The sequence below is a fragment of the Macaca mulatta genome, chromosome 1, assembly GCF_049350105.2.
Source record: "Macaca mulatta isolate MMU2019108-1 chromosome 1, T2T-MMU8v2.0, whole genome shotgun sequence".
Lineage (NCBI taxonomy): Eukaryota > Metazoa > Chordata > Mammalia > Primates > Cercopithecidae > Macaca > Macaca mulatta.
The window spans coordinates 148766190-148838278 of record NC_133406.1 but is presented as its reverse complement, the minus strand read 5'-3'; the positions used below and the strand labels follow the sequence as shown (position 1 = coordinate 148838278).

Sequence of the window (72089 nt, the reverse complement as noted above, 5' to 3'; positions counted from 1 at the left end):
CAGGGAGTTCAAAAAGCTTCCTTTTGCCTCCATTCCTTTAAAAGCCACCCTCATGCACTTACCAAGTCCTTGCAGTTCCATTTCCTTAACACCCTCCCCTTCCTTTCATCTCCACTGGGCCACTGACTTAGCCCCGTCCCTTCTCATTCCTCTTTTGCACTAGTATATTAATGATAATAACAACAGATTAAGATGTATTTGGGCCTCATTATGTGGGAGGTATTGTACTGTTTGTTGTATTCTATTAACTCTTTTAATTGTCACATCAATCCTAAGAGGTAGGTAGGTGTTTGTTTGTTTGTTTGTTTGTTTTTGAAACGGAGTCTTGCTCTGTCGCCAGGCTGTAGTGCAGTGGCTCAATCTCGGCTCACTGCAAGCTCCGCCTCCTGGGTTCATGCCATTCTCAGAGGTAGGTAATATTTTTATCTTCCTTTCACAGATGAGAAAACTGAGTCACAAAAAAAATTAAATTGTCCATGACCATATTGCCAGAAAATGTTGAAGCCAGAAAACCTGGGCTGGGCTATGCATCTCCAGAATTCATACTTTAAACCACTGTATTCTACTGCCTCTTTTTAGTTTCCTGACTCTTCCTGCATCCTGGGTCCTGGGTCCCTCCCTTCCACACTATTACCTAAATAATCCTTCTAAACCATAAGTCTGAACACAGTATACCTTTCATAAAATCCTTCAACGGCTCCCCATCACTTTTAGCCTAAAATGTAAACTTCTTGGAAAGGTGCAGAAGAGCAGGTGTGATTCAGCTCCTGCCTACTTGTTTGGTCCTATTCCATAGGCATGTTTCTTTCCCTAGCAGTATAAAACTAGTGGCAGTTATTCTCCTGCCCCAAATGGATGGATAGGACACTACACAACACACACACACACACACACACACACACACACTCTCTCTCTCTCTCTCTCTCTCTCTCTTTCTCTGTCTCTCATTCACCCCGATTCCCACTCATTACTTTTACGAGTCCACTTAATGTTCATCCCGGTTTTAGAAGCAGTTTTTTTAGCATCCTATCCTAAAATATATTCTATTAAATTCTAATTAATAGCTTTCTTGTTTGATCAGGGTTTTTGGGTCTGTCTTCCTCACTACACTGTGAACATCCTAAAGTCAGGACTATATTTGAATACTGTTTGTTGGGGGCCTGAAATGTAGCAGGCATCCTGTAGAATTGCCAAATAAAATAATCGATCAAAATCTCTTTCATGAGCTGAGTGCGGTAGCTCACGCCTGTAATCCCAGCACTTTGAGAGGCCGAAGCAGGTGGATCACGAGGTCAGGAGTTCAAGACTAGCCTCTGGCCAAGATGGTGAAACCCCATCTCCGCTAAAAATACAAATATCAGCCAGGCGTGGTGGCAGGTGCCTGTAATCCCAGCTACTCAGGAGGCTGAGGCAGAGAATTTTTTGAACCTGGGAGGCAGAGGTTGCAGTGAGCCGAGATCACGCTGTTGCACTCCAGCCTAGGTGAAAGAGCCAAACGCTGTTCCGAAAAAAAAAAAATTTTCACATCTTTTTTGCCCGTTTCCACAATAATTTCATATTCATAAATATAAATTGGCATCTGCTAAATGCCAGACAGTTTCATGTAGACCTTTTTTTTTTTCTTTTGAGACAGAGTTTCACTCTTGTCGCCCAAGCTGGAGTGCAGTGGTATTATCTCGGCTCACTGCAAACTTCGCCTCCTGGGTTCAAGTGATTCTCCTGCCTCAGCCTCCTAAGTAGCTGGGATTATAGGTGTTCACCACCACACCTGCCTAATTTTTGCATTTTTAGTACAGATGGGGTTTCACCATGTTGGCCAGGCTGGTCTAGAACTCCTGACCTCAGGTGATCCACCTGCCTCAGCCTCCTAAACTCCTGGGATTACAGACATGAGCCATAGCACTTTTTTTTTTTTTTTTTTTTTTTAAGATAGGGTCTCACTCTGTCACCCAGGTTGCAGTGCAGTGGTGAGCACGGCTTACTGCAGCCTCGACCTCTGCAAGACTCAGGTGATCCTCCCACCTCAGCCTCCCGAGTAGCTGGAACTACAGGCATGCACCACTATGCCCAGCAAATTTATATATTTTTTGTAGAGATGTGGTTTCATCATATTGCCCAGGCTGGTCTCACACTCCTGGGCTCAAGTGATCTGCTCACCTCGGCCTCCTAAAGTGCTGGGATTACAGGTGTGAGCCACTATGCCCAGCCTACATAGACTTTTAAATGCAGTTCTCCTAGCAATATTGTAAGATATATATTATCATTCCAGTTTTAAAGATTAAAACAAACTAAAGCTGAGCGTATGTGAGAATAAAACAAGATAAATTATCTTGCAGGGTTTTTTGAAAATTAAAGATAATATAAATAAGTACAAGTACTGAATCCCAAACATAGCATTACCTCAGTAACAGGTGATCCTTACAATTATTAATCAGTGATAAGTGCCAGGGCTTATTAGTGTCTCCTAACTATATGTCAGTGCCAGTCCAGATGCACCACAGCTGCTCATAATTTTAAATCAATGATTTGTCTTCTTTTCCTAGAAGAAGACAATTACTTCCTTTCTTCAATGTTCATTCTAATCCTTGGTGCAATCCCTCCATTCCCACAAAGTCCACGCTTCTAATTTCTGGAGGTCATTTCACAAAATGAGATATAACTCTCCTCTGGGACTTCCTGACCCCACTTTGGGGAATACATTCTTACATTCTTCCCAGCATTTTAAAAGCATTTCCTTCCTGGCCTTAAGGAACTGAATGTTGCCCGTTTCTTGTCATTTTTAGAGTTGATGGATTGCAGCCTTGCCTGAGCACAGTCAGGCTAGCACAGCCATTGAGGCCTGTGCCTCAATGTGTGAAAGACCAGATGGTTCTACTCAAATGAACCAAGCAAGACTCCCTCAAACTCAATGTCATGTTCCAGCTTTTCTCAACTGTCACCAGGAAATGCTCATGCTCTCCGATGCTAATAAAATACCATAAAATATTTGCTTCCCTCTGTGGGGTGGGGCTTCCATTGCCGAACACAAATAGGCAGTCCTTTCTAGGGTGCTAGTCTCACCTATGCCCCACCTTGGCTCACACTCCCCCTCCTGGCACTTAGGAGACTCCTCGGGGATTTCAGTGAGAAGGAAGAGACAGAGAGGAAAGCGGAGTGAAAAGAAAAGCCAGGAGGGGGGTCCCAGACAAGTTCATACTCGCTCAGAAAAGAGGACTTAAATCATAGAGTAGGAATGGACTTTGGAGACTATCTAGTTCACTGGTGAGTAAACGTCTTTACACGTGGGCCAATTCAGAAAACATGGAAATGCTTACAGATGTGGCAGGAATGGATATTTGCAACTTAACGAACATTTTTTATGCCACATTTCCTCATACCCTACAACTGTCCTCTTTATTCAGGTAGTGGATGGAACGTGAAGCATGCAGTGCCTCAAAGAAAAGCTAACACAACAGGCTGAAGATCATAATTCTCAGCTTATGAATTTCAAAAGACAAGGCCTAGGCTTAACAATAATATTGTATCAAACTAAGCATTTTACATGCATTATCTTATTTAACCCTCACAATAATCCTATTTGATGGTGTGATAGACAGAATAATGGCCCACAGAGATGTTCCATATCCTAATTCCAAAACCTGTAAATATATTACCTTATATTGCAAAAGAAGCTTTGCAGCTGCGGTTAAATTAAGGAGCTTGAGATGGGGAAACTAGCCTGTGTTATCCAAGCTAGGTCCAATGTAATCACAAGAGAAGAGCCAGAGTGAGAAAAAGAGATATGATGACTGATGGCCTCAGAGTGTGCACAAATGCTCGATTTCAAGATGCTCTGCTACTGGCTTTGGAGGTGAAGGAAGGAATCACAAGCCAAGGAATGCAGGTGTCCTCTAGAAGCTGGAAAAGGTGAATAAACAGATCCTCCTCTAGAGGCTGCAGAAGAAACAGTCTTACCAACACTGAGGACTCTGTGACTTCCAGAACTGTAAGATAAATTTGTGTTGTTTTAAGCCACCAGTTTTGTGGAATTTGTTAGAGCAGCAACAGAAAACTGGCCGGGCATGGTGGCTCACACCTGTAATCCCAGCACTTTGGAAGGCCAAGGATCACCTGAGGTCAGGAGTTCAAAACCAGCCTGACCAGTGAAACCCCGCCTCTACTAAACATACAAAAATTAGCCGGGCATGGCAGCACACTCCTGTAGTCCCAGCTACTTGGGAGGCTGAGGCAGGAGAATCACTTGAACCCGGGAGGAGGAGGTTGCAGTGAGCTGAGCTCATGCTACAACATCCAGCCTGGGTGACAGAGCCAGACTCCATCTCAAAAATAAATAAATAAATAAAAACTCATACAGATGGATGCTGTTATTAACCCCATTTTACATATAATAAAACTGAGGCACACTATATTATGCAGCTTTGCTATTGTCATAAAACATAAGTGTGGCAGCCTGAGTGATTACCCACTACACTGTATTGCTCTGTCACATAAAGCGAGAGATTCATAGGAATGAGTAAGAAGGTTACTCTGGGACCAGGAGGAAGAAAAGTTGGAACCGACAAGTACTAGATGGAAGTGTAGTCTGAGAAGAGGGCCCGGGAACCCCTCTTCCAAGGCCAAGAAATAGGAAGGGAAGGGAGGGAACAGGAGAAATCTAAAGCAAATAAGTTTAGAGATATAGAAGCAAGGCGTGCCTACGGTCTCCTTTCTCAAGGAGAAACCAGGTTGGTGACCAGACCCTTTAGGGGCAGAAGAATCAGCTGCATAGTGTCTAGAATAGTGGTCCTGAGACAGGTTTACTGAGTTTCCTTGCTCTCCAAGGTGTCAGGGGAAGCTGCATATTGTCTTTTTGTACCCCAAAGTGACATAGTTGTAGAAACAAAGAGCTATTGGACCTAAAGAGACCCTGTGGATGGGAACGAAGAATGACTCATAAGGTCTTGCCTAGGCTGCTGGCCAAGGGCAGAATGGGAGGCTGCGCTTCCCGGTGGATGCCAGCATGTGTAGACGATAAGCCGAGACCAGATGTTACCATCCGCACATGTGCGCACAGACAGGCACATCTTGATAAGTCAGCAAATCTTGGTCCCATGAACTTAGATGCAACCTTATGGAAGAGGTGGAATTATAGAAAAGTGAATGGGTTGGGAGGGAAGACCCTAATAGCCAGATGTTAATAGAAGAGTCACTTCATTTGTAAACCTTTGGTTGCTAATCATTGATCAAGTTCAAACCTTCCATTTTAAAGACTGAAGAAACTGAGACCCACAGTTTTAAGTAACTTTAGGGTACAACACTGAGGAATTTTTAAATTATAGGATAGGGAATTAAGTCCATGTCCTCTGATGCCACAAGACCAGCGCTTTCTATTTCCTCCCTGGCCCTCTCACTTACTTACTCAACATCTATTGAGAGACTACTGGCAACAAGTATTGGGGATTAAAAGGGGAACTCCCACTGGGCGCAGTGGCTCACGCCTGTAATCCCAGCACTTTGAGAGGCCAAGGCCGCTGAATCACCTGAAGTCAGAGTTCAAGACCAGTCTCGTCAATATGGTGAAACCCCGTCTCTACTAAAAATACAAAAATTAGCCAGACGTGGTAATGCAAGCCTGTAATCCCAGCTACTCGGGAGGCTGAGGCAGGAGAATCACTTGAACTCAGGAGGCAGAGGTTGCAGTGAGCTGAGATAACACCACTGCACTCCAGCCTGGACAACACTGAGATTCTGTCTCAAAATAATAATAGCAATAATAATAATAATAAAAGGAGAATTCCTTCTGGGAGCTTCCACTCCCTTACATCAGGGGTCTCCATGACTAAATGTGATCCATTTGATCCTGAGAGCTGTTGTTACTACTGAGTAAACACAATCTACAAAGATGGGTCCCCAGCAGTACCCTCATTGCCCTTGTAACTTGCATAGTGCTTTCTTGGAAAGCATGGGTGGTCCTTTCAGGCCTGACCTAACCTCCTCACAAAGTGTTACCCTAAGCAGGTAACCACTGGCTTCTCTTCACAGCTTTTCATTTATAAATAATTTTTTTCTTTTAAAAAAAATTAGCTGTTTACCTGGTTTTAATGTAAGTTTTGGAAAATGAAGATTAAGAATTTTTTAAAATTATCAATAATCTCATCTTCTAGAAATAACCACTATTGTTAGTAATGTTTTCTTCCTAGCCTTCAATATACAGACACACACAGTTCCACACAACTGGAAATCAGAAACATGATTTAAATAGTTTGTTTTAATTTTCACTTATTCTTTTGAATAGAAAAATATGATTATGTGGAACAAGATTCAAACATGCATACAATCAAAGGTAAATTTTCCTTTCTACTCTATTTTCTGCTATCCAGTTCTCTTTCCAGAACTAATCCTGTTACATCAGAGAAATAGAAAAAAACCATTGCAAAATTTATGTGGAACCACAAAAGACCCAGAATAGCCAAAGCTATACTAAGCAAAAATAACATAACTGGAGGAATCACATTATCTGACTTCAAATTATACTACAGAGCTATAGTAACCAAAACAGCACGGTACTGGCATAAAAACAGATACATAGACAATGCTGGTATGCAGTAGTGACATCATGGCTCACTGCAGCCTCAATCTCCCTGGCTCAAAGCCATCATCCTGCCTCAGGCCCCTGAGTAGCTAGGACTACAGGGAAACACCACCACACTGGGCTAATTTTTATATGTTTTTGTAAAGACAGGGTTTTACCATGTTGCCCAGGCTGGTCTCAGACTCCTGGACCCAACAATCCACCTATTTCAGTCTTCCAAAATGTTGGAATTATAGGGATGAGCCACCACACTCAGCCACTCTTAAAGATTAATTTTGTTCCTATGGGCTGGTCAGTTCAACATACTTATCTCACCAATATGTTACTATTCAAAGATTTTTGCAGAAAAAGATATGCTACATGGATATAAATTATTCTTTCTACCCCTAGGTAATATAATTACTTTTTTTAATTTTAAAAGGAAAATATTTGAAGCAATTTATTTTAAATCACAACAGTTCACCTAAATGATCAGAAACAAGGTGGGATATTCTTAATATGCTGCCAAGCTGGGCTGTCAGTGGACCAGGTGGGCTGAGCCTGCAGACAGTTTGTCTTTAACACTTGAAACAGCTTGGAAAGGGCAGAAATAGACAAGCATTGGCATAAAGTTACCCCTCCTGTGTGGTTGACCTGAGATGTGAACGTGGGCTTTCTAATTTCAAGACAAGGCTTTTCCCACTTGTTTCAATATGTCAGACATTGTGATGTAATGAAAACAGCAAACCTCTAGGATTTGGGGGAATGGGATAGGGGAGGAACATACAAGCAGACGTAAATTGTTAAAGTTCTGGTTCTTGAGCTAAGTGATAGGTTTGTGGGTGGTTGCAGTGAACCACCAGTTGCAGTAAAAACACCAAAAATAGATAATGTACAGCCTAGTGATAACAGTGTGTCTATGAATCAATTATAATTAAATTTGGTGCAATGCAAGTACAGTTATTTAAAATTCTAGCACTGTACCTGATAGCTATATGATCTTAGGCAAGACACGTAACCCTTCTGAACTGAATTTTTATAAATACGTATTTTGTAAATCTGTTTTACTGCTACCTAATAGGATTATTGGAGTATTTTTCTTTAAAAGATATATTTAAGAAACAAAGCACAAGCCAGGCGTGGTGGCTCATGACTGTAATCCCAGCACTATGGGAGGCTGAAGTGGGCAGACCCCCTGAAGTCAGGAGTTCGAGACCAGGCTGGCCAACCTGGTGAGACCCCGTCTCTACTAAAAATACAAAAAATTAGCCAGGTGTGATGGTGCACATCTGTAATCCCAGCTACTCGGGAGGCTTAGGCAAGAGAATCACTTGAAACCAGGAGGTGGAGGTTACAGTGAGCCAAGATTGTGCCACAGGACTCCAGCCTGGGCGACAGAGTGAGACTCTGTCTCAAAAAAAAAAAAAAAAAAAAAAAATATATATATATATATATATACACACACACACACACATACACACACACACGCACACACACACACACAAAACAAAGCACAGTGTCTGGTTCATAACTAGGCATAGGTGTTTTCTTCTTTTTCATACTATCTGCTTCCCGGATTGTCTGCATAAAACCTCTTTTTATCAATTATAACAAGTTGTTTTTCATTACTTGACTGCTTTATTCATTTATTTTTTCTTGTTGTTGAGATATAACTTCAACCCCCAGGTATAATTTGCTAAAATCTTTTTAACATACTCAGATTTTTGTGCTCTATATATTTAAATCTAGAGGAAGAAATGGGAAGAGAACCGTAGGGAGTTGAATGGTATCCAAAAAATGTATGTCCAGGCCTTAATGCCTGCAACTCGAAAATTTGACCTTATTTGGAAAAGGGTCTTTGCAAATTAACTAAGCCTAGGATCTCAAGATAAGATCATTCTGAATTGCCTGGGTGGGCCCTAAATCCAATGACAAATGTCTTTATAAGAGACACACACAATAGAGACAGTAAGAGAAAAGGAGGGGCCATGTGAAAATGGAGGCAGAGACTGGAGTTATGCTGTCACAAGGCAAGAAATGCCTGGAGCCCCAGAAACTGCAGAAGAGGCAAGAAAGGACTTCCCCTAGAGTCTTCAAAGGGAATGCAGTTCTGCCAACACCTTGATTTCAGATTTTGGCCTCTAGAACTGTGAGAAAATACATTTCTATTATTGTAATCCACCTAATTTGTGGTCATTTGTTATGGAAACCACAGGAAACTAACATAGAAACTAACATTTATTGGATCCTAGCACTCTTCTAGGAGCTTCAAACATGTTGTTTCATTTAGCCCTCAGAAGTAGTTGGTAAGGCAGTATTATTTAGATGCTCATCTTTAGATGAGAAACTTACCCACCATCACTTGGTTAATGAGTGGTAGAGCTGAGATTAAAACTAAACTAAATTAGTCTGATCATAAAGTTCATATGAGCTATCTACTGTAACAAGCTACCTGCCAAATAAATTATGTGTCTTTTTTTTTTTTTTTCAGACAGAGTCTTGCTCTGTCACCCAGTCTGGAGTGCAGTGGCAGTATCTCAGCTCACCACAACCTCTGCCTCCTGGGTTCAAGCAATTCTGCTGCCTCAGCCTCCCAAGTAGCTGGGATTACAGGTGCATACCACCACGCCCAGCTAATTTTTGTATTTTTAGTAGAGATGGGGTTTCACCATTTTGGCCAGGCTGGTCTAAAACTCCTGACCTCAAGTGATCCACCTGCTTCAGCTTCCCAAAGCGGTGGGATTACAGGCATGAGCCACCATGCCTGGCCAAATTATGGCTCTTTATAGAGAACATGACATTGAAAAAAGTCAAGGGATCTTCTTTTATCTATAAAGGTAAAATACTTTCATCATATAAGTGCTCATAAATATTTACTGTCTGCTTGATATGGACAGGAGGAGGGTTTAAGTAGTGGTGTAGTCTATTTTCTATTGCTATAACAGAATACCACAGACTGGATAATTTATAAAGAAAGGTTTATTTAGCTCATGGTTCTAGAGGCTGAGAAGTTCAAGAGCATGGTGCTCACATCTGGTGATGGCCTTTCCATACAACATCACATGGCAGATAGGCAGAAGGGCAAGACAGCACATGTGAGGGAGAGCTCCCTTTTATAAAGAAGCTGTTACTGTGATAACTAACCTACTTCCATGATAATAGCATTAATCCATTTGTGAAGGTGTAGCCCCCATGAGCTAATCATTTCTTAAAGGCCCCACCTCTTAATACTATTACAATGGCAATTAGATTTCAAGATGAGTTTTGAAGGGAACATTCAAACCACAGCAAGTAGAAAAAAAAATAGCAATATCCCTAACAAGTATACCATGGAGTGCTATATTTCAATATTGGTATTTGCATTTCTTTTTGGTCCTTATCTTTTCTTGTAGATGACTTTAGTCTTTTGTGTTTTCCTTTAATAATCTATTCAACAAATATCTTTTTGAGTATCTATCTTATGCCAGGTTTTGTGCTAGATGACAGTGAAAAATGAACAAGATATTATTCCTTTCTTCAAGTTATTCCAAAAGTAAAATTAGTTACAGCCTATAGATAGTACAGGGTAGGTAATTCAAATACTTTTATCAGTGAGACAAAGTTGCTAAAACTTACATATCTTCTTTTTTTTTTTTTTTTTTTTTGAGACGGAGTCTCGCTCTGTCACCCAGGCTGGAGTGCGGTGGCCGGATCTCTGCTCACTGCAAGCTCCGCCTCCCGGGTTTACGCCATTCTCCTGCCTCAGCCTCCCGAGTAGCTGGGACTACAGGCGCCCGCAACCTCGCCTGGCTAGTTTTTTGTATTTTTTAGTAGAGACTGGGTTTCACCGTGTTAGCCAGGATGGTCTCGATCTCCTGACCTCGTGATCCGCCCGTCTCGGCCTCCCAAAGTGCTGGGATTCCAGGCTTGAGCCACCGCGCCCGGCCTACATATCTTCTTTTCTTTATTGCCACTTAAACACTAAAAATTCCCTACCTTCGTGTCAAACATAAATCTCTATAAACTCAATTTTATGCAATATGCTTGAGACAAGTTGGCAGTATGACACAAGTACATGTAGTTAATCATGACAACAGTGTGGAGAATGGATGAGAGTCAAGACAGACCCATAGAACTTCTACATTTTTTCACAGTTTACGACAGCTCAGATTATGGTGTGAATTCTCCACATGTGGAAACAAAGGCTCTGCAAAGATTATCTAATTAAGCAAGGTGACCAGTGTCAAAAGACTAAACATCTCTATTACTTAAACCAGTTAAACATCACTAGTATTGAACACTTCTTGTGCATCTTGGGAAATGATTCTCTATTGATCTCTCACATTTATGCATGTCTTCCGAGTAGCTTTTGTTCCAGACTATCTTTTTGAAGATGTTTGTACAGCAGACAGCTTTAGAAAAAGAAGATAATGTATCTCTCTGCCTCAGAGGACAGATTTGTTTGCTGGCCAGTTGTCTTAGTCTATTTATGCTACTCTAACAGAATACCACAAACTGGGTAACTTACAGGGAATGGAAATTTCTCTCAGTTCTAGAGGCTGAAAGTTTATGATCAAGGAAGGCACCAACCTTAAGTATCTGGTGAGGGTTTCATCTTCCAGAGAGAAAGGATGCAGTGTTTTCACGTGACATAACATGGGAGGGCAAAAGGGACAAGCTCTCTAAACAGACCCTTTTATCAGGGTACCTAATCCCATTCATGAGAGAGGAGCCCTCATGACCTAATCACCTCTTCATGGCCTCACCTCCTAATAACATCGCATTGGCAATACCTGAATTTTGTAGGGGACACGTTCAAACCATAGCACCAGTAAAATAAAGGCCAAGTTTCTACCAGGGAAAAGGCTAGGCAGGTTTGCTGGGGGCCGTCATACAAAAGATTGAGGATTGTTAAGCTTGGAATATCTCAGGTATTCCTCATGCTGTATGTGCCACATCCACTTGGACTCCCCTCTGTGTTGTCCTAGTGGAAGTTGGAGGAAAGAGGTGTTAACATGAACATGAAATTCAGGCTGCCTGCTGTATCATATGGAATAAAGTCCTTTGTCTGGTTCAGCAGTCTCATGCCTTCTACCAGTTCCCATGAAACTGTGACAGGCAAACTTGTTAGCTTACAAGTAGGGTAAAATTCAAACCCTTCATAGCCTGGACAGTACACCACTTTAGTCCTACCAGCCAGATCTCTCACTTCAGCCACTGCTGCTGCAGCTTGTTTCCTGTAGACCTCAACTAAGTTTGTGTAGAAGTGATTTGATAGTATTCTTGCTTCAACCTACAAAGCGTCCCTCTAGCTGTCTGCCCTGGGAAACCTCTGGCACCCTCATGTGGAACACCCATAGGAACCCACTCAGCATTCTGGCAAGGGGCAGGGAGTTGACCCATGAAGGACAGAAACTAATGGATAAATATTTACTTCCCCTTTTAAACTGAGATGAAAAATTCTACAACACATTTCAAAAGCCTCCTCAGAAGACGCTGCAGGATTGTGTGCCAGTCATCCACAGGAGTGGCTAACCCCTTAATGTTTAATACGTACTCATCTTGGCTTCTCCCCCTTTCTGTTTTGTATGCCTGCTCCCTGGAATCACATTGTTTAATAAATGTTGCTGGGCTTCAGGGGAACCCAGACAGACAATATCTTATATGTCCTAGCTTTAGCAATTCATATTTTAGTGTAAGTTAACATTCTGAATGTTTGAAGAGTTATAACTGCATCAGTATTAGAGGTACCAAAACTGCATAGTACCAAAAGTCTGGGATGCTGAGTTTTGATAGAATCCCAAAACTTTTCAGGTTCTTTAAGAAGAATGTTTAGTCCCTATGTTATGGGAGGTTCTTGTATCACTATGAAGGAACACCTGAGACTTGGTAATTTACAAAGAAAAGAAGTTTAATTGGTTCACAGTTCTGCAGGCTGTACAAGTGTGGTGCCAGCATCTTCTCAGCTTCTGGGGAGGCCTCAGGGAGCTTTTACTCATGGTGGAAGGCGAAACAGGAGCAGGCATGTCACATGGCAAAAGCAGGAGCAAGTGAGAGCCAGAGGGAAGATGCCACACACTTGTAAAGAGCCAGATCTCTTGAGAACTTGCTATCATGAGGACAGCACCTGGGGGATGAGGCTAAACCATTCATGAGAAATCCACCCCCATGATCCAATCACCTCCGACCAAGTCCTACCTCCAACACTGAAGATTACAATTCCACATGACACTTAGACGGGACAACATCCACACTATATCAGTCCCTATTATCAGTCCTATTTTAATTTCTTTCATAGGACTTCCTAACCTCATATTGGAAAGGATCAAACATAAAATCATAACCACAAAATGGCATGAAGGAGGGAAGCGGGCATATCACGTGATCACATTCATTTCTAAAACTGTCTACTCAAGGTTTACAAGAAAAAAAGGAAATTGTGGAATGCTTGCTGTTAGACCAATTTTATGATAAAGTGCTCAATTTGTTCAAGCAAAATGTAAAGTTTAAGAGAACTTATCTTTCACTTTTAATATCCGTGGTAACTACTCATGAGTGAACTACAGTGGAAATATAGTAGAAAGAACTCATTGGCCAGGGGTCTTGCTACAAGGAATTATCTTGTAAAGTTAACTTACTTTGACAAGTTCCAGATGTGCTTCGTACCAGAAATACTGAAATACAGGAACCTAGTATAGATCACAGAGATGTGATTTCTTGCTGTATAGAAGATGAGTGTTTAGTACTCATCTAAACATAGGATCTAAAAATTGAATATAATTTTTCTGCTTACAGGATCTAAAATTGAATATAATTGTGTTTTTTAATTTTATTTTTATTGGTAAAACTGCTATTTATTTGGGGTGATATGCTTTATACATCACATGCTAGAAGACACTGTTCTTTCTCATTCCTGGGCCTCCGTTTTCCCTTTCCTTTTATTTTTTGGTAGCCACATTCAGTCACTTTCTTAGCTATGTGATGGTTGGAAGAAACAGGGGCTATATATGTGTGTGTGTGTGTGTATATATATATATATATATTTTTTTTTTTTTTTTTTTTTTTTTTTTTGAGACAGAGTCTGACTCTGTCGCCCAGGCTAGAGTGCAACCTTGCCTCCCGGGTTCAAGTAATTCTCAGGCCTCAGCCTCCCCAGTAGCAGGGATTACAGGCTCTCACCACCATGCCCAGCTAATTTTTGTATTTTTAGTAGAGACGGGGTTTTGCCGTGTTGGCCAGGCTGGTCTCCAACTCCTGACCTGAAGTGATCCACTTGCTTTGGGTTCCCAAAATGCTGAGATTACAGATGTCAACCAACGCACCTGGCCAGCTATATATTCTTAAAACATACAGCTCATGATCTTCAGGGTGCTTAGAAGGCAAGGGATCCTTTTTAGCTCCCTATAACATATTATCTGAGATCACAGTTATCCTTTTTGAGAGACGACCACATGGGGATATTTCTAGGTAGTGAGGACATAACCCTAGTTTTGTAATACCCAGAGGACCTACCAGCTTCCTAAAGAGGTGTCATAATCCGGAGCTCTACATTTTTAGACATTTGTGGTACTCTAGCCTTTTCATGTGGCTAGAGAGAGAATAATGTACTAGCAAACATAAGTATCAACATAGAATTTGAACCATTCAGAAAGACTAGAATCACTGCTATGGACGGATGTTGAATAATTTTATTGACTTTACCACAACCCATTCCCAGCTACACAAGCGGCAGCAAGAAAAGACACCATGTGTCTTTCCCTTCACTTTAATAGAGGCACTGAGTATTGCTGGCTTCTCCACCCTCCTCACGTCAAAATTAAATGCCAGTCACTGTCCATCCATAGTCATGCTGTTAACAAAGACTTCAGCATAGAGACTCCTGCAATATTTCCTCCATCTCCTGCCTTGTGGAGGATCATGGGACAAGTGTATTTTTTCACACGGAAAGAGTAAGCTGGTGCTCTCCTGTCAAGAAAAAGAAACTACCATTAGAAAGCACTAGTTACAATTCTTAGCTGTTGTAATTAACAAATACTAAGTAAATATTTGTGTACTTTGTTTCTCCATATTAAACAACTCATGTATTGCATGGTAAAATTTTTTCTGCATGCCTTAGTGACATTTGGTTTATCTCTATGTTGACTTCACAATGCAAGCTGCAATTATGATGCTCAGCAGTTGGCAAACTTTTTGCATAAAGGGCCAGCTAGTAAATATTTTCGATTTTGTGGGCCACACATCTCTGTGGCAGCTATTCAACTCACCTCTGCCGTTGTAGAGTGAAAGCAGCCATAGACAATACTAAACAAATGAGCATGGCTGTGTTCCAATAAAACTTTATTTATGAACACTAGAATTTGATTTTTATATAACTTTCATGTGTCCCAAATATTATTTTACACACTTTTTTCAATAACTTAAAAGTGTGAAATCCATTCTTAGCTTGCAGTGTGTACAAAAACAGGTAACAGGCTGGATTTGTCCCACAGGGGATTTGGTCTATAGTTCTCAGACCCCTCTGATGTTCCAACCTCAAACTTACGAAAGTTAAGTTTATCACTATATTTAAAGCTTCAAAGTTAATTGTGCCTATGCCTCCATTTTAAATTTATTTTAGGGTCAGGCATGGTGGCTCATACCTGTAATCCCAGCACTTTGGGAGGCCAAGGTGGGCAGATCACCTGAGGTCAGGAGTTTGAGACCAACCTGGCCAACACAATGAAACCCCTCTACTAAAAATACAAAACTTGGCCGGGCATGGTGGCGCATGCCTATAGTCCCAGCTACTCAGGAGGTTAAGGCAGGAGAATCACCTGAACCTGGAAGGCAGAGGTTGCAGTGACCTGTGATAGCACCATTGCACTCCAGCCTGGGAGACAGTATTTTTCCCATTAATAGCTGAACTGAGATAATCAGCACATTTTGAGACTCCATCTCAAAAATAAAAATAAAAATAAAATAAAATAAAAAATTTATTTTAGTATTTTTGAGAAGGGGCAGTGATGGATAGCCTAACTTGAAAATTCTTCTTTGGGATAAAATTTTATATTTAAAACTTAAAACTGAGAAGATAATTGTTCTAAATCTGAAAAACCACTAGCACTAAACCCCAATTAATATTGCTGTATTAAGTTATATCTTAGTAAATCGTCTTAAATAATGGACAGTCACATCTTTAGGTTTTTAAAAAATAAATATTGGCTAATTACAATCTTATTCTGTAATTTTAAAACACAGAAGAATATGAAAAGCTTTGTACAGTATTGATATATCATTTTCAAAATGTGTTCTTAAGCATATTTCTTTTCCAACAAAAAGGCACCAACACGAAGGGCCTGAACTTGAAATTTGTAGGGATTTTTCAAAATCTTTTTTTTTTTTTTTTTTTTGGGACGGAGTCTCACTCTGTCGCCCAGGCTGGAGTGCAGTGGCCTGATCTCAGCTCACTGCAAGCTCCGCCTCCCGGGTTCACGCCATTCTCCTGCCTCAGCCTCCCGAGTAGCTGGGACCACAGGCGCCCGCCAGCTCGCCCGGCTAGTTTTTTGTATTTTTTAGTAGAGACGGGGTTTCACTGTGTTAGCCAGGATGGTCTCGATCTCCTGACCTCGTGATCCACCCGTCTCGGCCTCCCAAAGTGCTGGGATTACAGGCTTGAGCCACCGCGCCCGGCCCTATTTTTCAAAATCTTAAATCATCTTCTTTAAAGATAACAAACAATTGGAAGTTAAGTCATTATGATTTCATCATAGTGGGTATTTTTCCCATTAATAGCTGAACTGAGATAATCAGCACATTTCAGAGTAGTACCAGATGCTAGCAAGTTTCAGTCCCTGGAGATGAAACTTGACATATCACAGTACTTGCTCCTTGACCTCCCAGTCCTGATAGTATTTTACTCTATATTGGAGCCCTAGGAATGTACAGAAATCTTAATTTTCATAAGTTTACATTTAAATTTTTAAAATATGAATTTGGTCCTGTGAGTCTCTCTGAATTTTAGTAATAATAACAGGATTTTTTTTTCTCCAGAGTGTTTGAAACCTGTCTGTTTTAGGAGGAAAATATGTGTTATTTGTTTTCTTTGTATGCTGCAATTACCTTCAGGTGCAACATATTTATTTCATACTATAAATACTTTTTCTCCCTTGGTAGATTTGCAGGTATTTTTTAATCAAGTTTCCTATTCTTCATGTTTTTGGTTTTTGAAATTGGGTTGCAACTATCCATAGGTATTACCAAAAAAAAAAAAAAAAAGATAAATGAATAGATACACAACAACACTAAATAGATAAATAATTATTATACTAAACTTCTTGGCTTCCTTTTAAAAAAAATTGTTTTTAATCTACTCCTGAGAGATTTGCATCTCTTTAAACTGTGCTACAGGACAATTGGACAAAAATTAGTATCTTTTTTTCAATAATAGAGCATGAAGTTACCTGTACTTGAAAACTGAATTTCAATTTGAAGGCAGCCTGAGTAAGGTATGAAAAAACTTAAAAAAATATATAGTTGAGGTCTCCTGGAAAACTGGATATCCACAAACAAATGAATAAAGCTGGGGCCAGGCACGGTGGCTCATGCCTATATTCCCAGGACTTTGGGAGGCCGAGGTGGGCAGATCACCTGAGGTCAGGAATTCGAGACCAGCCTGGCCAAAATGGTGAAACCTCTCCCTACTAAAAGTACAAAAATTAGCCGAGCGTGGTGGTGGGCACCTGTAATCCCAGCTACTCAGGAGGGTGAGGAAGGAGAATGGCTTGAACCCAGAAGGCGGAGGTTACAGTGAGCCGAGATTATGCCACTGTACACCAGCCTGGGTGACAAAAGTGAGACTCCATCTCAAAAAAAAAAAAAAAAAAGAATGAAGTTGGACCCTTACCTAACACCATTTACAACAATTAACTCAAAATAGATCAAATATCTAAACAAAGAGTTAAAACCATAAAACTCTTAGAAGCAAACAAAGAGACAAATTTTCTCAACATTAGATTTGACAATTATTTCTTGTATATGACACCAAAAGCACAGGCAACAAAAGAAAACAATTGACAAACTGTACTTTATGAAAAGTTAAGCTTTTGGGATTTTTCCTCTTGGGAGTAAAAACAAAACAAAATATTTGTGTATCAAAAGACACTATTAATAAAGTAAAAAGTCAACCCACATAATGGGAAAAAATATTGGCAAGTTATACATCTGATAAGGGATTAATACCCTGAATATAAGAGAACTCCTAAAGTTCAACAATTCAAAAAAATTCAAAAAATTGGCAAAAGCCTTGAATGTACTTTTCTCCATAGAAGATACACAAATGGCCACAAACACAAGAAAAGATGTTCAACATCAATAATTACTTGGGAAATGCAAGTCATAACCACAGTGAGATTCCACCTCACATCCATTAGGATGGCCACCAATAAAAAAAAAAAGGGTTGGCAAAAATGTGGGGAAATTAGAACTCTGTGCACTGTTGGTAGAAATGTAAAATGGTGCAGCTGCTGTGGAAAACAGTATGGTGGTTCATTAAAAAACTAAAAATAGAATTACCATATGATCTAGCAATTCCACCACCAGGTACATACTCAAAAGAACTGAAAGGGTCTCCCATGTATACCCATGTTTATAGCAGCATTATTCACAATAGCTAAAACATCGAAGCAACCCAACTGTTCACTGACAGATGAATGGATAAGCAAAATGTGATACAGTCATCCCTCGGTATCCATGGGGGATTGGTTACCAGACCCCCCGCAGATACCAAAATCCATAGATCCTCAAGTCCCTTATATAAAATGGTGTAGTATTTTCACATAATCTAGCCAATCCTCCCATATATTTTAAATCATCTCTAGATTACTTGTAATACCTAATACAAAGTAAATGCTATGTAAATAGTTGTTATATTGTATTGTTTAGGGAATCATGGCAAGAAAACGTCTGTATATGTTCAGTCCAGATGCAAACATCTATTGTTCCCCCTGAATATTTTCAATCTCAGTTGGTTGAATCTGCAGATGTGAAACCCACAGATACAGAGGTTGTCTATGCACACAATGCATCTACATACAATGGAATACTATGTAGCCTTAAACAGGAAGGAAATTCTGACATATGCTACAACACAGATGAACCTTGAGGACAATATGCTAAGTTAAATGCGCTTGTCACAAAATGGCAAATCTGTATGATTCTGCCAGAGTTACTTAGAGTAGTCATATTCATAGAGACAGAAAGTAGAATGGTAGTTGCCAGGGTCTGAGAGACTAGGGAATGAAGTTATTGTTCAATGGGTATAGAGTTTCAGTTTCATCGGGTGAAAAGCGATCTGGAGATGGAAGGTGGTGATGGTTGCACAACTATGTAAATGTACTTAATACCACTGAACTGTACACTTAACAATGGTTAAGATGGTAAACTGTATGTTATGTGTATTTTACCACAATAAAAAAGGAAAAAATATATAGTCGAGGTCTAATCCAAATGAAGACCTTTGTGTTCAAAGGATCCTAGATTCCAATTTCAGCTCTGCCACTTTCTGGCTTCTTGTTATCAGTAATTTACTTAGTCTTTTTTTTTTCTTTAAAGACAGGATTGGTCTGCCTCCCAGGCTGGAGTTCAGTGGCCTGATCTTGGCTCACTGCAGCCTCGACCTCTCAGGCTCAGGTGATCCTCCCACCTTCACCTCCCAAGTAGCTGGGACTGGAGGTGCACACGGCCATGCCTGTCTAATTTTTGTATTTTTAGTAGAGATGAGGTTTCGCCCTGTTGCCCAAGCTGGTCTCAAACTCCTAGGCTCAAGCAATCCACCCACCTCAGCCTCCCAAAAGTGCCGGGATTACAGGAGTGAGCCACTGTGCCTGGCCAGTCTTTTCTAAAGCTAGTATTTCTCATCTATAAAATAGGTCCAATAATTAAAGAATTAATAAGATAGCACATAAAAAGGTCTTACTGCAGTGCCAAACACAGTGCCTATGACAGTGTGCATCCAATGCATCCCCTTCCCTTACATTCATTATGTCCGTAATTCAAATATACATCAAACGGGATCAAGAAGGAATTGCAGAATTTTTCCCTTATAGCACTGCTATTGAACTGTTCTCATTTTTGTTTGGGATGCTTGGATAAAAGAGAAGTCTCCCAGTTTGATTGCTAGAATTTATGTCCCTCGATGCCAGTACTATGTTCTTTTACCCCATTCAGTGTCCATTTACCTCGTGAAGTGGCCAAAAGTGTCTATTTCCCGTATTATTCTAATGTAGGCCTAAACTTAGATATTATGTACTTACTTCAATTCCAGCTGTACCCTGAGGAAAGGGGTGGAGGGCAGAACGGCTTATCCCAATTTCCCTCAATAATTCACCAGGTTCTTATAAACAGGCCTATTTTAGAGGAGCAGTGGGCCACAAAGAAAGTGCTGTCACCACCTGCCTAGCTCTTGTGGCGAGCCCATACCTTGTGTGCAGGGAGTACCTCTTCTATTTGTTCATACTCTCCCACTGTTGACTCCAAAGCAGAATACTCTGTTTTGGGTATTTTTCTAAGGGGAGGTAGAGGAACATGCTTTGTTAGTGACCCTTCTTGGACCATGACTTTGTCTGCTACTGACTATCATCTTCAGGAAGAAGCCAAAAAATGGCAGACTCAAGTCTCAATCCATCATCCAGGCATGTAGGATACGCATGGAAGCCCTTTCTATGTTTAGAGCTCAGGTCATCCCTTCCCTAACCTCTCATCCAACAGGGACCAACTGCTCACTAATCCACCTCCTCCAAAAAAGCTACATCAGAGAGAAAGGGATGTATTTTCATTGGCTAATTTGTTCCTACGATTCACTTGTTAGAATCACTGACCTGGTTATTATTACTTCAACTGCTTTCTCTTGCAAAGGAAACCACATTTGGTAATGCTGGAAACAACATTCTTGTCAATCAGCAATGATGAAATCAGGGTTGCTACTTTTGCTTTCTTGTAAGCCTTGTACTTAATCAAACTAGATGCTTAGTCTCTTTTCATCATCTCTCAAGGAGAAATAAACACAGAATAGAAATGTCCTATATGTAGTGTAAGGCCTCATATAGAGGAGACTAAAGAAATTGAAGCTTTTCCAAAAGCGACCATTTCAGGTCATCTATTTTAAGTTCTCTCTCACTCTTGCTCTCTCTTTTTATATTTGTATACATTTAAGGGGTACAAGTGCAGAGTTGTTACACGGATATATTGCATAGTGGTAAAGTCTGGACTTTTAGTGTATCCAGGACCCATATAGTGTACATTGTACCCATTAAGAAATTTGTCAACCATCACACACCCCTCACCCTCCCATTCTCCTGAATCTCCAATGTCTATCATTCCACACTCTATGACCATGTGTACAGATTATTTAGCTCCCACTTATAAGTAAGAATATGTCACTCTCCATCTCTAAACATTTGTTGAACAGGCCACTCAGCTTATAGCCTCTTCCTCCTATAGTTCATTTCCTACACTAAAGTAATCTCAATAAAGCAAGCCTATTTGTCCCTCTCTCCTATTTAATACCCTTCATTAGTTCTCTATAGCCCTCATTTTGAGAACGGCACACAAGAAACTTCATGATATGTCCCTGTCTACTCTCTAGCTCAACTCCTACCAGTCTTTTTCTTGCTGTTTGGGCTAAAGTAATACCAAAGAACTTAGAGTTCCCTGAAAACATTTGTCTATTTCAGTCTTCTTAGAATGCCTAGCAGAGTATCTCTTCCTTACCCTGTTGACATGGTAAGCACCTATCAATTTTTCAAAACCCAGAGTGGACTTCGCTTTTCCAGAACAATTTTCTGACCCAAAGTTAATCACCTCCTCATAGAATTGTTGCTCAAGTCAAGTAATTAATAAATGTGTATTGTTTAGAAGAGTGCTTGGCCTGTGGTGAGCTCTATGTCAGTGTTAGCCATGATGATAATGACAATGATGAGATTTCCTTACACAGTAATTGACATATATGTGGTCAGTGAATATTTTTCCAATGTTATTGAATTTGTCAAATAAATGAATAACATGGAATAAGTGTTATTCATGTTACTGTGATAAAAGCTGGAGTACAGGTTGCTAGGGAAGCATGCACCCAGGAACTCAACCTATTCAGTTGAGAAAGAAATGTCTTCAGAAAGACATGCTCCATGCTGGGTCATAAAGGATAAACATGAAAACTGTCCACTTCAGCCATTAGAGATATATATATATATCAAGCTACTTAAGAGTGGAGTCCTCTTTTTAGTCATTTGTATATTACAAGTACCTATTGTGTTGCTGGACACAGCAAGTGTGAGAAGGCATTCATTCAACGAAAAAATAAATTCAAATGTTAGGTGTCTTCCATGAGCTCTCCCAGAAGCTTTAAATATTATTTGGTTTGTGTAACAATCCTGTAAGGCAGTTATTTTTCTGTCCTGCATTACTAATTGAGAAATCAAACTTTGGTAAATTTGTGGACCTTTGTATATTTCAAATTTCTTGCTGCTTCATTGTAGTTTCAGAATTGATTTATAGCTTTTAGATTTTTAAATAATTTGCAATTTTATTTTTGAAATAAAAATTTTCCCCATTAAATTCTAAGTGTTTTGTCCTGGTATACTTTATAATGACTGTCTAGAATTTCATTTTGTAACCTGGGAATTTCTACATTTACTCGGCCATTGCCCTAAGAAATAATTTCTGTTCAATTTCAAAAGCTATGTATTTGCTTTACTTTATCTTTTTTTTTTAAGACAAGGTCTTGCTTTGTCACCTAGGCTAGAGTGCAGTGGTGCCATCACAGCTCACTACAGACTCAGCCTCCAAAGCTCAAGCAATCCTCCCACCTCAACCTTCCAATTAGCTGGGACTACAGGTATGTGCCACCATTCTGAGCTAATTCTTCTTTTTTTTTTTTTTTTTTTTTTGGTATTTTTTGTAGAGACAGTGTTTCGCCATGTTGCCTAAGCTGGTCTCAAACTCCTGGACTTAAGCTATCTGCCCTCTTCAAACTCCCAAAGTGCTGGGATTACAGGCATAAGTGACCACACCCGGTCTGCTTTATTTCTATCCTAGGTTAATAAATTCCTCCAAGATAGGAGGTTCTAAGAGAGTTTGTCAGCTATTTATATATATAATAGTAGAGAGGGGGATAAGATTTCCAGTAAGTTTTCCTTTGTCATTTCTTTCTTTCCTAGTCATTTTTCTTTTTTTTCCTTTTTTTTCTCTGTGTGTGTGTGTGTGTGTGTGTGTGTGTGTGTGTGTGTGTGTCCTTTGGTAGGGACATTCATGGAGAGAAAGATGAGCAGAATTATTTGAAAGTTGTTCTGGGAACTTATTCTGAGTTTACTGTACAACTGACCAGAGGCTCCCCATTTCTCCCAGAGTCAGAAGTTGCACCCAACTCAAATTTCCACAGGCCTCAAGGTCTCCAGTAGCTGGGCATCTGGTTTTCCCAGACAACACTTAGAATCACTCGGCTTCTAAATGCAGATTAGCTGGTGCCTAAGTAGTTTGAAGTCCACTAATAAGATTGTTCTCATGTGCTCCCTCTAAGAAAGGAGGACACTTAGAGGATCCCTTTGCAACAGCACAGATCCACAATCTCACTGGCACAAACAGGTCCATGGCTTCCCTTGCTAACTCTGAGTTAGTAACTTCTTTCAGGCTATAATGGGTCAGCTGTGAGTTATGGAAGGGACAGATCCCGGGCTAGGCTATCTAAAGAAAACTTCACTGACTTTGGAGGATACAGAGAGAAACAAAAGATAACAAAACACACACACACACACACACACACACACACACACACACACACACACACACGCAGCACAAACAGACCTGGAGGCAGAATAAACATGTTATGAAGGAAAAATGGTAAAGGCACTGGTCTGACCCTAAAAAAAACTTTGTATATGTAGTTATCAAAATCTCTAAATAATAATTTTTAGTCAACAACCTACCTTCAATCTGCTTACAGGAGACATAAGTGCAACCAACCATTTGAAACCTAATTTCTAGCTGAGCATGGTGGCATACACCTGTAATCCTTGCTACTTGGGAAGCTGTGGCAGGATAATCGCTTGAGCCCAGGAGTTCGAGGCTGTAGTGATTCATGATCATGCCACTGCATTTTAGCCTGGGCAACAGAGCCAGACCCTGTCTCTACTAAGTAAATACATAAATGAATAACAAAAATAAATAAATAAAACCTAACTTCTCATTGTACATTAATTCCATAGCCATTTATTAAATCCATACTATGTGAACAGCCATGTGCTAGGTATTACGGACAGGATCACAGAGAAAGGGGGAAAAAGTACCTACTAAAAATTAACTAATACAAGCTAACAATGTCCAGGCCTATGGGACCAAGCACTTTACATGTATTATGTCACTTTATCTAATTTAATCCCTATAGCAAACCAAGCAAATATTTGTTCATTTTACATTTTTGAAATGTGAATGTCACAGATATTGAACAAGTTACACAGCTAGTATAAAGTTTATAAACAATTTGGCACTGTAGCCACCATTCTATTTGTGTGCCCTACCCTCCCGATAAAGACAAGAAACCAAACTAAGAAACAAACCAAACCTCAAGAGTTGTCTCCATTTGTAGATCTTTTGTTTGTCAATAAATTCAATATAGTCTTTCTGTCCCACTCCAAAGTTGCTCTTTCTAAAGGCTCTAATGACTATCTCTGATCAGTTCTGTATCCTCACTATTTCTGTGAAGCATTTGCTATAGATGACCACTTCTAATTGTAAAACTTTCTGCTCTTGGCTTCTATGACATCGCCTTCTTACCTCACAGACTACTACTTCTCAGTCTCTTGCTGGTTCTTCCTCCTCCTCTGCTCAACTATGAAATGTTGGAAGTTATCATAGCCCAACTCTCTATCTACAATCTTTGCTTAGATAATATCGTATAGTCCAAGACTAAGTTTCATCTATAAATTCATAACTGCCAAGTTTATTTCTTCACCCTGAACTATACCCCAGACCAATATATTCATCTGTTTCTTTGACATCATCAGTTGCATATCTTGAACTTGATTATTGTAAACGTCCTCCAGACAATGACCACCAGGAACACAACTACAGCTGAGCAACTCGGATTTATTGCTTGTTTCAGTACATGAGAATGCACACCATGGGGAACCATGGGATGTCTTAGGAAGAGGGTGTTAAAAAGGACTTGTTATAGAATTTGAGTTTGTGTTAGGAGATTTATGGAAGGGTTCAAGAAAGAGGGACTTTGGTCTGGATTGGAAGCTGTAAGGAAGCAAAGATAATTCTATAATTGGGTATTTTAGTAAGTATTATGTAGAAGGAAGGAAGGCTAGACTGAGGCTAAAACTATAATTGGTAAAGAAGCAGCAGGCGCTCGTATTAGCCAGGATAAGGAGATATTTGATCATTTGTATGGCTTGGGCAATGTTGATGTTTTGTCTATGTTCAGGTATGATTACAGAGTGATCTTACTTTTGTCTTGATCTATCATGGTCAAACTCTGTCTTGTCTTGATGTTCTGTGAAATTGTTTATGTTCAACAGAAGAATAAAAATGCTTAGCTTTGATTGCCAGGCCAGCTCAAAGCAACGGCAAGCCAAGCTGGTAGTACCAGGCCATCTCCTGGATGTCACGGTCTGCTTTTCTCTTTCTCAGTATCCACACTAGAATTCTTGATTTACTCTCTTCCACCTCACTCAATCAAAACCCATTACCTCACAGACTTCCCTTCTCTGTGGCACTACCACCCACACATATGCTAGCCCCAAAACCTAAGATTCACTCTTGATGATGCCCTTTTCTTAATTTTCCACAGCCAATCACCAAATCCCATTGTCTTCTTTCTTTTATTTCTTCCGCCATTGTTCTGGTCCAAACTACCATTATCTTTCTCCTAAACATGAAGTGCATCCTATTTCCTCTGCTTCCACATTTGCCCCTCTATAATCCATTCTCTTCATAACACATAGATCGTATCACTCCCTTGCTTTAAAACTTTCAAATAGCTTCCTATTGTACTCAAAATAAAAGCCAAACTTCTTACCCTGGCTTTCAAGGACCACGGTCTGGCTTCTGCCTAACTCTCCACCCTCATCTATCTGGGACTATCTTGCCGCTCACTCACTATGCTTCCCCCACACTGGCCTTTCCTGCCCTGCCCCTGCAACATACCAAGTTCCTTTCTCTCTGCATTTGCCCTGTCCTTTCTTTGCCAGAACAGTAGTCTCCCTGCCAGCTCTTTCTCATCCAGGTCTCTTTGAGAGGGCTTCCCTGACCATCTAGATGCCACCTTTCTAGGTACTATCACATCTTTTCATTTTATTTCCTTCAAGTAGTAATCAATACCGGAAAGAATACTGTTCATGTATTCATCCGTTATTGTCATCGCTTCATTGGAATTTAGCTTCCTACAGGGATGGTGTTTGTCTTGCTCACTATGATTTCAGCCCCTAGAAATCCGCCTACCTCAGAGCCAAGGACTCAGTAAACAGTATACACTGCCTTCCTGCCACTGTGCTAATTTCTACTAACACAGTCACAAATAATCAGCATTTTCTGCTTGTTTTTAACGTAAAGTAGGGCACTCAATGAAAAGGAAATAAAAGGAGAGTCAAGAAAGTGCCTTCTATCCATGGAGTACCCAAGTGTTGTGCGGCCACGGTATATAGGGATGTGTCAGCACCTGAGGTGTTTCCTTCTCTGAGCTAGTTTCTTTCCTGGAAATCATGTTGGGCCCTTAGCCTTATGGTTCACCCTGTTTTTTAAGATCATCCCGGGGTTTCATTCCCGTAACCGCTCTTCCAGCTGGCCAAGGGGGCGGGAAGAAATCCCAGCCTCTTGCGCAAGCGCCCAGTAGCGGAATCCGCTGGGTCGAGGGCTTTAGTGTGCGCATGTGCAACGAGAGCTGCGGCGGGAAGTGTTGCGCAGGCGCATCCGATCCACTCGGTAGGTGGGGAGCTCTTGGAGACGGCGACCCAGGCATCTGGGGAGCCCCAGAAGTCGTACTCCCTTAAACCGTGAGTTTCAGACGGTTTGTTCCGTGGCGCGGGATTGTGAGGGATTAGGAACGAATTCTGGATGGTGACTTCGGTTTTCTCGCCGTGCAGTTCCTTTCCCCGCCCCCCTTCGGATCCCTCCGACCTGCGGCGGGAAAGTCGCGCGCCTGCGTACTAAGCATCTGGTTCGGTCTCTGGCCCGAGGGAAGCCGGTCTTTTCCGGCTGACCTCGCGGCCAGGGCTGGTCGGAGGATTCCCATTCATTAAGCCATCTCCTCCTCCGCCCAGTACTCGTAGCCAGGGTCGTATCAGTTCTCCATCAACTTGCGTGGGGCCTTGGACGAGCTTCCTGGCGCTCCCTGTCAGTGGCGAAACGGTTTTCTCCCTCTGTCCTTTTCCTGACTTCAAACCGCCCCCGGCGCTCGGCCCCTCCCCCACGCGGTCCCGCAGGCTACGCCGGACTCGCAGCCTCGCCGTTTCCCACTGCGCCGGCTGCTGCGCGGGTACCCAAGCCGGGAAATTCTCCCTGCAGCCCCCTGCCGGCGTTTCTGATAGGTGAAAATAAAGCACATGGAATTCCTTAGAAAAGGCCACAGTATGCCCTACTGTGGAGGTTTGGACACATGGTGCATTTGAAAATGTTTGCCCCTTTGGGGGCAGTGGCATGTTTTTAGTGCGTGGTTTAGCGAGTGATCTAAACTTCTCCAGTGTTCTAATTTTTACAGCTGCTTTGCTTTCCCTGTGGATGTAACCCCTTAGCTGGCATTTTGCATCCCAATTGTCTTGTGATGGAGGCGTCTTTGGGGATTCAAATGGATGAGCCAATGGCTTTTTCTCCCCAGCGTGACCGGTCTCAGGCTGAAGGCTCTCTAAAAAAAAACGAGCAGAATTTTAAACTTGCAGGTATGTGTTTAATTCCAAAGATGTACAGTTGCAGAGATTTTTCAGGCAACAATTCTGTGTTTTCAGTTGCTCTCAAAAAATAAGTAGATTGAATCTTAAAGTGAGTTGTGTGTTTCTGTAGGACAGTGTTTTAAAACAGAGCTTCATACGATCTAAATGTAGGACTGAATTGCAATTTGGAAGACTGTAATACAACCCGTTTTACGGTTGAAGTTGTTATGGTCATCAATATTGGTAACTAAGAATGCAGAAGTTTGATGATGCCCAAATTAAATTTCTCTTCTCTACCTGTGTTCTTGTCTCTACTCACCACATTGCCTTAAGCTTAAATTTAGAAATTGACACTGGAGATCATCACTTAAGTATTCAAAAGCAGAACTCACAGAGAAAAAAATATGAAATGTTTGTAGCAATAATAAAGCACCATATCTCAGTGTAGAGCATGAAATGTTGTTTGGCCGTAAACCAGACCTTGGGGTGAAGAGGACAGGGTCAAGCAGTGCGTGCTTTTGTACACTCGCATGTGTGCTTTCATTTCTGCTCTGGCACAGGACCTGGGACATAGTAGGTATTTATTAATAATAAATATTTGTTAAATAGAGGAATTCTAGTTGACTGTATTTGTTTTCCTGAAAGGGTAGCCAGATCTTTTCCATCTTTGTCTGAAGTGAATTCTGTGCTTGTCCAAAAGATACTTATTTTGACCTTTTGTCCATATATTCTTTATAACCCCACCCTAGAAAAATATGACATCACATACTTTCTGCTTTGATGGAAGTCATTTATCCCAGTTACCTAAACTTGAAACTTTAATCTTCAGCTGATGCTTTTTATTTGTTCCCCATATCGTCACCTAGCTTTATCTCTTTTTAATAGGTATGGCATTGTGTCTTCTTTCCATTCCCATTTCCACCACATTAATTCATTTCCTTACACTTTGTTCCTGATTTACAACAGTTTCTCACCTATGCTGCCTGCTTGCACTTTTCCATCCTTCAGTTCATCTGGTACGTTGGTGCTAGAATAATCTTAAAATGCCACTTTCATCCAGTTTCGTGGATACTGTTCCTCTTCCTTTCCATTTTTCCAGCAGTTAGCTGTTTTTTTAGTTCATCTTTCCCTTACTAGTCATTGGACACATAACACAGTAACACAGTCATTGTAGTATTCTTTTTCTATCGCTTAGGATTCTGCATTTTGTCTCCACTGTAAGCCCCTTGGTGGCAGTATCTCCTCTGGCTTCTGAAGTATGTTGTGACTTCAGCAGAGTATCTGAATGGATGACTCTGACTTGGTTCTGGCATCTTGTTTAGGAGAATGCCACTATTCTAATATTCTGAAAATCTGCTGGGAAGTAAAGAATGGGGTGAATTTTATTCCAGATTTCAAAAGTTTTGTAGCGTTTATGTAACAGAATATTGGACATTATAAATAATACGATAAATTGTAAAACATGCTAAAACTTTACTCTTGCAGCTCTTTTTAAAATATGATCCTTAATAACAGCTAAAATTATATAAACATAACTTCAATGGGGAGTAAAGCTGATGAGGTCCAGGCACGTAACAGTCTCGTAATCTAATTGGGAAAGTAAATCAAATTAGATCATAAGACAGGTATATCCCTGTACCTTATCAGCTTTACTCCTTATTGAAGTTATATTTTTGATTGGATGTTTTATATATCTTTGCATTCCCAGAGCTTAACAGTGTCCAGCACATAGTAGGTGCTTGAAAATATTTGAATGAATGATTTAATGTAAGGATATAAAGTAAAATACTTAGTGTAATGGATGAATAGCATGTCTCTTTATTTTGAGATATTTGTAAGATTTTTTATAACATTTTTCTGATAAACATGATTATTGAAAGTTTTGAAGTAAAGAAAGCCAAAATAAAGTCTTTGCATTATTGAAATATTGCCTGAACCGGAGTATGAGATCTTATTTCTGATCTCCATTTTTTGTTTAATATATATCTTGAATATTGCTGATGTAGTAAATATTCTACAACTGGATTTAAGGTCCATTGTATATTATATTTAATCACCTTTTACTGTTGACCCTATAGATTGTTTCTATTTTTTCCTATTAAGAAAAATGCTATAATGCACAAACTATCTGGCATAATATTGGTCAAATGTTTATTCTTTCACTAATTTGGCAAGCCTTTTTTTTTTTTTTCTTCTTTTTTGAGACACAGTCTCTCCGTCACCCAGGCTGGAGTACAGTGGCGCAATTACAGCTAACTGCAGCCTTAACTCCTGCACTCAAGCCATCCTACCCCCTCAGCCTCCTGAGTAGCTTGGATTACTGGCATGTGCCACTACACCCAGCTAATTTTAAATGTTTTTTTAGAGATAGGATCTTGCTATGTTGCCCAGGCTGGTCTCAAACTCCTGACCTCAAGCAATCCTCCCATCTTGGCCTCCCAAAGCACTGCGATTACAGGTGTGAGCCACCATGCCTGGCCAGTAAGCTTTTATTATTTTTTTTAAGTATCTTACGATATGCCAAGTTTTAATAAGTGAGAAAGAAAGTGTCTATTATATACAGACACTTTTTTAGGTGCTAGGGATAAATCAAAGCATAAAACAGAAATGAACACCCTGATAGTTAGACAGTAGACAGACAGTAAACAAAAGAAATAAATACTAATGTTCAAAAGTGATTAGTGTTACAAAGAAAATATAAAAGGGAAGGGGAGATAGGAAGTATTGGGGAAGGAGATTGTAATTTTGGTAAGTATAGTTGGTCATAGCCTTCTGTAATATTTGAGCTAAGACTTCAAGGTGGTGAAGGAGTGAGCTGTGCAGATATTTGGGGAAGAGCATTCCAAACAGAGGAAACAGCAAGTACAAAGACCCTGAGATGGGAGTGTGCCTAGCATTCAAGAATAGCAAGGAGGTCATTGTGGCTAGAATGGGGAAGGTAATTGGAGTGAAGTCAAAGAGACATGTAAAGAGACTTTCTAATGGAGTGAGATGTGGAAACCATTAAGATTTTGAGCAAAATCGTGACAAGGTGACTTAGCTTTATCAGAATACTCTGTTTAAACTGTTTGCTATGTTGCAAGCTGACTGACTGCTGCATTACGGATAGACTACAGGCTGGCAAGGAGTGTAGTTAAGGAGAGTATTGATATATTAAAACCAACTTGGATATAGTATGTAGCAGAAAATGAAGTTACTTAAAATGTCAAAATAGAAACCTAGACCTTCATGTATAAAATAGAGGCATTTAAATAATTTTTAGCATATTATAATAGACTTTTCAGGGTCCTCCTCCAATCCTCAAGTCTATTTCATTTGTCTGTCTTTAGTACTGTTTTCCAGCTTTTGACATGAATGTACTTTTCTGCTTTCTGCTCTCGTTTCCCACTTCAGAATTTGAAGATATTGCATTCACTTTGGTTGCCAGGAAGTTTTACTGTTGTTTAAAATTGTTGAAGTTGTTCTGAAGTGACAGGAAACCTTAATAAACATTTTGAGTTTTGTAAAGAGGAGTAGGTACATAGTAAGTGAGTAGTGGTGTGGAAGCACCCTTAATGTTTCTCCTCCCCTTCACATCTGTTCTCCACTTGTCATTTTTCTTCTTAAAAACTTTCTGTAGCTTTCATGTGCATTCTCTCTTCTCTTCCTTAGCCACATTCTATTTCTTTTATTAATATTATTATTATTGAGACAGGGTCTCCCTCTTCTATCGCCCAGGCTGGAGTACAGTGGCATGATCATAGTTTAGTAACCTCAAGCTCCTGGGCTCAGGGTATCCTGCCTCAGTCTCTGTAGCTGAGACTACAGGCCTGTGTTACAAAGGCCAGCTAATTTTTTGTTTGTTTGGTTGGTTTTTAACTTTTTTAAGAGATGGGGTCTCAAACACCTGGCCTCAAGCAATCTTCTTGCCTTGGTCTCCTAAAGTGCTAGGATTACAGGCCTGAGCCACCACCCCAGGCCACATTGTATTTCGTTGTCTCTCAGCCCTCCCCCTGCCCTAATCATCCAAGCCTTTTTTGTTTTTTGTTGTTTTTTTTTTTCTTGTTACTGTCTTTACAGACATAGTTAATTTTTCCTAAAGTGTTGTATTCGACTTTCACTACTTGGTGAATGCTTCAGAACAAAACTTAGCCATCAACTGAAGGCTTCCTATCACCTTCGGAAATCCTCCGCAACCTAGTAGTATATGCATTCTTTTATTACAGGTATCACCTTGTATTAAGAATGATAACATGTTTCCTCTACTAGACCAAGCTCCTAGTGGCTGTACCACATTTATTAGTTTTTTTTTTACATGCCCATTGCTGAGCATTTTTTAAAACAGTATTTATTTAAATGAATTAGTTCTAGCCAGGTGTGGTGGCTCATGCCTATAATCCCAGCACTTTGGGAGGCCAAGGTGGGCAGATCACTTGAGATCAGGAGTTCGAGACCAGCCTGGCCAATGTGGTGAAACCCCGTCTCTACTAAAAATACAAAAATTAGCCGGGCATGGTGGTGCATGCCTGTAATTACAGCTGCTCACTCTCTTGAACCCGGGAGGCAGAGATTGTAGTGATTGGAGATTACATCACTGCACTCCAGCCTGGGCAACAGAGTGAGACTCCATCTCAAGAAAAGAAAGAAAATTAGAAAATATATGTATAATTAAAATAAAGGAATAAGTTCTGTAGACATCAGCAACACCTCTGTGAAACTGGGCAAATGATTTAACCTCCCTGAATTGAGTTTCCTTATCTGAAAAATCAGGATAATAATTCCTGTTCTGCCAAGATCACAGTACTGTTAGGAAGATCTGAAAAGATAAGGCATGTGCAAGTGCTTTGAAAATGTCTTAAACTTATGCTACATAGGGCTAGTAGAGCCTAGATGCTGTAATAAAATCTGAAGAGTCTTACCTAGTTATCTTCTGTATCCAGTAGTTTACTGGGTTTTGTATTATTGTGTTCCCTTGTTTTAATTATGTACATTTTTATAAAGAACTGATATTTATTTAAAAGTAGCAATTTATCTGTAGTCAAGGATAGAGAGTACTACTGGCAATTGGGACAAATTTTTAAAAATATGTTTTTACATGCTTGAGAGCTTTAGTAGGCCTTCTCTCTGAAAATATAGGGTGAATATTCAATACGTAAAATTTTACCAAGCCTTTAAGATGTTGTATCTTTACGGGAAATAGTTTTCAAGAACATTGCAATGTGTCCTTGTCATGCCATCTAGTGATCACAGCACAAATTGTTTAGTCATTTTAAAAATTTGGTGGTTTTTCATGTTGTAATCTATACAGTAACAATGTATCTATTAGTATATAATTCCAGTATAGTAGAAATTTGGTGTATTTAATTATGGGACTGTCATTTTTGCCTGTTCAAGAGGTGTGTGTGAGTTACAGCAACTTGATAGGGTTTTAATCTTACAAGTTTTATTGAAACTTTTATGTATAATTAATTATGTTTTATAATTTCATTTAGCTTTTTAAATTTTAAGAAACTATAAAATATACTGTCATTGATTAAAAGTCTAAATTTTTGTTTCCTTGAAAGGTGTTAAAAAAGATATTGAGAAGCTTTATGAAGCTGTACCACAGCTTGGGAATGTGTTTAAGATTAAGGACAAAATTGGAGAAGGTAATTTGGGGATATGCTTTACTATTTTTACAAGGTCTTTTTTCCCTCCTGTTTTCCTTTTGTAATCTTGCTTTTCATTACTACTTCTTATTGAAAAATATACCACTTTTTAGACTATTAAGACCGTAGTTTTATTACTAATTATGGTAGCAGCTTTTCTTTTTCAACCTCAAAGAAAGAATAAATAATAAATATTTACAGTAAAATGAAATCCTGTTTTAATCTATTATGCCATTGAAACAGTTTTTACAATCTATTTTAGAATTGTTTCATTAACATTTTTAAAAACCCTGATATTGAAAAATTTAATACATTGTTTTACAGGCACTTTCAGCTCTGTTTATTTGGCCACAGCACAGTTACAAGTAGGACCTGAAGAGAAAATTGCTCTAAAACACTTGATTCCAACAAGTCATCCTGTAAGAATTGCAGCTGAACTTCAGTGCCTAACAGTGGCTGGGTAGGCAATTTAAACATATTTTAATTGAACTTGTATATAATTTATAAGATTTTAAAGTAGATGCTTAGCAGGGATGAGGAGATTGTATGTGAATTAAATACATTTTTCAGTCAAGTGTTTGCAATTTGCTAGCACTTTCCTTCTAACCTTGCAATAGTTAGTTAAATTTATAGTAATTCTTTTAGATTGGATTTCCCTTGAGGCTCGGCTTGATTTCCTGTCTTTTATCACTGCTTTTTGTAACCTTCCTGCCAAATCATAAACCTTGGCTTTCATGGTTTACATTATTTTGTAAATGTAGGGAACTCACATTTCACATTTCCCCAGCTATTGACGACCTCATCTAATATTTTATTTAGAATAATGGAATCATCTGGTATGGTTTCTCTCTGCTGGGTCATTTCTGTCAACATAAGGACATGATTTAGTATCTTATCCTCCTAAACTGCCCTCCTTCTTCCACCTGCTCCATCATTTCTTTGTTCCCTCCTTAACAGCCAGACTTCTCAACAATTATCTGCATACATTGTTCTCATTTCACACCTCCCTTTCACTAAATACTCACTGCGGCTGTTCTCCTCTAAACTGGAAACTATAGAGTCAGCCATTACTCTAGGCATCATTTAGCACAATTGACTTGAACCCTTATCTTGACTTCTGTACTGCCACACCCTCGTTGTTTTCTTCTTCCCTCATTTGGCCTTTCATTTTGTGTCTTTGCCAGCTCTTCCACTTCTATCTGACCCCTAAATGTTGGAGTTCCTCATGCTTGCTCTTGGGTTTCTCTGTATTCTCCTTAGTGTCCTCCATTTCCACATGATCTAAAGTAATGATTCCCACAAGTATATAGTTAATCTCAGACCTTTTATCGTAACTACAGGTTTGTATATATCCACTTGCCTATTTAACATTTCCATTTGGTGCCTGATAAATATCTCAAACCTAATATGCCAAAACTAAACCTTAACATGCCAAAAATAACCCCACCACAACAAATGTTCTTATCTACCCATCTCTGCAAATGGCCCATCTACGCACTTGTTCGGGCCAGAAACCTAGAAATCATCCTCATTTTCTGTTTCTCTCCTAAACCACATTAATCACTAAGTCCTAGCCATTTTGCCTCTAAAATATATCTAGAAGTTCATCCATGTCTATCTTCTCTGCCACTACCTCAGCTGAAGCCTAGACTATAACTGTAGCCTGCTGCGTCTTTCTCCCCTTCATTCTGTCTTCACACAGCAGCCAGAATGATCTTTAAAATATAAAATATATATGTATATAACTTAAATTGGGTCATTAGTTCCCCCACTTAAAATCTTTCAATGGTTTCCCTTTGTACTTTGAAAAAAAATTCAACCTTCTCATGCCCGTCTTCCCACCTCCTTCACTGTACTCCATTTCTTTAGTTTATCGAATTTGTCTCAAGAGCCTTCTTACCTCAGGGCCACTGCCCAGACTGTTTGCCCATTCAGGAAGGCCTCTCCCAGTCATTGCCTGCTGACCCTTTATCTTCTGATCTGAGCAAGAGTGAAACTGGACACAGGAGTTCATACTTGTAATCCCAGCACTTTGGGAGGATTGCTTGAGGCCAGGAGTTTGAGACCTGCCTGGGCAACATAGCAAGACCCCATCTTTACAAAAAACTTAAAAATTGGGCAGGCAGGGTGGCACACATCTGTAGTCCCAGCTACTTGGGAGACTGAGGTAGGAGGATCATTTGAGCCCAGGAGTTTGAGGCTGTAATGACCTGCGATCGCTCCACTGCACTCCATCCAGCATGGTCAGCAAAACAAGACCCTGTCTCTAAGGAAAAAAAAAGAGTGACACTGCTTAAAAGATGTCTTCTCTGAATTAAATTAGATTCTCCTATTTTCTTCTAATTGTCATAGCATCTTTTGATTTCTTTCAAAGCCCTTACCATAATCTGTCATTATAAGTTACCTTGTTATTATCTGTATTGTCCACTAGGTAGTAAACTCCATGAGGACAGAAATTCTGTAAATTTTATTCACTGTTGCATTACTAATGTCTGTAATCCCTAACAGCAAATAACAGTGCCCACTAAATATTGAATGAATGAATAAGTAAGCCTGTTTGTTTCAGCCCTCTGTGTACTATAGAAGACAAGAAAATGAGATGGCCTCTGTAAAGAACGCTTGCATACGTTCTTGTACCGTAAATGTGATCATTCCTTTTTCTATACTTTAACTGTCTCCCTCTACCACTTTTTCTTTTTCTGTGCTTAAAAAGGTACATGCTAAAAATGCCTTCATCTGATCTTACAGTGCAGTCAGGCAAATTGTCTTTAGGCTCAGCTTCCATTGTGTTTTATTTTCCTTTCTTCTGTTTTGTTTCTTCCTTTCCACTTAAATTGCTGTCTTAAAAATTACCAGTTAATTATTCTTTGCCAAACTAAAAGCCTCCCCTCAGTTGTTATTCTCTTTGACTTCCATGCTAATAACTCCTCCTTCAAAATTCCTTTCCTATTTGGCTCTCTAACTTGACTTCTTCCAAGCTTAGTTTTCTTTTCTCACTATTAATTTTCATGTCTCTAGGTATCACTTCTCTGCAAGTACTCTCACTGACTTCTCACTTGTCTTACTTAAGGTTTAGTCCCTTATCTAGATAGCTCTATCAAAATGATGAGGTCTGGTTTTAGCTGCTGCTTTTACTGGCTTTACTTATGTTTTGATATCTCTATTGTTTTCTTACTCAGGCTCAAAATCATAGAAATCACCTTTGTCCTATTTTACTCTTTTATGAAGCAGTGTAGCATAGTGATTAAGAGCATATGTCTGGAGCAAAATGCCTGGGTTCAAATCCTGGCTGTATGATCTATTAGTTTAGTGACCCTAATTTATTTATTACTGTTACCATCTTATCTGCTAAGTCTTATTAATTTTTTCCCTTTTTTCTCTCTCTGCCACTTCCCCAGTTACAACTATAATTACCTCGTTGGAATTATTATAGTAATGTCAAAACTGGTGCTGTTTTTGTTTTAAAAGAAAACTTTAACACAAGAACACAAGTCACTTATGTTTATATTATGTGATGATGATTTTAAGTCAGTTTTCAGCAATATGTATGCATTGCTAAAATTGCGGTTTTTAAAATTAGACATAAAGTTTCAGTCCCTCTGACCTTTCCTCTAAAAGTTCGTTGTGCATTTTTCCACTAGGGGGCAAGATAATGTCATGGGAGTTAAATACTGCTTTAGGAAGAATGATCATGTAGTTATTGCTATGCCGTATCTGGAGCATGAGTCGTTTTTGGTAGGTTTTAATATTTCTTGAATTTTTATTAGCTGAATATTTCATTGCAAACAATATTTGTAACTCATTTCATTCATAACTTTATTTTAGGACATTTTGAATTCTCTTTCCTTTCAAGAAGTACGGGAATATATGTTTAATCTGTTCAAAGCTTTGAAACGCATCCATCAGTTTGGTATTGTTCACCGTGATGTTAAGCCCAGCAATTTTTTATATAATAGGCGCTTGAAAAAGTAAGTATGAAGAGTTACTAGAAAATATTTACCCTATTTCTCTTTTAAAAAACAATTTTGTTGTCTATATTTAAGGTATTGAACATGATGTTATAACATACATAGATAGTAAAAAGGTTACTATTGTGAAGCAAATATTTCGGTTAACCATTTTATTTTTGTTTTTATGGCAAGAGCAGCTAAAATTTACTCATTTAGCATGAATCCCATATACAATACAGTTTTATTACCTGTAATCTTCAGAGTGTGTGTTAGGTCTAGATTTATTTATCCTACATAACTGCTACTTTGTATCCTCTGACCTATATCTCTTAGATAGAACATACTGCAACAGCCATGCACAGATTATTTCTGTTTCAGTTTCTTTGTGATTGGGAAGGGAACTGTGGTGAAGAAGAAGATAAAATTGTATTCGTGGAACAGTGTACATTATTAGATATACCATGATTCAGTGGAAATAGCCTGAACTAACAGACTTAGAGTCTAATAATTTTTGACCTTAGATATGTCTGTTACTCTGGACTTCATTTTTCTTTGGACCACATGATAGCCAATTTCCTGTTTTAACATGAAAGTTTTATTTTTATGTATACTTTTTAATGCTGATTATAATTATAAGCTGAAAATAACATAAATACCTCTATATAATGGATCGTATTGAACATAGTAAGATTATAACTTCTTTTTTGAGCTTTTATACCCCTGACTTAAATTTTCTTTAATTGGATCAGATTTTAAAACCATGATTTTAATTTTTTAAACTTGCTTAACTAGAAATTATCTGCTATGATGCCATCTCTGCCACCATCAAAGAACAAAGGATTGTGTTTATGTTATGTATTCCTCTTCTGCCTTATGAACCCAGACCACTGGAAAAAGAGAACATTTGATTGATTGTGGGACACCGCTTAATTTGCAATCCGAGTTAGCTGTTAAATTCTTACTTTGTCTGGAAAACTTAGGGTTTTTTTCTTTTCCAGAATGCTATAAATCCCCCCCCCCCCGCCAAAAAAAAAACAGCAGAATGTTATAAATTCCTAATTGATCCCAAAAAGAATTACAGTTTTTATGAGGATGGTTTGAGAGTATTACAATGTTACTAAGCTTTAATTGTTACAGATAAGTAAAAATGCTTAATTTTGTCTCTTAGGTATGCCTTGGTAGACTTTGGTTTGGCCCAAGGAACCCATGACACGAAAATAGAGCTTCTCAAATTTGTCCAGTCTGAAGCTCAGCAGGAAAGGTGTTCACAAAACAAATCCCACATAATCACAGGAAACAAGATTCCATTGAGTGGCCCAGTACCTAAGGAGCTGGATCAGCAGTCCACCACAAAAGCTTCTGTTAAAAGACCCTACACAAATGCACAAATTCAGATTAAACAAGGAAAAGATGGAAAGGTTCTCTCTCTTTTATTTCTTAAGTACTGACACTGTTTTAGAAATGTACTCCTTCAGCCAACAGAGGGAAATACAATACTAGGATAGTACTTGTAATTTAAAAAAGTTTTTTTACATTTGTTATATGTATTCAGTTGATTAACTTTTCACTAAGATTTGTACTGAATCATTTTGGTTACTATTTTAAAACTAAAATTTACATTGTCCGTTTATAACGTTTGTCATTACCTATTATGAAATCATATTTTATGACAAAAATGGAAAATATTACATTTTCCCTGCATGTTAAAAAGTTCAGATTATCCTTTTTAAAAGAAAGCATTAGTTATAGGGGAGGAATTCTGAAGTGTCTATCTCCATTTTAGCTGCACAGCAAAATGTAACATCCATGCAGGTGGTTTTTGAATTTTTTTAGTTACATATATTTGTGGACTATGATAACATTGTATGGGTGTTGAATTCTGTCTAGACTATTTTCTCCTTTCACAGAAGTGGTTTGGTGCCTGAGAATGACTTGGATGCAGCTGTTTTTGTTTCATCTCACTTAACTCTTTCAAAACTATGGCAGAGTACAGCTGGCAGAAAGTGTTACAGATATAATCCTTATTTTCCTTGTTTTTGTTGGTATTGTAGGAGGGATCTGTAGGCCTTTCTGTCCAGCGCTCTGTTTTTGGAGAAAGAAATTTCAATATACACAGCTCCATTTCACATGAGAGCCCTGCAGTGAAAGTAAGTAATGTAGCTTAATAGCATAATGGTCAGTCAGTCATACACTGAAGAGAATTTAGGTAATAACTAGATTAACATTTATTATCAGAACTTTTTTTAAAGTAGAGTTTGGCTTTGGCAGAAGGTATTACTGCTTTGAGCATTTAGTCAAAACTTGTTTTCTCCAGTTTTTTTCTGAACTTTTCTGGTGGAATTTTTTCTCATTTTTGGTTAGCTGACTATTACTGCTCTTTCTCTAGAGGAAGAACGTTAAGGGCTTTTCTGTCATTGCTAGAGTGTGAGCTCCATACAGCTAGCTAACTGTTCTGACACATAGTTGATAGTGTAAAGATGTTTGTAAAGTTAACAAAATCATCATCAACGTAGATGATTTCAGATTGACTTAGGATATCTTGTGACAGCTAGACAGCATGAGCAACAAATTAAAACTGTGATTTTAGCCAATGTACTTGTGCAGTTTACAGTTCTGAAATGGAGTTAGACACTAGAACATAACTGTTTTATACTTGTATCAGGAAAAGTTCTAATAAAGTATAAGTCAAATATTGGCCAAGCTAGGACTAATGAGTAAATTTTAATATAAGGCGACTTTGCAGAAAAACCCAAGAAGACCTTAAACATTTTAATAGACAACTGTTTATTTACCGTCCAATAGCCATTCAGCAGTTCTTAAAGCTATGCTTCCGCTATTGCTTTTTGCCATACTAGCATTTTAGGACATCATGTTAAATGTCATGAAAATAGAAAAATAAGACTTTTCTTTTACAGCTCATGAAGCAGTCAAAGACTGTGGATGTACTGTCTAGAAAGTTAGCAACAAAAAAGAAGACTATTTCTGCAAAAGTTATGAATAGTGGTGTAATGAGGAAAACTGCCAGTTCTTGCCCAACTAGCCTGACCTGTGACTGCTATGCAACAGATAAAGTTTGTAGTATTTGCCTTTCAAGGTAATGTGTTTTGATGGTGTTATAAAATCACCAGCATGCTGCCATTAGAAATTGCATTGATTTGGGTGGATAATTTTGTGAGTGCAAGGGATCAATACAGATCAGTGAACTGCAGTGGGCCTTGATGCACAGCAGTAGTACCTTGAAGAGCAAATGATAACAGTTTTCATATATTATTTATTTAACACGGATATACTCTGGAAAACACATTTGTTCTTATATGCAAATAAGTAGGATGGGGTGGCTTTTAGAAGCTTCGAATCACACATTTTGCTTGCTGATGTAATCTTTTCTGTTTTCTCTTTTTATTCCCATTTATGTGGAGTAACCAGAACCAAACAGTAAGAGCTCCTCTCTTACTCCCACCTCCAACTCTTTGATTCATAAATTTCTCCCTTTCCTTCAAGACTTGGCTTTCATAAAGCCTTTCCTGATTAACTCAAATATATAAGTGTATCTGTGATCAATTACTCCAAACAGAAATGAATTTTTATACCTGTGAATTGCTATTGGGTTCTATTTTTCTACTGTGGCTCTTATTATCCACTACTGCTTTTTCTTCTTGGAGGTTATTTTAAAACCTTTCTGGCCGGGCGCGGTGGCTCAAGCCTGTAATCCCAGCACTTTGGGAGGCCGAGACGGGCGGATCACGAGGTCAGGAGATCGAGACCATCCTGGCTAACACGGTGAAACCCCGTCTCTATTAAGAAATACAAAAAACTAGCCGGGCGAGGTGGCGGGCGCCTGTAGTCCCAGCTACTCGGGAGGCTGAGGCCGGAGAATGGCGTAAACCCGGGAGGCGGAGCTTGCAGTGAGCTGAGATCCGGCCACTGCACTCCAGCCTGGGTGACAGAGCGAGACTCCGTCTCAAAAAAAAAAAAAAAAAAAAAACCTTTCTGGAGTAAATCTGGGGAACTAGTAGAGGGGGTAAAAACCAGTAGAAGAAAAATCGAGGCTTTTTATCCCACTAGATTATCATTTACTTCATAGTAACACTTACTATATAGGTATCGAGGCAAAATTTACTGTGAACTAAATTGATGAATGTTATCTTTTAGACTTACATAGTTCAACTTTAACGTAACTAGAGAAATCTTATTTCATCATAAGGCGTCAGCAGGTTGCCCCTAGGGCAGGTACACCAGGATTCAGAGCACCAGAAGTCTTGACAAAGTGCCCCAATCAAACTACAGGTATGTTTTACTGGAAATACAGAACCCAATTAAAATGGATTGTCCCAGATGTATTTTATTTTATGATCTTTGTCTATTTATAACTAATATTTGAGCTCTTCTGCTTTTATTTAAGTTATGTAAGCAGTTCTAGCAGTGTGGCATTCCTATTTTTGAGCTAATGCTATTCTTTATGAAAGTTTTTAATCCTAATGTTGCCTCTCTTTTTTTTTTTAAACAGTTTATTCCATAGATTACATTTTCCGTATTTATTTACAAGATGGTAAGATCATCTTGTAAATAAATACGCAAAATGTAATCTATAGAATTTTGTTGACATCAGCTTTATGGGGGAAAAAAATTATGTTTAATAGTTTTTGCCAACCAAAGACTTAAAGCATTTTATTTGCTTGCTTAATACCTCAAAAGTTTCCTGTGATGTAGATATAATTGTGTTTGATTAAAATTATTTTTGTTATATAAACAATATAATAGCAGTTAGAAGGTTTTGAAAAAGAAAAACGTCTTCCATAATCTAAAAAGTTACCATGGAGCTGGAATTCAGGAAACATCTTGAATGAATAGATGGATCCTGCTGTTCACTTGGATTATGGGCTTTGAAGAAATGCGTTCATTCATTGAATGTCTGTTCTTGCTTGCTAATGATAAAGTAAATAAATAAATAAGACCATCTGTTCACACTCTAATCAGGACACACTATCAAATAATTATAAAATAACCTGTTGAGTATGGTAGTAAAACTTATACAAGGTATTTAAGGAGTATCTAACTATCCTAACCCAAAAAGATTATGAAAGGCAATTCATGAAAGAAGTGACCTCTTAGAATGTAAATTGGGCTGGGAGGTTAGCATAGAGGCATGAGCCAAGGAACTCAAGAAACAGCATACAGAAAACTAAAAAAGTTTCATTTTGGCTGGGCGCAGTGGCTCACACCGGCAATCCCAGCACTTTCGGAGGCTGAGATGGGCGGATCACCTGAGGTCAGGAGTTTGAAACCAGCCTGGCCAACATGGTGAAACCCCATCTCTACTAAAAATACAAAAATCAGCTGGGTGTGGTGGTGTGCACCTGTAATCCCAGCTACTCGGGAGGCCGAGGCAAGAGAATCACTTGAACCCAGGAGGCGGAAGTTGCAGTGAGCTGAGATCACACCATTGCACTCCAACCTGGGCGACAGGGCAAGACTTCATCTCGGAAAAAAAGAAAAAAGTCTAATGTTGCTAGAATATTAAGATGCAAGTTGAGGAATGGTGAGAAATAAACCTGGAATGAGGTAGACAAGGTCAGACCACAGTTGTTACAGTTTGGACTATATACTGTACATATAATCAAGCAAAAGAAGTGGCAATGGTATATTCTAGATGGATCATTCTGGCAGGCGTTCAAACAGTTTAGCTTTTGGAGAGTGGTGGCATGAATTTTTCCAGTTGAGAGGATGAAAATGTGAATGAGGGTATTAGTAATAGGAATAAAAAGAAAAGTGAAGGGTTGGAAAAGGCAGAGCTTGGTGGATAATTGGATGTAGTATTTGGGTGTGGTGTGGTGAGGGAAAAGGGCATTCAGGATATTTACCAGAGTCCTAGCTTGGGAGACTTGGATGTGTACCAGTAACCAAGGTGGAGAGTAAAGGAGAAGTAACTGGTTTATAGGGGAAAGTAAGGTTGGTTTTGGGTATAATTGGTTTGAGGTATTTGTGGGACATCCAAATAGAGATATCCAACAGAATCAAAGTTAAGTCTGATGCTCAGCGAAGGAGCTGGGCTAGAAATGCAGTTGAATGTCATCATTATATAAATGACAGTTGAAACCATGAAGTGGATGGACCAATCAGGGAGAGTATACAGAGGGAGAAGTTAAAACTCTGAGGAACATTAGTCAGCACTTAAGGCTTGGAGAAAACATTGAAGGAGCAGGCAGAGGTACCAAAGGAGCTAAGAAAGGCATGTAGGGCTGGGCACAGTGGCTCACCACGCCTGTAATACCAGCACTTTGGGAGGCCAAGGCAGGCAGATCACTAGGTCAGGAGTTTGAGACCAGCCTGGCCAATATGGTGAAACCCCGTCTCTACTAAAAAGTACAAAAAATTAGCTGGGCATGGTGGTGCGTGCCTGTAGTTCCAGCTACTGCGGAGGCTGAGGCAGGAGAATTGAACCCAGGAGACAGAGGTTACAGTGAGCCGAGATTGTGCCATTGGACTCCAGCCTGAGCAACAGAGACTCCCTCTCAAAAAAAAAAAAAAGTGATACAGTAGCCGAAGGAACAGAGCAAATAACCTGGTGATACTAGGAGGTCAACAATTAGGAGAGATATCCCTTTAAAAAAAAAAAAAAAACGGGCGGATCACGAGGTCAGGAGATCGAGACCATCCTGGCTAACACGGTGAAACCCCGTCTCTACTAAAAAAATACAAAAAAACTAGCCGGGCACGGTGGCGGGCGCCTGTAGTCCCAGCTACTCCGGAGGCTGAGGCAGGAGAATGGCGTGAACCTGGGAGGTGGAGCTTGCAGTGAGCCGAGATCCGGTCACTGCGCTCCAGCCTGGGCGACAGAGCGAGACTCCGTCTCCAAAAAAAAAAAAAAAAAAGCTTTTTAACATCAAGTTGAGCTGGTCGTAATCTTTAACAGCCAGAATTAAGAAGATTAAAGTTTCTATAGTGGGAATGTAAATTAGTACAACCACTATGGAAAACAATTTGGACGTTCCTCAAAAAACTAAAAATAGAGCTACTACATGATCCAACAATCCCACTGCTAGGTATATACCCAAAAGAAAGAAAATCAGTGTACCAAAGAGGTATCTGCACTCCCATGTTTGTTGAAGCACTATTCATAATAGTCAAAATTTGGAAGCGACCTAAGTGTCCATCAACAGATGAATGGATAAAGAAAATGTGGTACTTACACACAATGGAGTACTGTTCAGCCATGAAAAAGAAGATCTTGTCATTTGCAACAACATGGATGGAACTGGAGATCATTATGTCAAGTGAAATAAGCCAGGCACTGAAAAACAAGCATTACATGTTCTCACTTATTTGTGGGATCTAAAAATCAAAACAATTGAACCCATAGAGAGTGGAAAGATGGTTACCAGAGGCTGAGAAGGGTAGTGGGAGGGTGTGGGGGACATGGGGACTGCTAATGGGTACAAAAAATAGTTATAAATGAATAATCCAGCATTTTGGGAGGCTAAGGCGGGTGGATTGCTTGAGCTTAGGAGCTGGAGACCAGCTTGGGCAACATGGTAGAACCCTATTTCTACCAAAAATACAAAAAAGTAGCTGGGTGTGGTAGTGTGCACCCGTGTACCCAGCTACTCAGGAGGCTGAGGTGGGAGGATCACTTGAGCCTGGGAGGCGGCGGTTGCAGTGAGCCGAGATCACACCACCACACTCTAGCCTGGGCAACAGAGCCAGACCCCATCTCGGAAAAAAAAATAATGAATAAGACCTAGTATTTGATAGCACAACGGGGAGACTATAGTCAATAATTTAATTGTACATTTTAAAATAACTAAAAGAGTACTTTGGGAGGCTGAGGCAGGCAGATCACTTGAGCCCAGGAGCTTGAAACCAACCTGACCAATGTGGCAAAATCCCATCTCTACTAAAAATACAAAAAAAAAAAAAAAAAAAGCTGGGCATGGTGACACGCCTGTGATCCCAGCTACTCAGGAGGCTGAAGCATGAGAATTGCTTGAATCTGGGAGGCAGAGGTTGCTGTGAGCTGAGACTGTGCCACTGCACTCTAGCCTGGGCCACATAGCGAGACCTTGTCTCAAAAAAAAAAAAGAAAAGAATTTAATTGGATTGTTTGTAACACAAAGGATAAATGCTTGAGGGAATGGATACCCTATTTTCCAGGATGTGATTATTACACATGGCATGCGTGTATCAAAACATCTTATATACTTCATCAATATATATACCTACTGTGTACTCAGAAAAATTAAAGTCTTTACAGCCACAAAAAAATAAAAATAAAATACTTTTTTAAAGGTTTCTATAGCAGCAGTTGGTGGTAGTGTCAGCTGAAGAAGAGCTTCTAATGTTCATTACTTTTCACTAAAATGAAAGCATTTTGACCAGTATGGTATGTAATTCTCAAGGATCATTCAGATTTTTTTCCCTCTTAGCTGTTTTTGGATTCCTTTTGATCCTATAAAATGTTCATTTAGTTATTGTTTCCTAATGATTAAGTATCCTTTTAAATTTACCAACATGTTTCTTAAGAAAGAAACATATTTTGCAGTGAGGATTCTCAGTCCTGGTTGTACATTAAAATCACCTGAGGAACTTTTTTTAAAACATTGATGCCTGAGCCCTACTTTGGAACTGTTCAATCAAAATCTCTGGGTCTGGGCATCTGAATTTTTTAAGGCTCCCAAGGTGATTCTAATGCATAGTAAATGTTGAGGACTATTGATTTAGATGATAAAATTATAGACTTGAAATTTATTTTTAAAATTTGTCTTCTATTGCAGCAATTGACATGTGGTCTGCAGGTGTCATATTTCTTTCTTTGCTTAGTGGACGATACCCATTTTATAAAGCAAGTGATGATTTAACTGCTTTGGCCCAAATTATGACAATTCGGGGATCCAGAGAAACTATCCAAGCTGCTAAAACTTTTGGTAAGCAGTTTTGTATTATAGAACAAAACAGAATGCCTTTGATTATCTCCTACAAATCACTTAATAAATTATTATGAAATTTTCTTTACAAATAAACATTGAGTCTTGATAAAGTTCTCTAATATTAAGTAGAAAATTCTTCAATTGCTTGAAAATAAACGTATCACCTCTCCTCTATACATATAATCATTTAATCTTATTAAGCACAAGTAATACCTTTTGCAGTATTTAAAGTTTACCTGTATAATTTTGTAGGAATAAGGAGTAAAATCTTAACTCCTTTTAGTTATGGTTTGACTTTTATTACATACATTTACCTTTAATAATATGTTTTACTTTTTTATTGTATTTTAAACATCAGATGTACTACGTCTTGGTACTTAGAGTGTCCTTGCCTTAAATGATCTTAGGCTATACTAACAAGTAAACAATTATTAATATAGTATAATAAGGATTAGGGAAGAGAATAGAAATTTGTGTTGTCAGGTTGTGTAGGTTTATGGGAGCAGAGAAGCAGAATGCATAGAAGGCCTTAACTGATGGGATATTATTGTAAACATATATTGGACATGGATGTCATCTCCTTAGCATGCAAGTTCTTCAAGACTGGGATGTGCAGTGTACTTCATAGGGCACGTGAGAATTATCTCAGCCTTGCTGTGGCCAACAGTCTGAACTCAAATGCCCGTTTAATGTTTATTTTCCAAGCTCAGTTATAGTTAATGCTTTCCAAGGAATAAGTGGGATTGAGTCAGCTTACTACCATACAATACAGAATACCCCAGGAGATAAAGGTTCAACCAGCCTACCTCAAGAGTAGCTGGGCTGCCTTGTGCTCAGCCCCAGGATCAGCGGGTCTTAACCGGGGTTGCATGTCAGAATTATCTGAGAATCTTTAAGAAATACATATGCCTGCCCACTCTACCTATTCTTGGAAAATATGATTCAGAAAAATAAGATACTTAGGAAGGCTCCAGCCTTGTTAGTTTGAAAAAACAAGTGATTTTGACTAAGAAACTACAGGTGTTTAAGAACCACTGCAGAAATTACTGCCCTAGCTTATGCACTAGTGCTATAGTCCAATCTATAAGAAAAACTTGGTGGTTGTGAAGAAAGCCTCATCTTAATAGAGGCTTGCCAAAATATGTTTCTACAGCAAAGTCGGTCCACAATTGTAACTATCTTGTACTTACTGTAAGAAAATTTTATTTGAAGATAATAGGATGAAATAATACATACAAGGGAAAAGTGACCATGAGTGGAAAACAAGATTGATATCTTAGAAATGGCATTCTTACATAATAATAAACATAACAAGTATGTTTATTCTCAACTGAGAAAACTTTCATCTACTATTGAATAACTTGGTGAGAGGTTTATGAACATGAAGTTTATGAGCCAACACCAAAATATTTTATTGAAGAGCTTGAATCTCCCCATTGGTAATCCAAGTTATAATCAGGGCCAACAATGGAAGTACAACATCTGACACAAAAATACTCCAGATCAAGTGCCATGATAGCAAGCAAGAGCTTTTAGAGATTTATCATTGTAATACTTGTTTTCATATTTGAAAAAAAAATAGGACCAGGCACGGTGGCTCACACCTGTAATCCCAGCACTTCGAGAGGCTGAGGTGGGCGGATCATGAGGTCATGAGATGAGACCATCCTGGGTAATATGGTGAAATCCCATCTCTACTAAAAACACAAAAATTAGCTGGGCATGGTAGCACACACTTGTAGTCCCAGCTACTCGGGAGGCTGTGAGGCAGAAGAACTGCAGTTGAAGCCAGGAGACGGCAGTTGCAGTGAGCCAAGATTGCACCATTGCACTCCAGCCTGGCGACAGAGCAAGACTGTCTCAAAAAACAAATAATAAAAATAATGCCATAGGACTTGTCTCAGTTGTATTAGTATGACATCTGTAGTTATTTCAGTCAGATCTTACTATAACTTTGGACTGAGTATAAAAGCCTCAAAATTTCAGCAAACACAACTGTGTTCCCCTTTGTAACCTAAAGAAATGACTTAGCTGAGATTAGCAGTGAGATCACCTTTACTTCTCTTATCTGTAACCTATTCCACTGTCTTCAGCCCTTAAACCTGGCTCCATTGTGGGTTGTCATTTAGTACTCAGTGAATTGTATTGGATAAATTAAAAAGAAAAGTCTTGAGCTGAAACAAATTCCTGACACATAGTAGTCTGTAACAAAGTATGTTGACCGATCGTGTTAGTTGGAGTTATTTTTCCTGAATGTTATAAATCAATCTTCTTTTTGGTCATATAAAAAAAAGCATATTGTATAACTTGGGGACATGCGATAACGTATACTATTAATTATTTTATGACTTCAGAACAAGCTAATGAATAAAAAACTATGTGAGTATTCCCCTCTGGCTCTGATTTTTCAGAGAGAATAGGAATGATAGAATCAGTTCAAAAGTAAAAAAGGATTGGCATATTGTATCCTCATAGAATTTGGTTTTTGGTAATTGTTTCTTTTGTTTCCTCCCTTTCCCTCCCCTCTTTTTCCCCTGGCTTAGTTAAACATCAGTCCAATAGTTAGTTCAGAATAGGGAAAGGTAACTTTTTATCATCCTCAGCCAGATTAATGACTTTGTTGACAATCTACATTCCCAGAAAAGCATCTAAATGTTATGGTACTTATTGTTTAGTACATTTATGTTTAATAAGTAAATGCAAGGCAAAAATAATACATGATTGCCATTTGCGTGATTAACTTCTTTTTGCACATCTGATAATAAACCCATCAGGAAGTTGTTTCAGACATTTATATTTTTAAAAACTAAGATATAGTTTGTTTATTTGTTCATTCAGAAGCATTTATTGGGGCTTTATGTATGCCAAGTACTATTGCAAGTCTCTGCTTTGACAGAGCTTAAATTCTAGTGAGGGAGAGAACATAAGTACTATGAGAAATGAGTGGTACTGAGAAAGATAAAAGGAAAAGGGGAGGGAAGAGGCTCATTTAGGATAGGTTGGTCAAGAACAGCATCTCTAAGGATGTATGTTGTCATTTGAACAGAGTTGTTGAAATGAATAATGCCTTTTTGTCTAGTCCAACAGACATTAACTGACCACCTAACATGTACCAGGCATAAGCTGGGTTTGGGAGGTTCAAAGATAGATAAGACAGTTCCTACCTTCAAAGAGCTCACAGTCTACTAGGTGGGACAGACATATATAGGATAGCAAAAATAATAGTAGAACTCCTCCCAAGATACAGTAGAAGCTGAAATTGATCAATTCTCTCTGAGGGTGTCAAGCCTGAGGTGATTCTTGATCTGAGTGGTGATGCCAGTGAGAGTGTCCTGGGCACACAAGGAGTGCAGGACATCATAGGCAAAGACAGGAGTCATGTAGTCAAAGACATAGAAGGCTGGAAAGGAAGTAGAGTGGGGGTGTGGGAGCTGCAGCTAGTTAAAGATTGTAGAAGGATAAGATGAAGCTTGAGAAACTGGCAGAGTCAAGTGAGTGCCTGGCATAGCTTAGTAAGTCACTGCTTTCTACTTACTATCTCTCACTTTATCTCCCACTGTGCAATTCACATACAACTTAAATATAGCATGTGGTGCTCTATCTCACTGTATGTGTGTGTGTGTTTGTGTGTCCCTGTCCATAAAGCGTATGTTTGAACTTTCATGTTTCTCATGAGAGAGGCTTCTGATATACTCAAATAATAAAATGGCTTTTTCTGTTGTTGTTTTTTCTTCTTTTGCTTTTAGGGAAATCAATATTATGTAGCAAAGAAGTTCCAGCACAAGACTTGAGAAAACTCTGTGAGAGACTCAGGGGTATGGGTTCTAACACTCCCAAGTTAACAAGTGATATACAAGGACCTGCTTCTCATCAACCAACTGTTTCAGAGAAGACTGACCATAAAGCTTCTCGCCTCATACAAACACCTCCAGGACAATACTCAGGGAATTCATTTAAAAAGGGGGATAGTAATAGCTGTGGGTGTTGTTTTGATGAGTATACTACCAATTTAGAAGGCTGGAATGAGGTACCTGATGAAGCTTATGACCTGCTTGATAAACTTCTAGATCTAAATCCAGCTTCAAGAATAACAGCAGAAGAAGCTTTGCTGCATCCATTTTTTAAAGATATGAGCTTGTGATGATGGGTCTTCATTTAATGTTTACTGTTATGAGGTAGAATAAAAAAGAATATTTTGTAATAGCCATAAGTTCTTGTTTAGAGACCAGAGCAGGATTAATAATTTATTTTAACATTTTAGTGTTTGGTGGCACATTCTAAAATATAGATTAAGAATACTTAAAATGCCTGGGATAGTTGTTGGGACTAACAACATGATCTTCTTTGAGTTAAACCTACCTAAGTAGATTTTAGGTGGGTTCCTTATTAGGTCAGATTTTTAGTTTCCCTAATTACTTTTCACTGACATATGCAGAAAAAGGAGCAGTTTTAGTTTTAATTAATTAAAATTAACGGATGTGATGAGGATTAAATGAATCAAAAGACTTAATTTGTAGATTTTTTTAGAGTTATGAGCTATGTATACTTTGGGGAAACTCAACCTGGTGCTGGTGCTCTAACAATGTAAGAAAAGAAGATAATTTCCTTTTCTAGAGGTACATATTACGCCTTTTATGAACACTAAAACAATGAGGAAATGTTGGTCATGGGGCAAAGTATCACCTAAAATTGAATTTATCCATTTTTTAAAAACACTTTATGAAAGCATTTTAGTGTGAATTGCCATTTTTTCTTAATGGCTTCTCGATTTTCTTCCTTCTCTGCCCCTACCAAAAACATTCTCCTCGGAAATTACATGGTGCTGACCACAAAGTTTCTGGATGTTTTATTAAATATTGTATGTGTTTACAGTTGGGAATTTAAAATAATATATACACTGGTTGATAAAGGGAAGCTGCAGGACCAAGGTGAAGATTGATAGTCCAAATGCTTTTCTTTTTTGAGGTGTATATTTTTTCACACCATCTTAGATATAATTAGGTAGCTGCTGAAAGGAAAAGTGAATACAGAATTGACAGTATTATTGGAGATTTTTCCTCTGCATAGAGCCATCCAGATCTCTGTATCCTGTTTTGACTAAGTCTTAGGTGGGTTGGGAAGAGAGAAAATGAAGTAGGCAAAGAGAAAAGGACCTAAGATAGAGGTCCATATTCAGAAATGATATATATCAATGACAGCATATCAAACTTCCTATGGGAAAAAGTCTGGTGGTTGAGTCAGCTGACAGATTTCCCATTTAGTAGTCATAAAATACAGAAATAGTTGAGGGACATATATTCATTTTGTTATTTTGAGCATTGGTAGATTAGTATATCTACCTAATCTGTTTGGTAATTATAGGGTATATCTATATAAACCATTACCATTGATCTGCTCTGTCTTATGCCATAATCTTAAAAAAAATTGAATGCTCTTGAATTTGTATATTTAATAAAGTTATCCTTTTATATTTTTTATGTCAGAGTACTCATTTGAAAAATAGCTTTTTTTTTTTAAATTGACCACTGGGAATATTTTTCTTATGGGTGAATGATGATATTTCTTCAGCAAATAGGTAGCATGTTAATGAAACAGTCATGTTAACACATATTCAGAAATTAAAAAGAAAGAAAAATTTACCAAAAGGGTAGATAGGGAGACATTCTCTAAGAAAGTTTAAAATTCAGAGCTGTTGTTTTAAGTTTCCATTAATGGCAAAGAACTTGATTGATCCTGAGGGGGAAGTAAAAGGGAGCTAGTGTTTTTAAAGATACCTAGTGTTACAAATTAGTTCTCAGGGAATTTCAGTCCCACTGAAGAATATTGCCTCAATTTTGGACTAATATTCCTAATGTGCTAAATCAGAATTGGCAGCGAGCTTCTATATGCATATTCTTTAGGTTTTTACGCCTTCTGAAGACCATTTTTAAATAATGGGAAATGTTTCTAAAAGATTTGAATTAGGCAAAATAGTCATTTCTAGGGATAGACTAAGAAGGTAACTAGTTAATGCCATTTCCTCTTAATCAGCTATTTTTCACTCAGTTTTTAAAAATTCCTACTGCTCAGGCTCAATAAAACTTAAGGGTATTTTCACTTAAAAAGCCTTAGACATTTAGAACTATTAATATAACAAGCTACAAGTATTGGTTTTTGAAACAGGCTGAGCTCTAGCATTTTTAATGAAACTTTTCCTTATAAGGAGATGATTATAGTTGTCTTAATGACCTAAATAAAAGTGTGGTTCAATAATGGTTATTCCAAGAATTAATCATCGTTTATTTCAAGATATGAACAAGTCATCAAGTAAAACGTTAATCTTACTGTTCCTGGCATCAGCATTTTAGGGACAAAATAGTGTTACAGATGTCGGGATATTGATTGCATAAAATCTTGAAACCCACAAAACTCATAGGCTTAAGTCTTAGTAATTTCTGTTGTTTATGTAATTTCAGCCCTGCACGTCACTGAAAAGTTATTTATCTTAACAAACTGGCCAAATTTGGCGGGTAATGCTGTCTGCCAGTATCAGCAGATGTATTGTTTCCGCCTACATTTGTGCATGTTGTCTGTGGTCTTTAAAGAACATCATCTAACACCAGACAGAAATGTCAACTGTTCAGATTTTTTCCTGTGTTCGAAGAACTGATGTTGCTGTTTCCTAACTTTGTCAAATTATGTGTCTGAACTGTCTTCCTTTCTTGAAAAGTAGATATTATCAAACATGTACCAGATAAGTAATCAGAAGTAGTTAATATTGTGTCAAGTTACAGCACAGTTTTCAACAAAGTAACTACAGAGGTCAGTGCTAAGGCAAGTATTTAGTAAACAATGATGTTTTAGCTATCTAAAGTAAAAAGGCATGATCTTAGGAAAGTGATTGCAAATTAAAAGAAAATTTAAAAACTGAAGTTCGGAAAACAAAAGTAATTGCAACAGTTCAAGAGTTTAATCTGACCTGATTTTTTCCTCTGTAGAAGACAATGAACTAAAAGGACACAATTGTTCTTGATCTCTGTTTTGAGTGCTTTAAAAAATTAATATATGGAAGAGTTCAAAATGGGCAAAATAAAAACTTATTTGGAGAGCATACACATAGCTTTTATAAAGCAAGAACGATGACTAGAAAACAGATGTAAATGGTTTAGCATTTCTATTTAAGCATAAACCATGTGCAAAATTACTCTTCCGAATTTAACACATCATGTGTTAGCCATTAGCTGATTCCATCTTAGACCCTACTGAAGCAATTCTTTGAGGAAAACAGGGTTAGCACTAGAAAACTTAACATATGAAGGAAAATAGGGAATAAGTACTTTATAGATACACCTCTAGTTCTAGATTTAGAGAATGCCAGTGTTCCTCCAGCAGGTAACCAAAAGTTGGATCAAGGAATGGGCTTCTGACATCCTGAAGAAATTGAACACTGTCAGCTGTGGTACAAATCAGAAAATGAAAGATCCATTGATTTCCTTCTAATCTGACTTTTTGCCTATGTTCTCTATCCACATTCTATTGATGTGTTTTTATACATGTATTCAATTATGTATTTGCCCTTTGTGTAAATTCCTTCCATAACTTCTCTGAAGACTAGCACGTGATCTAGAAATGACTTTAGCTAGGACAAGACCAAGAAAGTAAATAAGAAACAGATGATCTGTAGCCTCACATTGTTGTTATTTTAGCTCTGTCCTTAAGAAAAAGGAGCAGGGCCAGGGGAACCCAGCCACCTCCAAATCTCCCTAGGCACTCATCTTCATGCTTTTTTACCTGGTAGAAATTTATTTCTTCTGGCATGTTGCCACTGTCTCTACACTCAAAGCTCTGATTTAGAAAAAAAAACAGTCACACTGTGTGTATAAGTAATCTTTAGGCGAGTATTAGCAATGTATCTTTAAAATACACTTTTCCCCACAGTTTGTGAAATGAATGCCTGGTGTTCTGTGAGTGTCCTTTCTGTCATTTTAATTTTTTATTTTGAAACTCCATAGGTAAATGATCATACCACATGTGTACTCATCATAAAAAGGAACCTCACTATCACTTTTGTGTTTAAAAAAATTAATTTGCTTTCTTGACAAAAGCCAAAACCACTTTTAACAAGGGTGCCTATTTTCCTAAGTTTAGTACAATTTATTTGATCGAGAGTGACACCAAATGGTAAGAAAAACGAAATGCCTCATTCCTCTTAGATAATGTCTTAACAGTAGACCACCCCACTTCCCCATAAAATGTAATTTAAATGAAGCCAAGATTCTAATGCCATGCTTTAGATTCAGAGTGGCCCCAAAGGGGCCTATGGATTTTGTAGTTGCCATTACCTGGAATGCCTTTCCCTCCAATCTGTATATCCGAAATATATTCATTATTAGGCCAGCAGAAATCCTACTTCCCTCTACAAAGCCTTCCCTGATCAGTCCAAATGATCATTTCCTTGATTCCCTATACACAGTTTATAAGCTTCTTGAAAGTAGAGACTACTATATATCCCCCCGTATTTTCCATTGCTGCATCTAGAAACTCGGGTACTCAGTCAAAACTTGGGAGTTGACCAGGAATCTGACACCATGGGGTTTTCCAAGCTCCACCAGAATAATCCCATTCTAAGGACAGCTCCTATCGTTCTTAAAACATCTAAAGGATTATACTGTTTTTCCCTTGGTCGTCTGTCCTAAGGCTTCTCAGTCCCACAACCCCCATCCCATCCATCTTAGTTCTAATTTCTCTCCACTCCAATTTGCTGGTGCTCCATTGCCATTGCTTTGACCTCAGTGAAGACAGAACAACTGGTGGACATTTAATCTCTAACAACTTTTTACAACCTTGTATAAGAGGTGGGTAAGCAAAAATTTTACAGTTCTCTATTACAGTCATGTTTTTAGCTCCTATTGTGTACCAAGCACCATAACAATTTAAAAGACCAATTTAAGGTCTTGTATGTATAAAATACGATGGGAAAGTATAATATACACATTTGATTATGCTTTGCTAATGCGATTCATCTTCATACACGTGGAACCCTATTCATCTGGATTTTTCTTTTTTTTTCTTTTTTTTGAGACGGAGTCTCACTCTGTCACCCAGGCTGGAGTGCAGTGGCGCTATCTCGGCTCACTGCAAGCTCCGTCTCCCGGGTTCACGCCATTCTCCTGCCTCAGCCTCCCAAGTAGCTGGGACTACAGGCGCCCACCACCACGCCCAGCTAATTTTTTGTATTTTTAGTAGAGACGGGGTTTCACTGTGTTAGCCAGGATGGTCTCGATGTCCGGACCTTGTGATCCGCCTGCCTCAGCCTCCCAAAGTACTGGGATTACAGGCGTAAGCCACCACGCCCGGCCCTCATCTGGATTTTTCTGAGACAGCTTCAATTCCAAAAACTCAATGTGTTCTGAGAATGCCAATGTTTCTGCATCCAAATTGCATTTTTAAGAATGTCTGTCTCAACTAGAAGTAGTATGAAATTGTTAGAAAGGCATTCCAGTTTTTTAGCTTTGAAAATATGTCCATTCTTAGGCCGGGCGTGGTGGCTCATGCCTGTAATCCCAGCACTTTGGGAGGCCGAGGCAGGCGGAATATGAGGTCAGGAGATCGAGACCATCCTGGCTAACACAGTGAAACCCCGTCTCTACTAAAAATGCAAAAAATTAGCCAGGCGTGGTGGCGGACACCTGTAGTCCCAGCTACTCGGGAGGCTGAGGCAGGAGAATGGTGTGAACCCGGGGGGCGGAGCTTGCAGTGAGCCCAGATCCACCACTGCACTCCAGCCTGGGTGACAGAGCGAGACTCTGCCTCAAAAAAAAAAAAAGAAAAAGAAAAAAAAAAAATGTCCATTCTAATATATGTGGTATCGGAGGCTCTCTCTGCTTTGGGCACCAGCTGATGTGTATATTATTTAGTGAAATAGAGATTCTTCCGATGTCTTTTGAGAATGAAATGGGATCTTAAGCACTTTCATTGAAGTCTTAAATGTAAATATATGGATGTCACAACTGGGCAACATTTTAATGCCTCCTTATCATTTGTTGATTCAGAAATAAATCCTGATGGGAAGCAGCATAACATAAAGGAGTCAGCCAAGGCCAGCTTTTCCCTATATTGTGAGTTGCAGTTTCCTCATCTGGAAATGGGGTTTATGTTGCCTACCTCATTGATTGGAGGAATGAGAGTATGCTCACTAAGTACAATGCTGACACAAGTACCTAACTGTTAACCTTCCCTCCTTCCTTTCTTTCCCTGGTTTCCTTTCATCTCCCCATACAGGGGAGCATTGTCTGAGAATATTCTTACATATTTCTTACTTAACCTGTTTTAGTACATAAGGGCTTTTAAACCACTGAGTGGAAAGTTGCTGTTATTTGAAATATTGTGAGCCTAACACTGTAGTAATGCTAATTTTCTGCAAATCATGATGTTCTCTCTGTCCATTAGATGGCAGGAGTTCCTTTGGCCATGTTCTGTGAGGAAGCTGCCCAAACATGTTTGGACTTGTGTATCAGTAAGGCTACTAAAAGAGAAAACAAGGTATACAAAATAAACTGGCTCTTATATAAGTAAAACAATTTTACCAGACAAAGGGAGAGCTAGTAATAATCTATTACCCCCCTCATCTTTTCTAGTCACAAATTTCTTGTATTTTCTATTCCTTCTCTTCTGGCCTTTTGCATATCCTGTTTCCTCTGCCTGGAGCACTTCTCCACCAAACCCCAGCCTCCTTCACCTAGCTAACTCCTCTTCATCCTTCAGGTCTCAGTTCAGCATCACTGCCATTAGGAAGACTTATTTTACCTCTCATTCTGAGTTGAGGATACCATATCTTTCCTCTGCCCCATCTTGCTCATTGTATAGTACCCTGCTCATCATCTAGTAGTACCCTGCTCAAATGTTGCCTCCTCACACAGGCATCCCAGTTTACTCTTACTTTGTGTCTCTTTTTCTGGCATGTAGAATAGTGCTTGGGACAAGTAGACATTCAACCCTATGGTAAAAAATGACTTTGCTCCCTCAACACTTTGTAGCTTTCGGTCATTCCTGTTGTGGCACTTATAGCACTATGTGGTCAGTCCTCTATTCTATAACACCTACTAGATTGTGGGCACCAGAACAACAATAATCAGGTCTGTTTCATGCACCATTGCATCTCTAGTGCCTGGCACAGAATCAGGCCTCAATCAATATTTGCTGAAAAATTAGCACACATATACTATACGTATATGCACACAGTATAACTACAGTGAAGCAAAAATTTTTTGTTTGTTTTTTGAGGAGGTCAGTGAAGCAGAGGAGGAGAAATGGTAGCAGGGACCTATACCAGGCTTCCTTTGCTACAGCAGCATCCATATTCAGAGTCAAACAGGTGGGCTTTTGATAGCAGTTATACTAAGTAGGTTTTTGTTTTTGTTTCAAGACGGAGTCTTGCTCTGTTGCCCCTGCTGGAGTGCAATGGCACATGATCTCCGCTCACTGCAACCTCTGCCTCCCAGGTTCAAGCAATTCTCCTGCCTCAGCCTCCCAAGTAGATGGGATTACAGGTGCCCAACACCATGCCCAGCTAATTTTTGTATTTTTAGTAGAGACAGGGTTTCGCCATGTTGGCCAGACTGGTCTTGAACTCCTGACCTCAGGTGATCCGCCTGCCTCAGCCTTCCAAAGTGCTGGGATTACAGGCATGAGCTACTGCACCTGGCCCACTAAGTAGGTTTTATGTTGACCTGAATTTTCAATGAGTGAATTTAGAATTAATGTCAAACTTGTAGGAAGTTGAACATGGCTTGCAGAGCAAGAATTTGGGATGCCATAGAAGGTTTGAAGAGATAAAATAGATGTTTTTGAGCAGCCACCTGGTGACTAAACAGATACAGTGATATACAAATATGCAACAGAATAACCTATATGGATTTAGATAGTCAGCTATAAGAAATGGGCTGAAATATAACAGTTAGAAAAATACTCAGATTTGAACACAAGAACACTTCACAAGATGTGCTTTGGGTCTTCTTGTTTGTTTGTTTGTTTGTTTGTGACAGAGTTTCGCTCTTATCACCCAGGCTGGAGTGCAATGGCACAATCTGGGCTCACTGCAACCTCCGCCTCCCAGGTTCAAGCGATTCTTCTGCCTCAGCCTCCCAAGTAGCTGGGATTACAGCACGCACCACCACACCTGGCTAATTTTTGCTCTGGGTCTTAGGTAGCAAATGATGTTCACATATGAGGCCTCCTCTGTGAAGGGCCCAGGAAAAAAAGTAGAACATGGCTCCAGCCAGTCTCTCAGAGTCAAGAAGGGCCTAGGGTTACTTCCATTTGTTGGATCCCAATATTTTTTTTCTGTTTAAGACTGTAACATGGAAAAAATGTTTGTATGCTAAGCACAAAAGGGACATAAAATTGTATAGACAGTAGAATAATGACTATGTAAACACACCAAAAATCTATGCACAGAAATGTTTAGGGGGACATTTAACACCAAAAGATTAACAGCGGTAGCATTTGGGTGGCAAACTGATTCTAAAATTTCCAAATTTTCCTTAATAAGTAGTAATTACAATTGCAACGGGAAATAATTTTTTTTTAACTACCCCTCTGGCTAAGCAGTGCAGTGTCGCTATCAAATACACATCAGTGGTTTTGGCCCTGACTCCTAAGAGGATGGCAAATGCCGCTGCCCCACTCCCCAGCCACCCCCAAGAGAGCTTGAGCACCTCTGGCTCCACTGAGAGAACCTTTGCAGCCCCAGCTCTCAGAATCTCTTCTCTTATTCTGCCTTATCCCCCCACCACATCATCTCCACTCACTTCCAGCTATATCTTTCCCCTTTCCTTCTTAACTCAGGAGGCAGGTTTGCAACCACAGGACCCACAAATAGAGGCCACGAGGTGGCATGTTTTCAAAGAACATGGTGCCTCCGTTTGGGACACACAGGAACTCAGATACAAATCATTTTCCTGCTGCTGGGTAAGTCATGCTTGGTGGCTGCTCTGGTTGCAGTTATGTGACGTTATATAGCCTTTCCTGTTAACCCGTGATTCCAAGCACTCTCTCTTAACAATGATTCCTATCATGAATTTTCTACCCTGAAAAGCCAGGTGTGGGTACTAACAATTAAGATCATTTGGTTTCTAAAAGTCCATCCTCTCTGGGAAAGCAGAGTCATACAGTGGGTGGCATCCTGCAGATTCTAGTCTACGTTTGGGAAAGGTATACACCTCTTGCACTTTCAGTTTAAGGGACAAGTAAAAAAAAAGTAATTGCTTTAAAAAAAAAAAAAAAAAAAAGCGCTAGCAATTCACAGCCTATTCCTGCCGCTGAACAGAAGTTGTGATGCCTTGATTTACTCCCTAGCAGCTATGTATTCTTGAGCAAGGCATAACCTTACTGTGCCTCAGTTTCTGGATCTGCAAGGAGTGTTGCCTGCATAAATGTTTGTTTAGGAACTTAGTAAAATGACAGACCACTCTCTCTGCTGTAAGAGGGCCATCAGCCAGCTGCAGCTCATCTCACTCAGGCCAGGCCTGACTAGAGCCCCTTCTTCCTCCAAGAGAAAGCAAGGAAAAGCAGCAAGCAAGCAGACATATCAGGTCAACGGGAGTGATCTACCATTGGCAACGAGGCTTCAAACAAACTGAAAAGGCTCTGGCTCCAGCACCCTATCCCCAAATGCCACAGGCCAGACACAGAAGCCATGCAAGAGTGACTATCACACATACACACACATACAGGCACAGAGTACCACCAAGCAAAAAGGGGATAATACTGCAGAGAGGAACCCAAAGTGCAGCTTGAGGAACACAGGGAGTCATCCCGAGACCCTCACTTAGCTGCCATGGAAACAGCAAACACTATAAGCTTTGCTTCATTCGGTCTTCCAAAATGAAAACATTAATAGGGAAGACTCACTAACACTTGTGGCAAACACTGTTAGCAAGAATGCAATCTGTCTCTTGGGCTGCAGGACTCCATCTGCTTCAGCTGAACTCTCAGAAACTACAGATGAGAGCAATATAAGCATACGCACACACATGTATGCATATCTGTATGCAAACAGATGTATTTAAACGAAGGTGCATACACTGTGCTAAAACACAAACAACAGAAATCAAAGGTCATATGTAAAAAGGCTAAATATAACATAACACAGGCCTAGAACTAGCTTTTGGTCGGGAGCTGGGGAAAGGGGTGGTATCATCTAAAGACTATGTACACAATTTGTGGTGGGCAGGCAAAGCATCAGTGTAAACAACTCAGACTCACTTCACAATACTAGCCTACAGCAAAGTGTGATATAGCACATGTACGAAAATAGACTCCCACCTTGCTTCTGTACAAACCAAGCTTGGTAGGCATCCCCAAGAACCGTGAGTTTGTCTTGCTGACAGGGCACAGCACCAGGCTGCTGCTAAACCTTCCAGCCCCAGGAACTCACCCGCTACCCTCCCCTTTCCCTTCCTTTCAGGCCCCTTTCCCACCCAACACCTACAGCCTGAGGCCTGCCTGACCACCTAGCCTCACACAACTAACTGCAGTGACTAACTGCACAGCTTCCTGCGAGCAAGGTCCTTCTGTATTTGTCCCTTTCTCTGACCCCAAGATACAAGAAAACATTTCTGTAAATGTTTGGCACCTAAGAAACATGATGGTTGTGGATAATGCCACAAGTACACAGGGAGACCCAGTAACAAGACATGCAGGGTGAGGGCAAGGGGCACTGAGCTGCCCGAGCATTTCAAAACGAGGACTGTGGCTTCCCATACATTTAGCGGGGTAGGAGAAGGGATGTGCAGAACTGAAGACTTCGCCAGCTCCTCAGCAGCATGTACATTCAAACTGAAGATGCTTGAGAGCCTCACTATACCAAATCGTGAGTCTGGTCACTCCTCTAGCAAAGCTTGGTGCAGTGACAGCTAGAAAAGCCGAGTTCCAATTGAGTCTGCTGCACCAAGAGTCCTTTTGAAGATGCTCAGCAAAGTAATTATTTTCTTTTGAGCAGATGCACAGCACATCCATGGGAAGGCCATGTAAAAGGATGTTCTCCAGCATAGTCAAATAATCCAGTTCCACAATTATCTCAGTCCCCTCTGAGTTTCTTCCTGCTGGCGGCCCTCACTGTACAGAAATAGCCAAGCAGCATCGGGGTCAGTCATCAATGGTGGGTAACCAGAAGGCCATGTTGGAACACACGCTGGCAAAAGTCATGAACTTGGGGTTGAATTGCAAACAGGTAATTGGGCCTGTTTACCATCCAACACAGCTACTTTTAAAATACCTCTCTCTCCATTCCAGACATGGATCTTGCCGTCCTCTGAACCAATCATAATAAACTGAGAGTCCGCAGTAAATGAAGCCTCCAGTGTGACAGCTTTGGTGTTGGCATAACCCCCAAACGTGTGTATCACCACTCCTTTGAATGCACCAGTGAGACCAGTGAAGCTGCGGTTGGTGGAAATGAGGATGAGCTTGCCATCGTTGTTGATTTTAAGTCCTGTCCACTCACAAGTTCGATCATACTGCATCTTAAAGGGAGCAAATGGCCCCTTATCAAAAGAACGAAGGTCATAAAGTTTGACCATTGCAGAGTTGACACCAGCAGCAAAAATTAACCCTTCTGGATCAAAACAACAAACTGGCTTCCCTTTTATATGCATGAGGCCCTGGCAGTTAGGAGACCGGAGATCCCAGGGTCAAATGCTCTTATCAAGAGACACAGAAATGAAAGTGTCATCCACAGATGACATGGACAAGAGCACTATCCTTTTGCTATGTCCGATACAAGTAAAGTCAGATACTTTCTTTGTTGTCATGCAAGGACAAGTAACGAATAGTACCGTCTATTTTGTTAGAGCTGTAAACAGCTGTGTTTGCCGCAGGAGTGTATCTGATGAGGCCACGCCGTATTTCTTACTGAAGAGGGTTTTGGTTTGCCCTCCTGGCAGTCACAGAGCACGAAGGAGTCGTCGTCGCTGCTCGAGGTGATCGCCTCGCTGTTGGGGCTGAAATCAAAGCGGTTAATCTTGTCCGAGTTTTCGCAGAACACGTTGGCAATGCTGAAGCTCCGCAGCAGCACGCGGTCGGTCAGCTTCCTGGCGGCGGCTGGGGAAGGCGAGCGGGCGGGCTGCGGAAGGGCCAACCTGGGCGAGGCGGGAGCCGCGGCAGCTAGGGGGAATTCGGCCAACAGTTGGGCCGCCTCCTCCTCTTCCTTCTGCTTGGACGACGGTCTTCCGCCTGGACTGTGGAGCCTCGCCGGCCAACCGTTCGTCCTCACAGCCATGCCACGGGCAACCCGCTCATTGTGTCTGCCATCTTGGGGCGACTGGCAGAAGTCGAGCGGGTCCCAGCGTTTTTTTTGTTTGTTTGTTTGTTTTTTTAAGTATTTTTTTAGAGACAGGGTCTTGCTATGTTGCCCAGGCTGGATTCAAACTCCTGGGCTCCGGTGATCCCCCTGCCTCAACCTCCCTAGTACCTGAGATTACAGGTACATGCCATCATGCCCAACTCTGTTATTTTTTTCAAAATGACAAAGCAGGTTTTTGAAAATGATAGTTTTTAAATATTTTCATCCCCCTGCCTCACCCTCCCTAGTACCTGGGATTACAGGTACATGCCACCATACCCAGCTCTGTTATTTTTTTAAAATGACAGGCCGGGTGTGGTGGCTCACACCTGTAATCCCAACACTTTGGGAGGCCGAGGCGGGCGGATCACAAGGTCAGGAGTTCGAGACAACCTGGCCAACATGGTGAAACCCCGTCTCTACTAAAACTACAAAACTTAGCCGGGCTTGGTGGCAGGCGCCTGTAATCCCAGCTACTCCAGAGGCTGAGACAGGAGAATGGATTGAAATCGGAAGGCAGAGGTTGCACTGAGCCAAGATCCGGCCACTGCACTCCAGCCTGAGCAACAAGAGCAAAACTCCGTCTCAGAAAAAAAAGACAAAACAGGTTTTGGAAAATGATAGTTTTAAAATATTTTCATTTAACAAATTAATACCTCTAACACATAATTTACAATGAATTTAGGTATTAAGTTGAGCCACATGAAATTGTTGATATTCAATCATTTTTTTAACCTAGAAAATCAATAATGTCATGTAGTTCAACCTAATACAACCTCATTTTGAGATAAATGTTAGAAGTCTATATTTGAGACCCTGCCTTTAGTGACTATGAGGACCTAGCTAAGTGCACTGCTGCCCATCCCAACTCTCCCAATATTGATTATAGCCTTAAGGCTGAGAGCATCCCATCTGTGTGTGTGAATGTTCAACCTCTAAACAAAAGGGGTCTAAGCCCTCTGACCAAGCAGTGGAGAATGAATACTGGGCTAAAAGAAAACTAAAATCTAGATTTCTAAATTCTAGACAAGCCTATAGTATATATTAAGGACAAGGAGATGTCTGATATATCTTTGTAAGGTTTTCCAAGTACAAATGCTGGAGGCTTCTCTGTTCCTAAGTTCCCAAGAAGAAAATGCAGCAGTGCCTGATGCCTAGTGGGCCTAGAGAAATATTAACTAACTGGCTCATTTTCTGCTTCACTCAACTGATTTTCTCCTCACTCTCTACTGCTAAAGATGAGACAGGTTCTGTTTTACTCATTCTCCCCAGCTTCAACAGTGAAAACAATGTTAAACAACTCCAGGGTCTTTCCTTTCCCTTTCGCTCTGCTCTCAAACATACACCATCCTCCCTCCTTAATTTCCTTTTCCACTTGCTTCTCCAGCCTTCCCTTTCGTTACATCCTTTTTGCCTCTGCCTCCTCCTGTGCCTCTGGTAACCACTGGGTAGTCAATGAAGAAGCCAGTGTGTTCCCCTACTGCCACATCATATCCTAAGCTCATCTTCCCTGACCTTGAGAGGGCATGAGGTGCATCTTGGTGCTCTCAATAAACCAAAGTTGTTTTAATAAGCCCAGTGAGACTAAGATGTTTAAATTCTTCTTCTCACTCTCATCACCGCAATGTGAGATGGATCCAGATATGTTGCAACAGCATAGCCTTGGGCCAGCAGCTCTTGAGTTATAAAATGTTGCAGCAAACTCTCCTTGCATAGCAATGTTATCACCCAAGAACTTCCTTTTTTCCTTCCCAGATACCATGTTTATACAATCCATCCAAGCAGGAGCTTAGCAGTGGCACATGAGTCCACTGAACCTAATGCTTCCCTAATTGCACAATTAAGAGGTGGCAGACATTTGAATTGGCAGCTGGACTGCAGTAGGTGGAAATAAGAACATTGTGTTCCTTTGCATGTGAAATAATGTATGGTTTTTCCAGCATATGATGAAGTTGCAATAAGAAGGAAAATCTGGACTTTAGCTTTTTGGTTTTCCTCTGGATATAAATTTTAGAGAATCTCTCCATGCTGTAAAACCTTGTAGCACTTCGTATCTGTTGTGGAGCATCATTCCCTTTATCCTGCCTCTCAATGTCATGATTTGTATGCCTGTCTTATCTTTGAGCAGCTGTCAGGTCTTACCAGTTTTCACATTCCACCCTCATCCCTTTATCCACCCAATGTCTAGCATAAGTCCTTTGAATGCACAGAGTTAGCATTCAGTGACTATTTATTGAACTATTAAAGTTGCTTTGCTTTGGAGCTGTTTTTGTCTAACCCTTCCACTGCTCCATTTTATTTAGAAGGACTTAGGATTTAATATATTAGAAAGATGGCTGTAAGGGATTCAAATTGTCAGGTCTCAATGGTTGCATTTTCTTTGGGAAACTCTTAATACAAAGGAGTGGTCCCCAGTGATCACATCGGTGTTCTGAGACTCTACCTTGTCTCCCAAACACATCCTACCATAGCTGATTGATTCAGGGGATATACATAACAGGATGGGTCCATTGTCACTTCCAGATATTTAAAACCTTAAGGGAATGCGCTTGAGCTGAGTTCTAGTAAAGACTTGGATCCTGAGGGAAGATTCAAAGGCTTATCACTAGAGCTGCCCTTGTTCCCACTTCACCTGAGATCTGGTCTTTCTGCTCCTCCTTAAATCCTTTGAACTGCCCCAGCATCCTTCTGGAAAATCCCTTTTGTTCTCAAGTTGACTAAGATCCGTTTCTGTTGCACACCCTCAGTTGACCTAAGCCAACAGAATGATTGGAAAGGGCACAAAGAAAGCCTGCTGGGCTTCGAGCCTGATGCCGCCTTCAACTTGCTGTGTGATATAGTATAAGTCATAAACCAATCTGAACCTCACACACTCATCTTTAAGTCTATATTATCACCAGAGATTCAAGACAATGCCAGCAAGAATATATTGAAAGATGGATGGAATTGTAAGATGCAGACGTGGCAGAGAAAGTTTATTGTGGGAACAAGGAACGGCACAGGAAAAGACATGGGCATAGGAAAGCAGGGGCCTGTTTGGGAAGCAAAAGGAACCCCTCTGGAGCATAGGGTTTCTTGTTTTAAAACGTAGTTAATTGTTTTATTATTATTATTTAGGTATAGCAAGGCCAGCAGACTAGATGACTGTTATCAAAAAGATAGTTATACTCACAGATGCCAAGAGAAGCAGACATGCCACACCACAGGGGCCCACTCAGGGAAGCACCAGAGTCCATCAGGAGGCAGAAGGAAAGGAGAAAACATGAGCAAGAGCCTTTATGGTGGTTTCCAAGGGAAAGAATGGGCAAGGCAGATTAAGCAGATTAAGGATTGACTAATTTGAATAATTTCAGCTATTTCAGGGGCATAGGGACTACTCCTAGTTGTCTGCTAACTGGCCCTGGAGTGATTAGGGCAGGGGATTATAGTCCTAAGTATGACAGCCCAATAGAGAAGGTATTTGCAGGTGTGGGCTCTGGATTGGGTGGTTTGCCTTTGAAAGGTATGCTCAAGGGCAAGTTGTTTATGGTCTCTAGGAATGGGCTAGCTCTGGAAGGGGCAGCGACTCCAGGGTCTGCAAGGCGCCAGATGTCAAAGCATTAAAATACAAAAAATAAATAACATGGTTAATACATCCCTGTAGCAAGACTAGAAGGAGGAAATGGAAGCTGAGTCTAGATCATAAGGGACCACAGATGTTAAACTAAGGAGTTTGGTTTTCATTCTGCAAATAATGTTCTGCACACCCTGAAGAATTCTGAGCAGAGGAATAATATAAGAGCTGTATATTAGGAATACTACTCTGGTGTCTTTGGACAGGATGGGGTAGCTTTAAGGGCCAGATCAACAGATTCCAGTAAATACTGGATGTGGGGTTGAGGGAAAGATAGGAATAAAAACCAACTTCAATATTTCAAGCCTTTGTAACTGTAGGATAGTGCTACTACTAACAGATGCAGGTGTCTGAGAAGAAGACATCTCTAACAGGAAACTTAAGAGGTAAGTGGGCAGAAATGATGAGTTGTGCTTCAGAGATGTTGATGCGACCACGTCCAACAGGAGTTCTCGTATAGTGTTGCTTGTGTGATTATCTGGCATTGTATGTGTCTCGACTCCCCAAACCGTCAGAAGAACCTCAAAGGACTTGTATCTTATTGTCTTTGTCCCTCCCTCATATCTAGTGCAGTGCCTCATTCCTCTGGTCCTTGTCAAGTTCCTTCACAAGGCTAGCACAGGCTATTTCGCAGGGGGCGCATCTACCAGAATTTGTCCATATGAAAGAGGAACCACTCTGGGCATTCTGACTGCCAGGCTGGGGTCTAAAGATGTCATGAGTTTACACACTCAGGACATGGATGAGACTTAACTCTAGTAAGCCATGGTTTCCTCATACTAAATAAAACCCTTTCTGAATGTTCTTTAAGATCTTTTCCAGTGCTAAAATTCTGTAAATAATTTCTGAGATTTTGTAATGCTAGAAAGGTGCCTAGAGCTACCTAACAGATCAAGGAAATTGACTACCCTTGTTTTGTCAATATCAAGTTTAGGCAACCTCTTTCATCTTGACTCTTACTAAACCTTGTTGACCTAAGAAACAATTAATTCTAAAGGTATTAAAGTCTCTCTATTCTTTCCCCATCCTCTTAACCTTGTTCTTTCCTTATGTCCAACACAAGGAACCCCCACCAAGTTGGCTTATCTATTGGGGTGAGTAGGTCCCAATTTATGCTTCAAACACAACAGGCAGATGTCAATCACTGAACCAATTCAGGACTTCTTTGGAGTATCCTAATTATACTACAAGAACGTGGATATGAGTGGGCCATAAATGGCAAAGAAACATGCATGCAAAATGTAAAGTGGTATGAAGAAGAAAACAGTCAGAAGAAGGAAGGGGGAAAGGAAGTCACAGCTACTAAGGGTCTTCCATACATGGCCTTCTACTAGATTTCCTGGGTCCTCTTGTTAACCACTCCCATAGTGCTTTGAACTTCAATTTTAACATCATCAGTGTTGTAAACATATTCAATATCTCTCTTCCTGTTAGAATGTATGCTCCAAGGAGACAGAGACTATACAATGTCTGTCTTATTTACGTCTCTATTCTGGTTCCTCCCAGAGTTCCAGGCAAATGGTGGTGGCTGGGTATTACATGAATAATTGAATAAACACATTTAATCCTACAGTGCTGCAAAGTAACAATATAACAATATCACAATTTACAGAAGTTCAGGCTCAGAGGGATATAGTGACTTGCCTGTGGTCACATGACTAGAAAGTTGAAAAATCTGAAGACTGAAAGTGGGTACCTGGAGCCAGACTCCTTCGATTCCCCTGCAAGACCCTCATGAAAACTCTCCCATGCAGTGTCATAGTCACGTTCTGTGTTTGTTCTTTGTAACAGAAATGGGCCACAGCTAACTTAAGCAAAACAGTTTAATGGATGATATCAGGGGTTCACAGAATGGAAGAACAGTTAAGAAACTGGGGCAGAGCTGAGATTTCAGGAGCAGGAGTAAGTAAAGGTTGAATGAGGTCCATGGAATGAGGTCTTCTCCAACAGGTTTTTTCCATTCTTTCTCTTCACTCGGCTCAATTCAGAGTCCAGGAGAGAGAAATTAATTGGCTAAAGGAGGGCAGAATGCCTTATTGACAACCCCACCAAGACTGTATGTAATGGGGAAGAAGAAATTCCCCCCAAATAATCCAAGTGATCTTACCAGAAAAAAGTGGGAGTGTGTGCTAGGCATCCAAAAAAATAGCAGTGTCCACTACAAACTGCTACATGGAGACTTCCAGCATCCTGAACCAGAAATAAGTCCCCTTGTCAAGCTTCTGCTTTCCCTGTCCACCTCTAGGAGGTGTTCATGGAGGATGGAGGGATAAATGGGGATCTCTCACAGTGCCATCCTTGAATGCCAGCAGGGCTTCTCCTTAGAAGTTTCTAAAGTGTTGAAGAAAGTGAGAACTCACTTGTCTCCCATCCAACACCCACCCTCCCCCCAGCTGACCTGATGAGGCTGTTTTTTCGTTGTTGCTTCTGTTTTTGTTCACACCTTCCTGTGGGATCATTTCAAACCCCTATTTCCTGATGACCCAACATCCTTCTGCAATCAACTAGCAGGGGGTGAAGCTGCCAAAACCTCAGGTAGCAGCCCTGTTGGGCACTGTTTTCAGCAACATCCTGTGCTCACAACTTTCCAGCTCAGCTCTAAATGCCAATTTTGGTTTGTGAAAATTTCCATGGCCCCCTGCTAAGCTACTCTTCTCATATCCCAGTTCACAGGTACAGAGATGTTGGCCTCTCATGCTGGGTCCCAGCCACCACCCTGTCCTCTGTGCCATCATTACCTTATACCCGGCATTTTTTATGTTGGTAATATGCTCTGACTTCTGAAGCATCCCAACAACACCTTTCGGGAGGGGGACATATCTAGAAACCCCTAGATATGGAACCCTTTTATAGTCACACGGTGTAATGGTGGCAGAACCAGTACTGGAAACCAAGGTTTTTGGCCACGGTTCCAGCCTTCTTCACTAATAAGGCCGCTTATTCAGTTCAGTGAGAGGCTTATAATTCTTCTATAGTACACCCAGAGAACCACAATTCTTCAGTTACAACAAAGCTCTGAATTTTCTGTCGAAGTAATTGGTTTCAGAACTTTCCCTCACATCCCATACATCACTTCAATATACATTATTTTTATATTTTTAATTAATTTTTTTTCTTTTTTTCTTAGAGACAAGGTCTTGCTCTGTCACCCAGGCTGGAGTGCAGTGGCCCAATCATAGTTCACTGCAGCCTCAAACTCCTGTCTTCAACTGACCCTCCCACCTCAGCATCCCAAATAGCTGGAACTATAGGTGCCACCATGCCTGGCTAATTTTTTATTTTTTCTAGAATCAGGGTCTTGCTATGTGGCCCAAGCTGGTCTTCAATTCCTGGCCTCAAGCAATCCTCCTACCTAGGTCTCCCAAAGTGCTGGGATTACAGGCATGAGCTACTGCACCCAGCCAATATACATATTATTTTTAGTGGTACAACTACCTTGAGATTTACCATTAGCCTCATTTCAGAGGGAAAAACTGAGGCTTAAAGAGGGTAATTTGTCTCAAATACATATAGTTAGTAAGTAGTAGAACCAAGATTCAAATCTAGCATGCTGGCTCCAGAGCCCCTGTGTTTTTTCATTGCACTTAAAATCATTACTATCTCACATAGGTGTTTTCTGTCCTCCTATAACCACACACACACACACACACACACACACACACACACACACCATCCTCTCCCCAAGGACCTATCTAGCAGTCTCTCTGTCATTTGTTTTAACAGCTTTCTTGAAGTATAGTTTACATACCATAAAATTTACCTATTATAAGGGTACAGTTTGATTTTAAGTAAATTTATACACTTGTACAATAATCACAATTACAATAATAATTCAACTTTAGAATACTTCTATATTTTGCCTTTTCTAGAAATTTCACATAAATGAAATTATACAAAACATTTTTTATCTCTGACTTTTTCTAATTAACATGTTTTTGAAATTCATCCATATTGTTGCATGTATCAGCAGTTCATTCCTTTTTATTGCCAAGTAGTAGTCCATTGTGTGAATATACCACATGTCCACAGCTAATGGACATTTGGATTATTTCCAGCTTGGGCTAGTATGTATAACATGGCTATGAACATTTGCATATAAGTCTTTGTGTGAATCTGTGCCTTCATTTCTCTTGGGTAGATACTTAGGAGTTTAATTGCTGGGTCATATAAAAAATATATGTTTAACATTTTGAGAAACTTCCAAACAATTGTCTAAATCAGCTATACCATTCTATGGTTTCAATTTCGCCACATCCTTGCTGACACTTGATATTGTCAGTGGATATTAATAGTTCATTATAGTTTTAATTTGAATTTCTCTAATGAGTAATGATGTCGAACATCTTTTTATATGCTTATTGACCATTCATATGTCTGCTTTGGTGCAATATCTATTCAAATCTTGCTCATTAAAAAAAATCAGTTTGTCTTACTGAATTCTTTATATTTTCTGAATATAAATACCTTATCAGGTATATGATTTGCAAATATTTTATTCAAGTCTGTGACTTGTCTTTCCATTTTCTCAATGGTATCTTCTGAAAAAACAAAAGTTTTAAATTTTGATAAAGTTGAATTTATTACTTTTTTTAAGGATCATGTTTTTGATATCACGTCTAAGAAACCTTTGCCCTAATCCATGTTTCTCCTATGATTTCTTCTGGGAATTTTATAGTTTAACTCTTACATTTAAGCTGTGATTCATTTTTAGTTAATTTTTGCATATGGTTGTTGTGAGGTCAGAATGTAAGTTAATTTTTTTTTTTTTTTTTTTTGCACAGGAATATCCATTGCTCCAGCATCATTTATTGATGACTATTGAATTTGACACCCTTGTCAAAAATCAATAGACCATAAATGTAAGAGTTTATTTCTGGAATCTACTCTGTTCTATTGATGTATATGCCTATCTTTAAGTCAATACCACACTATTTTGATCACTGTAGCTTTATTTTTTAAATCCTCCAACTTTGTTCTTTTTCAAAGTTGTTTTGATTTCTCTAGGTCCTTTGCATTTTCATATAAATTTTAGTATCAGCTTGTCAAGTCCTATTTTGATATGGGTTGAGCTGAAACTATAGTTTAACTTGGGGACAACTGCTATCTTAACAATATTGAATCTTCCGATCCATGAACATTGTGTGTCTCTCCATTCGTTTAGATCTTTTTATATTTTTCTCAGCAATGCTTTGAGGTTTTCAGTATATAGATCTTCTACTTCTTTTGTTAAAATTAGTCCTAAGTATTTTATTCTTTTTATGCTATTATGAGTGGAATTGTTTTCTTAACTTCATTTTGGACTGTTTGTTGTAGTGTATCCTGCAACTTAGTTTGCTTATTCATTCTAGTAGATTTTTATAGATTTCTTAAGCTTTTCTACATACAAAATCATGCCACCTGTAATAAGGACAATTTTACTTCTTCCTGCTTCAGTCTGCATGTCTTTAATGTCTTTTCTTGCCCTTTTGCACTGGCTAGGATCTCCTGTATAAAGCTAAATAGAAATAGTGAGAGCAAACATTCTTGACTTTTTCTGCTCTGTCCTTTGCTCTGTTTTCAAAGGGAAGCCTGATGCTTCTTGCAGAGAAGGAGAAGGTAAAGCTTTTCTGCTTCCTTAGGGGGTCTCTTCAGTATCTCCTCCTGCTTTCTTGCCTAAAAGACTTATGAAACTCATAAGATACCATCTCTCTCTCTCTCTCAGAGGTCCCTCTGGAGCAGCCTCATCCTCAGCACCAGAGTTTTAGTACCTCGGAGGAGTAGCACTTGCTTTTTGGCCCCTTCCATGGGGATTCAGTGAGAAGGAATTAAACATTAACTAAAATGTTTGGAACTCTGATGAAAGATCTTCCCAAACCCCAAAAGGAGCTGAGAATGAGTCTCAGGAGAAAACCCTGACAGCTGAGACCTTCCTAGGCACTGTGGGGTTCTGCAGTTAGCCCCTATCTCTACACTCCAGCTGCCTGTGCTCTCTTTTCTCCCGTGCTCTTCAGAGCACCTGCTACACTCCAAACAGTCTAATCCCTCTAAAACCTCATAAACCCACCGTGCTCATCTCCCGGGCTTTGGCTATGCTGCCCCTTCCCTCCTGGAATGCCTTCCCACTTTCCTGTGCTTGTCCATATCCTGCCCATCATTCAGCACCTTACTCCAGTTCTTCCTCTTCCACAGAGCTCTTCCTGATCATTCTGGCCCTAAGAGATAGCTCTACAGCTGTACTCTGACTGCCAC

The 72089-nt window shown here is 39.7% G+C and overlaps 1 protein-coding gene and 1 pseudogene across 4 annotated transcripts; one reads left to right on the top strand and one right to left on the bottom strand.

Moving 5' to 3' along the window:
- Positions 1–26448: 26448 nt before the first annotated feature.
- On the top strand, positions 26449–51401 carry CDC7 (cell division cycle 7). 4 transcript variants are annotated; one of them, NM_001266610.2, is given in 12 exon segments: positions 26449–26553; positions 27292–27435; positions 32970–33053; positions 33378–33513; positions 36695–36788; positions 36879–37021; positions 38172–38421; positions 39055–39150; positions 39919–40097; positions 41208–41290; positions 45775–45924; positions 49674–51359. In NM_001266610.2, coding segments are annotated over 11 exon segments (1725 nt in total). In that variant the 5' UTR covers positions 26449–26553; positions 27292–27320; the 3' UTR covers positions 50069–51359.
- A 9652-nt stretch (positions 51402–61053) lies between these two features.
- On the bottom strand, positions 61054–62185 carry LOC711680 (WD repeat-containing protein 82 pseudogene; annotated as a pseudogene).
- Between the last annotated feature and the right edge of the window lie 9904 nt (positions 62186–72089).

Bases quoted from the DNA above. Each gene is read 5' to 3' on its own strand.
- CDC7 (XM_077967339.1), top strand. From the start codon at position 27,321: ATGGAGGCGTCTTTGGGGATTCAAATGGATGAGCCAATGGCTTTTTCT. The intron at 40,098-41,207 runs GTAATGTGTTTT...TTTCATCATAAG, and splicing joins TGTAGTATTTGCCTTTCAAG to GCGTCAGCAGGTTGCCCCTA. The intron at 45,925-49,673 runs GTAAGCAGTTTT...TTTTGCTTTTAG, and splicing joins CCAAGCTGCTAAAACTTTTG to GGAAATCAATATTATGTAGC.